A 60,948-nucleotide genomic window follows, 5' to 3' on the forward strand; every position below is an offset into this window, starting at 1 on the left:
CTAGGTTTTCTGGTTTTGGAATAGGACAATAAAATTAAGATGTATTAAATTATTGTTATCATAAGTGCAATTAGAGTTATTATTGGCCTTGTTATATTTATAATTCAGGGTTCACATAATAAGTTTCCAAAGCATCATAAATAACTATGATGATGCTAACGGTCTAATCAGATTCAATGATCTATGCTAAGCTACGCTAAAAGTGCTACCGCCAGACCCGGAGATCGGCTGAATAGATTCAAAAACGGTAAAACTCAACTGTTTAACTCTTGGGGAGTTGGAAAATAAGCCTATTTTCAAAAATAGTGGAGTGTTCCTTTAAACTATTTACTGTTTAACAGTTTGACATTTCATTTGATTTGTGTGATGCACTACCTTTTAAATGCACTACTATTGTGAACACCTAAAGCACTGAGGCTCCGTATTCAAGGTGAATTTTACTGTGAACATACACTGTTATTATTGCCCAGCCTTGGTTTTGTTTATCATTTCTTCTATTATAGGTCAGAGAAGTATATTTGGAAACAGTGTTTTGTTTATATGGAGTGTTTCCCATGAGCAGAGAGAGCTGGACTGTACACACAGGCAAGAGAATGTCTTACAATGCAAGTTATTTCCTGTTTGACTCAGATCCTGGCTGCAGGGTGGCAAACCTGTGGCCTGTGAGTCAGCAGAGAACGGGGCATAAACTTGCCCTCAGAGTGAGCACAAAATAGTCTGTCTGCTGAGTCAAGCGACGTGTATTCGTTTCAGAAAAGTAGAGCAGGGCAGCCTGTGCTGGTGACCGTGAGTTTACATATCTCTGTGTGATGCAGCAACACTTCCTCATCATATAGAGGGGAAAGCTGGAAGAGCAACATGGCATTTGTCTTGCAAATATTGCAGTGTTTCATAAAAATGTTGGAGCCTGACCTCTGAATGAGCGGGTTTTCCGGAGGGTGTTCATTATGCAAATGCTGCAGGTTGTTGTTCATTATGCTTGAGATGCTGCAGTCACGAGACAAACACGAGGCTTTGATCTCCACCTCTCAATGGGGAACAGAAGAGGTGTTTACGTGCCAAAGTGCACATCATTGGCATGGCTGTGCTCAGAAGCATGCTTTCCATGCAGGAGAAGCATCTATGGGTGCTGTTTGTGTGGTATATAGGACTAGAAGAATAAAAAGTCTGTCAGCATTTACTTGCCATCATGCCATTCCAGACTTTCCATTGTGGAAATCAAAAGGAGAATTTTCCTGCCACTCTTTTGCATGTAATGAAAGTGAATGGCAACTGAAGGTCTGTTCACACCAACACAAATGTTCCCATGAAAATTCAGTTCGATTTTGCACACAGACCAGTGTGAAATAGTAAATAAAAGAAAGATTACTGGATTACATTTGTACTATTTGGATTACTATTGTATTACTTTTTCAGATTTTGTTGAAAATTGCATGTTTCATTCAGTGCTAGTTATCATTTCTTTGTAATTATTTGTGAAATTGTTTCAAAGTAAATCCTAAAGTTTTTTCAGTGTACACCAAACGGTGTGAAAATTTCTGTTTTGACACACTTGGACAAGAAAGAAAATCAAACAGCCTTTCGGATTTATGTATTCATAGTATCATAAAAACAGGTTAATTCATGAACTATATTTCAGGTCTTCTCTAGTGGCGTGAGAGCTTTGTTATATAAACAAACAAAAAAATCGAATGTCAGATTTGTTTTGTTAAAATAATGGTCAATTTCCCTTAAATACAAAAATAGCAACAAATCTCTTAAACTGCAGTTTGCATCGACTGGCTGTATAATTTCATTATTAGAATATAAACAAGAGAAATTGCGTTGGTTTTGTCTGTGAATAGGATGATTTAGGTTCAGGTTCTAATGTAGCTCATTGATTAGCTCGGGTCATTATGGGTGTTGGTCTTCTGTCCTGCTGATGTGATTTCCTTTAGTGTTACAGCCCGAGGCGCCACTGAAAAATCACTGCTAATTACTGCCATTCACTCATTTTGGGAAAAGACACGACCTTGAGTTGCTGTTTAAAGGTCAGTCCTGGTGTCATAGGTTGGATTTCAGCAGCCTTCGTCCCTGAAATTTATTTCCCATCATACAGATTTTAAAAAGGTGATAGTTGAAAAGTTATAAGCAACAAACCAAAGCCAACTATGAGGTAAATCAAAACACCACAAACTTTGATTTGAAACAAAATCGTATTGGAAAATTGAACAATAAGGCAAAGGTACAAGACTTAGTTTTAATGGTTTAATATTTAATGACGAAATAAACTACAATCCTATAAATCACTGTGCATGACATAAAAAATGATTAATAAATATACAACTATTGATTTAAAGATGCTGAATATGTTACGTCATTGCGCTCAATAGAGTGTAACCTTCGGCTCTGATTTGGAAAGATTCTCTGCAGAATCATGGGTAATGTAGTTTTTCCACCAGGAATAGTGATACAGTTCTTTAGATCATTAAATCTTTAGATCAGTGATGCACTTTTCTTTTTTTTCCGGTTCTGTTCACTGAAAAGTTCTTTGAGGAACCAGAGATGGTAAACAGAACATTTTAATAATCTAAAGAACACTTTAAAGAACCTTTTGTGGAATGGAAAGGTTCCATGGATATTATATGTTCATCATGGAGCCATCAATCCCAATAAAACACTTTTATTTTTAAGAATGTAGCAAGACATAATTTCATGTCAAACCAGTGGTTCTGGGCATAAAGTCACACTGCATTACATATCACACTTTACTGATAAATGTATTGCAATAACCTTGTTTATGGATTTTTATTTTTTTAACCCTGCTAACCCTGCAATCGGTTGCTTTGGCAGTTTTTATAAGAATGGTTTACAAAGGATTTACACAGAAATTAATTTCTCATGCTTCATAAATGAGGCTCTGCATCGTTTAAAATAATACGCTTCAAGGAACTTGTGCCCCCCTGCAATACACATAACCTTCTGCCCACACTTTACGATTGCATAATTCATATCCTGTGGCATAACACGCACAAACAGAGGAACCAGGTGTTTTGACAGCAGATACATATTTGTGTGTGTAGCCGTATATGCCTCAATCTGTATTTTCACATGCGTGACCTTAAGGTGTGCCGAGATTACGTTCATAATCAGGGTCTTAGACCAGATCAAAACACACACACTCCTCCCTCTGGAAACGGGTTTGTTGTTTAGGGCAGGTACAGACTAATACTCAATCATCTGTGTCGGCGGACCGTGTTTTAAGACTTAGTGGGCTATTTATCATGACAGATTTACAATCATAACAGCCTCCCCACAATCCTCTGTTCCCTGTGGGAATATGTCAGAGTATTTCATAATACTATCATGGCTGCTGTGTTTGAGAGATGGTGATTGAAGGCAGTGTGTGCTGTCTCGCTCCGGGTGCCACGGGCAACACCATCTCTGTTAAGCTTCTTACAGTCGGGAATCATTAGGGAGCAACCTGTTTCCGTTCATGCCAAGAGTCTGCGCTGAGATTAGCACATCCTCCCCGAACACAGAAAAAGAAACGCTGACCGAAGGCTGAAGGCATCTTCACACTGGCTAATGTGGCTCTGCAGCGCCTCTAAATCGGGTTGCTCTGACCCTTCATGACCCAGAGTATATGAGGATATGTGCAGGTCACATTTGACCAACATCTGTGTGCAAACTCATTGTGTTTGAGTGTGTTTAGGCCTATAGCTCCACTAAGATTGTAGGACAAGGTTCCACAAAAACACATTTGTATGGCTTCGTAATTTCCATTATTTTGCCATTATACCAAGAGTATATTTTTTGTTGTATTTTAATCAGGGTTATTATATAGCCTAACTTTTGTTACTTTAAATAAAATAAACTTATAATAAACAGCTATAGTTCCCTAGGAAACAATTCTTGTTTTTATTTATTTTAACTTGATGTACTAAAATAACTAAAACTAAAAGTGATAATGATAATAATAATGTAGACATAAAAAACTAAAACTAATACAAATGAGAGAAGCACACAACAATATTATTATAGACAAAACAGAACATATAAAGATAAAAACTAATTCAAACCATTAATAAAAAGTACTATAGTATATGCCATAATAAAATGCCACAATAAAACCTTTTTTTATTAAAGGCAATACAAGTTTACAATACTTACATGATATACCTTTCAAGTTTGAGGTCAGTAAATATTTTATTTTGGAAAGAAATTAATCATTTTATTCAACAAGGGCACATTAAACTAACAAAAAACGACAGTCAAGAAATGTATAATGTTACAAATAAATGACTATTTCAAATAAATGATATTATATTTTCAACATTGATATTAATCAGAAATATTTCTTGAGCACCAAATCAGCATATTAGAAGGATTTCTGAAGGATCATGTGACTAGAATAACTATATATATTTCATGTTTAACACTGTAAAGCTGCTTGCTTCTATGCAGTCTACTGTATAAAGTGCTATATTAAAAAATGACTTGATTTGACTGGAGTGCTGAATCGCAGAGCCGGTGCAAACATATCTACATCACTGCGATCAGATGCTTTCTTAACTGATGCTTTCTCACCGCTGTTATTATAGGTGTGTGTTTAGTTTGTTATTGAGAGGAAAGCACACAGCACATATTGACATATTCATGTAGATAATTCCAGCATTGTAATAACAGTAAACCACTGCTCAGATATGTCCAACTTCTTTCTATCCCTAAATCAGGGGTGTCCAAACCTGCTCCTGGAGGGTTTAGCTCCAGCCCTAATTAAACACACCTAATCCAGCTAATCAAGGTCTTTAGACTTACTAGAAACTTCTAGTCAAGTGTGTTGGAGCTCAAATCTGCAAGATGTCTGCCCTCCAAGACCAGTAACAGTGCTAAAAAAGGAAAACTTTATTGTTAAAACGTCACAATTTATACATATCATGATTTACTGCTCATTTTACAGGTGAAGGGGTTAGCCATTCATTTACATATAAAGGTCTTAAAGGTGCAGTAGCAAAAACAACTGGTTTTAATTCTAAAGGGCATGGAAAATGCTAATGAAAAAAAAAGAGAAAGAAAAAACCCCTAAAACTATGGCTGTTTGTTCTAGCTGTAAGTGGATAATTGACCAAAAGTGAAATTACTGTATAGGGGGAATGGCATCTTTAATGTCAGTACCACACACAGTACATAAAGCGTGGCTTGTAGTGTGTGTCTCTAATGCAGGACTCGAAGTGGCATTAGTGTATGTGGTTGTGTCCTTGTTGCAGAGTTAGAGACCAGAGTGGGGTTTACAGAGAGGGAAGGAGTGAAAATACTGAGAAAAAAAATCAAGAGTGAGGTATTTCAGTCCTCAGAGAGGGTGAGTCATACAGGACAGAGAAATCAAGGTGTGTGTGTGTGTGTGTGTGTGTGTGTGTGTGTGAATCTCAGGATAAGCTCCTGACAGACTCTGGAACGTGAAGGTGAAGAAATCTCCAGGATGAAAGTGTCGGCTGGGTGGTATTTGAAGTTCAAAGGCTCCTTTCAAATACATGTTCCTTACATTTTCATTTCCGAAAATGTTCATTTCAGATTTAACAGAAAATTGAAGTGTAGCATCCGAACACATTTTGATATTTTGCGAAGTGCGAGGAGTAATTAAACAGATTAACATGAATTTCAGTCTAAACCAACTACGTTTTTTTGTGCTACTTGAGGGCATAATGATGTGTAGGGTACAGCTTCCTGTCTTGCCAAAGGCATTATTGATCCAGATAAACACTGAGGACGGCAGAGTAATTAGCTCCCAGAAGACCATAGAATGAGTTCATACCTGTTTAACTCCTGAATCCACCACACAGACAGGCTCGCCAGTGTTTGGCAGCTAGAAACACACCTTTGAGGTCAAGCGTGTAGCTTCTTTTACACCAGCAGTGGAGTTAAAAATAATCCAAACAGGTTTCCCCAACAATCTGCCTGTCTACCATTGGTCAATATACAAAGTGCACACATATTATATTATGTAAACAAAAACTTTTATTTTGGATGCGATTAATCACGATTTATCTTTTTTTTTCATTAGTATATTTTGAGCTTTACTTTTCAAGGCTTACCCTTTTCAACTGGCAAGCAATAAACTAGCTCCTGCCTTTATGTATGGTTTATTAAACGATTATTATTTTGCACTCACAATCAGTCAAAATGCAATTTGATTGCATTTCTCTGAACATGAGCTTTGATAGCACTGCCTCCATTTGTTTTGTTGTGTTTATTTACAGTGGTTTTACACAATTTGGAGCATCTGCATTTAAAAGGTCATGTGAGCAACCTCACAAATAAATCAGACTGAAGCAGAAAATCATAACTGGGGACTAATTATGATGGCACCAAATAATCCTGTCTCTCTCTATGTGTCTCTGTCTGTAAGGTTGTGCAGTCTGACGCTGAAGAAGCTGATCGTTCTGAAAGAGCTGGACCGTGAACTCAGTTCTGTTGTTATCGCTGTCAAGATACAGGTAAAATGACACCGTTACTATGTTGCTTCTGTGTATGTTCTGGTCTGTCGAAGGAGGAGTGTTGCTGTGTCGCTCGGTGTTTGATATACAAGGGCTAAGAGCTTTACACAAGACACGGTGGAAACTGTGAGCTGTTGCCAAGGCGACAGCTTGCTCAGTGGGAAGATAGGCTTGAGCGCAATAAGATGGCATGTGGGGGGGCTGAAGAGGTGCATTGTGGGATATACTGAGGGGGTAATTTCAGAGCACTTGGAAGGCCCTTAGCATTCCACACAGGTCGCTTTGGTCACACTGTTTGTGTTTGGTATTTTTGTAAAGCTTTAACTGTTTAAAAAGAGAAGTATTTTTACGTCTATATTATAAATATTTCTAAACCTTCATTTTCTTAGGGAAATAGCAAAAAAACAAGACAATCATGTTTTACGGGCTGTTCACACAACGTGTCTTTGCGTCTAAAAATGCTCAGGAATGGTTTTTAAAAAATCACAACACAGAATGCGGCAAATAAAACCAACTTGCAATGCTTGCCCCCCCTACGGGGGCTGTGTCCAAATTCAGGGTCTGCATCCTTCGGAGTACTCATTTGAAGGATGTTACGTCACAGCGCCGCGACGAAGGCTGTCCAAATTCGTAGGATCCTTCAAATGCGGCCCACAAATACGTCCTCCTTTTCCCCGAATTGGAAGGATGGGTGTGGTGGATCCTTTCCCGTCCTACCTATCCCATAATTCTTTTCGGCAGAGCGTAATGGTGGACGAAGCGAGCGGTAGCGGAGTGGGAGAGGAGTTTCTCTGACAAAACAAGCTAAAGTTTATGCTTCGGCTCAATGAATTTGTAGGAGAAATTAGTAGAATACTTCAAAACAAATAAAAATAGGCTATAATGGCTTACCTGGATGTGACTGTCTTGTAGTCTGATATAAAAAACTCTCCGGCAACGAGCAAAGAAAGTATTTAATTTATTTAATTGCTTTATTTCTTCCAAAAGAATTCAAATGAGGAGAATAACTCTTTGTTTGTCCATTTTCCCGCTTCTTGCTTGGCGCTGTCACGGTTGCTAGGCGACAGGATATGAGCAACGGGTAAGGGAGGGAACTGAAAGAAGGGTAGGCTGTCCAAATTCACAAACACCGACTTCCGGGTTTTGTGGACGTCGGAGGATCCCTCCTCCTTCAACCGGGTAGGAAGGATCCTAAGGAGGATGCAGACCCTGAATTTGGACACAGCCAGCGTTTCGAGAGCAGACGGCTGACTCAGCCGGCGCAATTTCTCCAGAGCGACTGCGGGAGAGCTGATGACCACACAGCTGTTTCACGATTGGCCAAATTCACCACATGACAACAACGACGTGTATTTCGGGTTTATTCTGACAACTTCAGTCCCACTAATGCTCATATACGGACTTTAAAAAAAATAAAAATAAAAATAAATTAACTTTTCATGTCATCTTCATCTCGTAAATCATGTTTATTAAAAGATTACAATTATTTTTACTGCAATCACTTTTTTGTTAATTCGTTTATATAGGTTTTGTGCATAGGTTTATTTTGGACCTTTTTCATACAGACCCTTTACAGTATTAAGCTGCATAACCTATTTAGATAATCATTTTTTATGGAATAAATCAAATGTCAATCTTACAGACTTTTAATATAATGTGGTTATCATGGATTCTGATTGATACTAATTGTCTAGTTGCTGGGTTCATCCATCTTCACTTGTTGCATGTGATTACTGCCAACAACTCAACAATAACGGCATTTCTATAGCTTCCAGTTCGTCTGCAATAAAGCAAGCAAACGCCACGTGATCTGCCATGACTGAGGTAGATGCAGCAAACTACGAGAGCCCCGAAGTGTCCGACTTGACGACTCCGTTTTCAACTCCGCCCCTGACTGCAAGCGGCTACTCTCGTTGACCACCGTCTGTAGCCGTGCTTCAAGTCGAACGCACCTAGAGTCACAAAGGAGATGACCCCATCTCACCGCCTTGACCTGCTGACTGATGCCCTTTTGCATTATGGACGGAGGAAATCAACTGACCTAGGTTTGTCCACTGCTGCATAACCTGTCAAAATTCTGTGCTGGTGGTTCACTGTTTATGCATTTGATATTTTCTGGAGTGAAGCTGATCACACACAAATTGGTCAGTATAAGAAAATTAAACTGTCTTTACAGAGGTGCAGCTCCTGCAAAGACTAGACAAAGCAGAGAAAATATCGATTCTCGCTCAAGAAGATATCTCATCTGTCATCAGAGAGGCACCAGGTAAACAATGCACATAAGAAGCAGGTAACTATAGTTGTAAATGGGAGACTTTTAGATTCCATTTACAAGCGCATTTTGCACAGACTATGTACCATTGACGCTTGTCTTGCTTCCTGTTATTTTTGTTGTCTAGTGTTGGTTTCTGAGGGAGAGATGGAAGAAAAGGGAGATGGAGCTAGCCCAACAGAAACAGAAACCAATAAGTAAGCAACTGAAGTGAATGTGTGAATGTCTTGAATACTGTAAGATATGTGAAGGAGTAACATTAAATGAAGCACTTTATTAGAGCAGTAGTAATGTCTTAAAATGATCTGTCTGTAGATGGAAAAGGGACTACATCATCAAGCTGATTCAGTTAGAAGTAAGAGTTTAATGTGTTATGTAAGACTAAATGGTAATTACAGCCGTCTTATAGTGCCCTGCTGGAAGCCTAGGTGTGAATACAGTAACAGCATAGTTTTGAAGGACACTGTCACAGTGGTTATAAATGAAGAGTTGCTATAATGCTGCAGTAATTTAATGTGGTATAATAAGTAATCACTTACCACCAAGGCCTCCCTTATAACATATACAATGTTTGCTCAGGTTTCTGCTTGGTAGCTTCTGAATTTGTGCTGCACTTCTTGTGATGTATAGATCTGGGACTCGTGAGTCGTACATGGAGGGTGAAACAGAGTAAGCAAGCAGTAATCTGTCTGTTACTGTACTCTGATCAAGTGTGTAAATAAAATTTTATCATATTTATTTGCTGACCATGTAGAATTGAAGACTCTCTGCTGAACATGGAGAAAAAACACCGCATTGGGAGAAGATGGCAAGAATCTGATTCAGACATCCAGTCTACCCTTAAAGATGTTGACTGTGAGCTCAGAGGCCAACTGATCTGCAAGGCTAGAACTGAATCGAGCTGTCCTCCTCCATCTGAAAAGAAAATATCCAGGTAAAGTACTGTGGATAAGTAGATACAATAAGACATTATGATCAAACTTTAAAAAGGAGCATGATACAAACTGATCGATTCATTTCTCTGCATGTGTGTTTCCTAACTTTGCTTCAGATGGACAGGGCATTGCCATTAGACTGTCCAACAAGAGACTGAGACAGGCAATAAAGGAATACAATAGCATTCAGTGGCCACCACAGATGAGCATCTTCCCTGCAACAATTGATTTTCAGGAAGCATGCGATCCCTCTTGGCATGTCTACTTCTGCTTTGATGACACTGTAAGTATAGTTACCTAACCCTAGTAACCACACAGCAGTCACTCTAGTAACCATCTGACACCGCTTACTAACCACAACTACCTGACAGTCATTTTAGAAACCACCTGGTAAAATGACATAGCATTTAGTTGTCTTTTGTCTTCCTCCAGATCGAAGAAGATGATGTTTCACGGAGTCTAAAAAGGCGAGGGATAGATGCCTTGCATATGAAGACTTGGGCAGCTGAGGAAAAGCGCATGCTTTACCAGGAAATGAGAAGAGTGACTGAACATCTCCATCAGCAGCGTACCTTTCTGTGCTCTGCCATTAAAGACACAGAGCAGCCTGGTGCAAAAGCTGCTCTCATCCAACGTCTCCAACAGCTGGAGAGAAAACTACATCAAGCCACTGTGATGTTTCACCCACATGTTCCAGACATTGTTCCTGAAGACAGTCCCTACTTGTGTCAGGCCCTCCCCATGTCAGGATTTCAGACACTGGTGTTCAATGATGATGGAGATAATGATGACTATGAGGATGACAATGATAACTAGGACTGGAAGCAATTGCTTGGGAATTATTCCTTAGGCAATTTTCTCCCACAACAAAAATGACTAACACTGTTTCTCATCATCTTTGAGAAATGTTTCTCAGCCCGTCCATCTGTCTTTCACCTGGGGCCTCATTTCTAAAGTGTGCGTACGCTCAGATTTGATCTTAGTGTGAGTACGCTTTAATCCACGCCAGCGCTCATATTTATAAAGACTGTTTGAGCACTGCAGGTTTCTGTTCTTGCAGCACGCTGGTCTAAATTATGATTGGTGATATTTTATGTTAATGACATTAATTAGGAGTCGTTTACAAGGCAGAGAGCTGAAACCATTCAATTGCGTGTGAGTTGAAGATCATTTGCGATTCATAGATTTGACATCTGAAAGAGACGGACATTTTATAACTGAGGCCCCAGGTGTGAAGTTCAATCTTTCTGTGAACACAGGAGATTATTTACATTTCCAGTGTTGTATGATATCATTGTATCCTGTGAAAAATGAATGATTGTAAATGCAAAGCGGAAAATGTATATGTTGCAGCAGATCACAGAAAAAGTTAATGGTGGTGGAATATAATGTAGATGTGCTGTTTTACTAGGTCTGATCAGCTTAGGTACTGTTTTTAAGCACACACATCACCAGTAGTCTGTGTGACGACAAATTGTGTGTTTACCATATTGTGATTATTTGACTTATTTACTGTAATGTACAAATATGATCAATGTGCGTGAGGTGCTTTGTTTTTGTGAGTTCACCAAACCAAATCCCCTTTGACTAAGTTTAAATGACAATAAAGTATTGAATCCTCTGAAGCAACCATAAGTTTGTAAAAAATAACAGGGAACATACAGGTGTATTGACTCTACAATACAACTTTCTCAAAATTAGTTACAGCCGTGTTTTCAGCCATTGTCACAGCACGCTTGAAAGGTAATTGACTTAATAAATGACTTCTACAATGATTTTACAGTCATAATCTGCCAGAGAGTGTGCCACATACAGGAGGTTCCTGCTGTTATTGGCTTGAAATGCTATAGATCCAGGTCTATGTAGATGAACATCTTATTTTCTCTCTTCCCATTGGCTGCTTTCATTTTATGTTCACAGTCTTCGTTTAGTGAATGTATATTACATTTAGTTTTATCTTTAGTTCGTTGCTATTGACGCTGCTATCGCTGAAACACGTATCTGGTTAAGGCTAGAAGGCATATGTATGGCGCTACTGGGCATGCGCACAACAATACAGTGTAATGTTTGTCACACTGTACAAAAATAATTCATATTTTTTCATTATTGTAAGGGCATGTTTAAGGTTGGGTTAGGTGTAGACATTAATAAAACACAATTTAATAGGTAGACAATTCATTTCATTGTTCGTTTCTGGTCGGAGCTTTATCCCCCCCCCCCCCCCCCCCTTTTTTATTATTAAACAAATAACATTCACAGGGGATACAGTCAAAGCAAAAAACATACATACACAATCAGAATACAAAACAGTAATTACCTGAACAAAAGTAGTAACACAAAAAAGAAATGTAAAGAAAAAGGAAATAAATAGTTACTGTAAACAATAAAATAATTTATAGAAAAAATAAACTATAACTAAAATGAAAAATTACACATAATATGTCAACTTCAAGAAATACTCAGGAGGTAATCCTTACGACAAAGTAATAATTTTTTTCCATCAATACAGTTGTTTTAACAGCTTTCTTATTAAGTGATGAGCAGAGGGATTCATAAAATAATTTCAAATCAATACAAAAAATCCTAAAATTGGGCATACAATCAGTAACTTTAGATGTATGAAGATGAAATAGGCCACAAAGAGTTAAGAATTTTAAGATATCATCCTTTGATCCTGATTCCCAAATCAAAAACAGTACATTACTTATTTCAAAATTAAAAAGCTGAGAAAACAAGCCAAGACATTTCTTTCCATAAATCCTGTGCATAATCACATTCAAAAAATAAGTGTGATATTGTTTCCAAATTAGAATTACAGAATGTGGATTGTGACGAGATATCCAACTGAAATTATGAAAGTAGAGAATTACAGGGATAGTACATATGAAGAATTGTATAGTGAAGTCTTTTATCTTGTTAGGTAACAGAAACTTGTTAACACCAGCCCAAATTTGAATAGTAGAAAGAAAAGGGCCCTTTAGTTTCCACGTATAAAATGCTTTAGGATGAGAACTACATTTCTTAATAAGTGTTTTTCTAATCCAGAAATTGTTACATTTAATATTACAAAGCTCTAGAACTCCAATCAAATTTTGGGGGATTTCACATTTTAAAGAACTGTAACAATTTGCCCTAAACAAATGTAACAATTTGGGTGAAATGGAATTAATTACCCATTCAAACACTCTAGGTGAGATTTCCAATAAGAATAGAAGTTACCATCCTTTTTTTAACAAATCTAAAACAAAAATTACACCTTTGTCAAACCAGTTTTTCATAAAGACGGACATTTTTCCATGCAGCACATTGTGATTATTCCATAGAATACATCTATGAGGGGACATATTGTGACAGAAGGCAAGCTTACAAGCGTCCAGAGCTTGCTTATGAAAATTAGAGAGCTTAACTCGGAGTTTACTGCAACTAAAATCGCAAGCTAATAAAAAATTTAAACTTTAAAAATTTAAACCTCCACATTTTTCAAAGATCACTTTAGGAATATAAAACCATAACAAATTAGGGTCAGCATTCAGGCAACGTTTAATCCAACCAATTTTAAAAACTTGATTGAGAGTAGCTACTAAAGTCCAAAGCATTCACACCTCCCTCCAAAGTATTTCTAATCAGTGTCTTCCTTTTAACATATTCAGTTTGATTTTTCCACAAAAATGTAAATAACATAGAGTCAATAGATGAGCATGTTTTTCGGTCAACATATAAAGACAAAGCTGGGTAAACAATCCTAGAAATACCTTCCGCTTTAGATATCAAAACACGACCATAAATGGTTAAGTTTCTTTGTAACCAACCATTGAAAATATTCTTAGATGTTTGTATCCGTTGCGAGAAATGATCTACAATTGTATCAGTCTGAGATTTACTAATTAAAATACCTAAATATCTTACAGAATTTTTGACCTCAATACCTTCGATCTGATCTTTGTCCAGACTGTGAACAGGCATAATTTCACTCTTATTTCCATTGATTGAGAGACCAGAAGCATTAGAAAATAAACTCAAAGCATCCAAAATAACAGGAACCTGCTTCTCATCTTTTAAAAACAGACAGGTGTCATCCGCCAGTTGACTAATTAGAAAAGTATGCTCCGCTACTAGAATACCCTGAACATCTAAGCAATGAGTAATAAAAATATTAAGAAACTCAGCGACCAATAACCGGAAGTGACGCATCAAAAGGGAGAGGAGTCCATTTAAACCACAGGAAAACAATGGATCGCAGAAAGTTCAGACGCTGAGGAAATGTTAAATGTGTATTTACACTCATATGACGGACCACAGATACAGTTATGAGCCTGCTATGCAGCCAAGAGAGCAGGACAGGCCTGGATTAGACAGAACAACGGTCAGAGGAGACAAATTGAGTTGATGTGAGGAGAACAGGGCAGGTGTTTGGTGAGAGACCAGTGTTAGCTTACAGATATACACACGTTAGCTAATGTAATCAGGCAACAGCAATGCTAGTATTGATACTAGCAGTAATAGAAACTAATAAGCGTTGATCAGGCGTGTCACACTTGTTAATATCCGACACTAACGTTACGTGATATAGCGGCTTCTCCTCACCACAGGACAGAGAGAGATAAACACGTTTTTGTTTCATTATGTGCTTGTGTGGGAAAAGCGAGGCCATGGTCACAGCTGAGGAAAGTGAGTGCTGCAGGGAGTTAGATACCGGGTCTTAGTGGAGAATGTGACCCCCACACTTGATGTGCAGTATCTGACTCCCAGGCTTTGAGGCTTGCTGTCTGAACCCATGTGCTACAGACAGCCTATATGAAATTATTATTATACAAGTTAACTCTATTTAGGCCATGACTACCTATAAGTCACACTTTTTGATGCCATTGGTGTAAGATAATCAATATTGGCAGCATACAGGCAAGTGGTCCGCTGGGCCTATGGTCTTCTGAGCAGCTCTTACCTGCATGTGTTGTGTCAGCCATTAGAAGACAGTTTACAGAGGAAGGAGGACGTTATAAAGGTTTTGAATGGCCCCATTTTGGTGATAATCAATAAAAATAATCACAATCCAGCAGATCTGCATTTATGGTTAATTCAATTCAGTTTTATTTTTTTATTTTTATTTTATTTATACAGCACTAAGTCATAAATATTATTACACAGCACTGTTAATACCCAACTCAAAACACAACATTTCAACTGTTAATATATATATATACACACACCAAACACATACTACCGAAAGAAAAATATACCATGTGACCCATTTAAAAACATTGAACAATCTTTCAGTGTGGGTACAGACAGGAGCATAGACCTCTCCAGGCCAGCAGACATGAGTGTGTTTAGGGCAGAGATCATTTATTACTCTAAAGCTAAATACTAACAATCTTTCAGTGTGGGTATCACACTAATGTGTTGTTAAAGTGTGTTGAATGGTGAATGCTGTGCTAGATAGACGCCAGCAGCCTGATCTTGTTGATCCTCTGGAGGGATCTGGAGAGAGGAGCAGGTGTAGTGGACATGACAAGACAGTGCTGCTTTCTCCTGGAGCCTGTGGTGACCTGCAGTATAACACTCTCAGACTGATGCATGCTGGGAGAAGCAAACACAAGTTTAGATCACATTCACTGCTGACCATGCTTTTCCACTTGGCCTCCATCACATCTGCATCTCCATTAGGAGTGGAAGCTGCAGTCTAGTAGAGGTGGTTCATAACAGCTGGCCTCCACAGCTTCAGATCTTCACACTCCCATCTTACAAAGCCTTAGAAACACACCACATGACAAAACATTACCAATTAGCTGTGCTAACAATGTCACTAAGCTGTCACTAGACTTGATGGTTATAATGTTAGCAAACTGAGGTTAACTTACTAGCTATGCCTTCTCATATGGTAACGATTTTATACAGTTTTTTAAAAATATAACGTTATTGCTAATGCTTACAAGCTAGCTGCTGTGCTTTACAACAATTTATATACATCCCGTTGTGTCTTATTATTTAAATAATTATGTTCACTGATTTGGTAGATAGCAAATGTTAAAAAACAAGACTTCCGGTGCACAGTTTTCGTGGAGCAGCATCTCTGACGGATCCGTGAGCATCATGTCTCCCGCCGGCGGCCGAACACAGGCTGACCGGAACCCTATGAAGGAACCGCATCAGCTCTGAGTCTCACTCGCTTATTGCTTCAGTATCCCATGTTGAACTGTATCATGTCGCCGGGATGATAATCTTCTGGTATAAAGTGATCGCTGAGTTACACACCACGGCGTTGTTTGAAGCAGATGCATTAGTGAAGTCCCATCTCTTCAGCTGCACTAACGCACCGAGGCCCGGAAGATACCGTCCTATTTCTTGTTAGGAAACCTGTGGACTCAATGACCTGACAGGCTGGAGTTTGTGCAACCTCCACAAACACAATAATTTACCATGACCATGATAAATAGAAATAAAAATAACTGCCGAAAACACACTGACTCACGCCCGCTCCACTGAATACCAGCAGAGATGCACACGACTCCCTCTCGTGACGTAATATGACGCGATGTTGAAAAAAAAGCTGTTTTTGAGAACTGTCAAGGAAAGCGTCACTTTTTCTCCTAAATAAAACATTTTCAGATCCTGCATTAACGGTTCATATGGTATTTTCATACAAGGTTATACTCTTTAATGTAGAGGTATACCTTAAAGATTTTGCCTTTGCCAGCGGTTTACTGAATCGAATAGAGAGTTTTCTACACTCATATTTGAACAACTCCCAATTAGAAGATATTGAAACTGATGGTTTTCCTTTAAATTCTTCAATAATATTCTTAATACCTGAACAGTAAGGAGGAGCAGGACAGATATCACTGGATTTAATAAAAGGAGACATGAAATCAGATATAAGCCAATAATCTATACCTGATTTTTTAAGAGATCTGCACTAAACCAAGAATATGAACAAGCATCATAAATCTGTAAGCGTCCAATAGGCATCCAACAAAAATCATTAATAATGGTGTTACCGCTGCGTGATTCTTGTTTTGAAGGAAATCTATACATAAGTCAGGAGCTTCTTTAAAATCTCCTCCGACTATTACTGCAGCAGAGGGATATTTACTTTTTAAATCAAAGATTTTAGAAGAAAGGTCATGAAAAAAACTGCTGTTTTGCTTCTGATTGTTAAAACCATGAACATTAGCCAAGATAAACAAGAAATCTCCCAAAAGAATAACAACAATAATCCCTCTGCCCTCAGAAGAAGAAAAGGACTGAAGAATAGAGGATCAAACTAAATCAGATCTCCAGCGGAGAGGTTAGTACATGACAGAATAAAATATCACCTCCCCATTGATTGCACCAAAAAGATTCATCTTTGAAAGAAGAATGCGTTTCTCGAAGAAAATAAATCTCTCTTTTCTGTGACATACAAAATAAAAATAAAGCTTTGCGTTTAGATAAATCACGAATCCCCCGTACATTGAGAGAAAAACAAGAAAGTTTAACTGACATACGAACAATACGAGAAAAACTTTTAACCGCTACAGTAATAAAGAATATATCAAATCTAATACAATAAAGTGCAAAACTTAAAACTTATCCAAACCCCTCTTTAACAGCGTAAACTCATTTTAAACCGTCTCCGCTTAACTTAACATATTACAACAATACTGTGTATTTATCAGCTGCTTGTCAACTTCCATACTTTGCCAGTTAACAGTTCCGCAGTGAAAATGGCAATAACCATAACTGGCATAAGAGCACATATGCGCATATATGACCCTTGAAACCAGCACGACGACCCTCTTTTCGGGCTTTCTCCACCAACGGCCACAGTTTATTCCGGGCTTCCTTCGTTCTCTGCGTCAGGTCCTCTGTTACGTTGGTATATCATAGTATATAACAAAAAGTAGTAAAAATGTCTGGCTAAAGAAAAGGAAAGTTATTATAGAATATGAATACTCCAAATAGTTTTGTGTGCACTTCATATATAAAACATGTTTTTCAGTTTCAGATCACAATTAATCAACCTTACACACAAAATACAGATGAATCAGCAGATGTCAAGGTCTTTTTGCTTTCAGACAAAGTATTAATAACCGATCCTTTTGTAGTCAAGATGTTTTTAGTTAATTCGTGATTTTGAACACTTTTTCCGCTCTACCCATGCAAACCTTTCAAATTAGCCATGTGCTTTTGCTTCTGGTTGTATGGTTCCTCACTGATTTTAACCCTCGGGCCTGACATGAATTAATAAATCAAATATTCACAGATTATGCACATTAACTCCTATATTGTGTCTGTGAGAGCGCAGGAGGTTATATACAGCAGGTTTTAAAGCCAGCCCATCATAGCTGTCACAGAAATTCACTCATTTTATTTTGTACGACACAAAACATCAACAGAATATCAATCACATTTACAATTAAAAACTATAACTCAGAAGAGCCAGAGCCCCGGCCCCCATCATGTGCACCTTCTACAGAGGCACCATCGAGAGCATCCTGACTAGCTGCATCACTGTGTGGTATGGCGCTTGCAACGCATCCTGCCGCAAGTCACTTCAGCGCATAGTGAGAGCAGCTGAGAAGATCGTTGGTGTCTCTCTCCCCTCCCTCCAGGACATCTACAGCACCCGTCTCACCCGCAAAGCCCTCCGCATTGCAGGCGATCCCACCCACCCGACACACAGCTTCTTCAGTCTGCTGCCATCAGGGAGGAGACTGCGGAGTCTCCAGGCGAGGACCAGCAGACTGAAGGACAGCTTCATACATCAGGCTGTCAGGAAGCTGAACTCCCTCCCGTCCTTGCCCCCCCCTCCCCTCTTTCACCCCCATTTAACACAGCAACACACTAGGAACTCTGACTCTGTGACACCCCCCCCAACTGTGACCGGCACCTGTCACTTGTGCAGCATTGGCTGATCACTACCCATCCAACATTGACTGCAAATTACCTCTTCGGATAGTCTGACAAAAACTATCCGAACAGTCACTTCGACTTGTCACTTTAACAGACTGATAAGCTCTTCTTGCACTACACTCATAACAAAACAAAACATCTGCACAGTTTTGTTTTTGTTTTTGTACATTCAACTGGTTTGCACTCCATCTATTCTGCCATGTGCCTTATGCACTTTATCTATCTCTCTTGTTTTTATTTTCTACAATGTCCTCAGACTGATAAGCTCTTTTGCACTACAAATATATCTACACAGTGTTGTTTATTTAACTGGTTTTGCACTCTATCTGCCAGGCGCCTTATGCCACTTATCGATCTAATTATTTTTTTCTACAATATCCTCATTTGTATAATTGTTTAGTTGTATGTACATATGTTTAAACTGTATTTATCTGTATCTGAACGTGTTTAATGTTAACTGTATGCACCAAGGGTCTGAGAGTAATGCAATTTCAATTCTCTGTATGTATGTACTGTACATGTGGAAGAATTGACAATAAAGCTGACTTGAACTTGAACTTGAATAATAAATATAAAAATAATTTCATCAGGTAAACATGGATACAGTGTCACATGCAAGTGAGGACAACATGATATTAAATAGACTAAAACAGACAAACCTGTGCCTTGATGAAAACAAAACAAACACATTGGGGCGCTCTGCATGCAGCCTCTGGTCTATAGTGAGCAGCATGTGTGGATCACTGCAACCATCTACTGGACAATTCATCAAAATGTTTATTTCCCCCAGAATAAAATTACATAAAATGTGTGTTTATTTAAAATTACAAAAGAAGTGCAGAAGTTGTTAATTACTTTAGGTAATTTTCCTGTTCCTCTTTACATATGTTTTCTTGAGGGAGCTCAGAAGTCTCCAATATTGTCAATGTACAATTTTACTCCATTTAATAAACCATAAACATAAAGTCTTTTGTTCAAATACTTGCTGAATGGAAAATTGGTCAAAAATATTAGTAAAAAAAAAGCTTTGTTTGTCATCTTCAGAAAATTCAGTTAATAATCAGGTCTTGATCACTTGATTTATTATTTCAACTTCACATAGTTCCCCTAAAGATCACCGGCGCTGTTGCACCCAATTCTATAACCAAATCTATACCTTTTCCTGGATATCTACTTTACTGCAAAGCTCTCCAACCCTGATGAAACCAGACTCCATTACTCGAGTAAAAGTATAGATACTGCTGGACAAATATTACTCCATTGCTCCATACTTTTAAGTAAAAGTACAAACTTGCTTTTAAAACTACTTGTAAGAACCAAAAATAAATTTCCTTTTTTGTGTCAACTTTATTGGTGTTGTAATGTATGTAATATTTGCAAAGCCTTATGCCTCTGAAGCAACTCATAATGCATTACACTTACTGAATACACTGACTAGCTTGTAGTAGGCTATCTTTGGAGTATAGAGCTTTTAGGATGTTAAAAACATATCCACCTTGTTTTTCAATGCGGAAGTAAGGCGTTTTCTGTGACCATGTGGGACTTCCGGTTCATTAGCCGCTGTAGAGAAATAACGAGAAGAATAACAACATGCAATAAACTGTAAAATTGTTTGCACTACAAACCAGTGTGTTAATAGTTAAAGGGGTCATTGGATGTTTTGCATGTTGTTTGAACATAAATGTATGTTGGCAGTGTATGAACACAATCACATTTTTAAAATTTGAATAAAATGAAAACTAAAAGACTAAAATTTCAAATCACATGAGCCAATATTTATTCACAATAGAACATAGATAACATAACAAATGTTTAAACCGAGAAATTTTACAATTTTATACACAAAATGAGCTCATTTCAAATTTGATGCCTGCTACAGGTCTCAAGATAGTTGGGACGGCGGCATGTTTACCATGGTGTAGCATCTCCTCTTCTTTTCAAACCAGTTTGAAGACGTCTGGGCATCGAGGTTATGAGTTTCTGGAGCTTTGGTGTTGGAATTTGGTCCCATTCTCGCCTGATATAGATTTCCAGCTGCTGAAGAGTTCGTGGTCATCTTTGATGTATTTTTATGTTTAATGATGTACCAAAGTTCTCTATAGGTGAAAGATCTGGACTGCAGGCAAGCCAATTCAGCACCCGGACTCTTCTACTACGAAGCCATGCTGTTGTAATAGCTGCAGTATGTGGTTTTGCATTGTCCTGCTGAAATACACAAGGCCTTCCCTGAAATAGACATCGTCTGGAGGGGTGCATATGTTGCTCTAAAACCTTTATATACCTTTCAGCATTCATAGTGCCTCCCAAAACATGCAAGCTGCCCGTATGCACCTATATACTTATGGATATATACTGCATACTTATGGACCCTCATACCATCAGAGATGCTGGTTTTTGAACTGAACGCTGATAACACGCTGGAAGGTCTCCCTCCTCTTTAGCCCGGAGGACACGGCGTCTGTGATTTCCAACATGAATGTCAAATTTGGACTCGTCTGACCATAGAACACTTTTCCACTTTGAAACAGTCCATTTTAAATGAGCCTTGGCCAACAGGACACGACAGCGCTTCTGGCCCATGTTCACATATGGCTTCCTTTTTGCATGATAGAGCTTTAGTTGGCATCTGCAGATGGCACAGCGGATTGTGTTTACCGACAGTGGTTTCTGGAAGTATTCCTGGGCCCATTTAGTAATGTCAATGACAGAATCATGCTGATGAGTGATGCAGTGTCATCTGAGGGCCTGAAGACCACAGGCATTCAACAAAGGTCTTCGGCCTTGTCCCTTACGCACAGAGATTTCTCCAGTTTCTCTGAACCTTTGATGATGTCATGCACTGTAGATGATGAGATTTACAAAGCCTTTGCAATTTGACATTGAGGAACATTGTTTTTAAAGGATTCCACAATCTTTTTACACACTCTTTCACAGATTGGAGAGCCTCTGTCCATCTTTACTTCTGAGAGACTCTGCCTCTCTAAGACATCCCTTTTATAGCTAATACTGTTACAGACCTGATGTCAATTAAATTAATTAGTTGCTAGATGTTCTCCCAGCTGAATCTTTTCAACATTTCTTTGTTGTCCCTGTGCCAACTTTTTTGAGACCTGTAGCAGGCATCAAATTTGAAATGTGCTTTCCTGTAGCTCAAATAGTAGAGCATGGCGCTAGCAACGCCAAGATCACGGGTTCGATTCCCAGGGAAAGCAAGAGCTGATAAAAATGTAAAAACTGTAACTTGAATGCAATGTAAGTCACTTTGGATAAAAGCGTCTGCTAAATGCAAAATGCAAAAATGAGCTCACTTAGTGGATAAAATTGTAAAATTTCTCTGTTTAAACATTTGTTATGTTCTCCATGTTCTATTATGAATAAAATATTGGCTCATGTGATTTGAAAGTCTTAGTTTTCATTTCATTCAAATTTAATGTTATAGAATGTTATAGGATTTTCATTAAGACCCTAATGAAAACTTGTGGAAAATGGGTTTTAACTATTTAGAGGAACAGGAAGAAATAATTAAAAACACTTACATTCTAACATACAGCTCTTAGACTGCACAGAATAGAGAAACATTGCCGATTTTGCAAAAGTTATGAGTAATGAAAGTCATTTTTCTTACAATATCTGACAGCAACAGAAGATAAGATGATATAGTTTAGTCCACAATCCATCTTATCAGTTACTCCTAAACTCCTTATAAGAAAGAAGGGGTTTCTGGTCTAGGTACAATCAATGGGATACATGTGCTCACATATGATTTTGCTAATTTTTGTAGCCACATGTACCAGAACTGCTGCTCAAAATCCTGTCGGCTGACTGGTTTTCTCATTGCATTACAGACAACATGAGGATGTGCTCCAGATACTTTAGCAAGGACTGTTTACTGTAGTTAAGTAGGTGCTGCATTGAGAGACTATTGAGACTGTATTAAAATAAACTTGTTTCTGGTAATTAATTTGGATTTTGTTGTAGTTCAGTGTAAAGTCTGTGTTTTATTGTAAACAGTGTTAGTAGCAGATGGGAATCTGTAAAGAGTAACCATCATCCTTTTTACTACACTTAAATCCTGTTTTTTGATAGATTTGATTTATATAACTCTTTGAAAAAGTTATGTTTTTATTAACTTATAACCAGATTATTATTGCTTTTATTGCTTCTCCCATTACTAAAGAAAATAATTGCATTCTTGACACTGTTAAAATATTCCACTCATATCCTGAAGAGGGAGCAAGAGATGAGGAAGCTGACAGAGAAAGTGAAACTATTCCAGCGGGATCTGTTTTGTCATATGAGGAAGTGAAGTGCATTGAGAGAGAAAAACAGTGAGTATCACGATTTCACAATTATCTTTGATAGCCAAACTCAATCTAGACTGATTTAAAGTGAAGTACAGCAGCAGGATCAGATATTCTGAAAGTAGTTAAAATGACATTAGGAGATAAAACACAGAGTCTGTAAATCGTCTGATTCCAGCTTTACTTTCATTTTAACACAGTGCTCGTCTGAACTTGTTCTGCAGTTTGTGAATAATGTGATTCTGTGTAAATAATATCAGGATGAAATAGTTGTTCATGTGTGCAGGTCATTACTGAGGACTGACTGATGAGACAGAGCTGGATTTGAGAAAATTAACTGCTGAGATGATTCATAACTCACTCTGTGTATCAACATCTGTATCTGCTTTTAGATGAAACCATGGCCTCCAGAATGAATCTCTCTGAAGAACATCACACACAGATAAAGACAGTCAAGAGGTGAGAAAACTGAATATGTTTCACATTTTTAATGTTCAGAAACAATAAATGCATGCTACAATAACACGATTTCAACCGTGCCCCTCAGATCTTTGAGTCAAGTGGATTTTGAATGCAGCTTCCAAAAGACACAAATAGCTGATTAATATATGTTTGTCTCTGATAAACGATCACACCGGTGTGATTAGATGTTCGGTGCTAAATTCAAATCTGTGTTTGCTCAACTTCACTGTCTGGCACGGAGCCAGAGACTGCTGTGTTTTTAGCTCCAGCACTGCGCATTATAACCAATCACACATGATTCTGTTGAGCTCATGAGTACAATGACCAATAAGAGGCATTCAGATGAGTGTTTTATTCAGTGTGAGCGCTCCCTGAATGAATTCTGCTCTCTGACCATTTCTCTCATCAGAAACAACAAAGTGCAGATGTGCGTAAGATGTGAGCAAGATATTCATTTCACAATGTAAGCAACTTCAGTGATTAATGGGAGTTTTTGAGAGTGCTTGAATTAGACTAAAGTCAATGATAATGTTCTTTGATAATGTAAACGGAGAGTCTATTTACACTAATTCTCCAGCATCGTGTGATTGGCTCTGTGAAGATTATAAAAAGCTGCTATGGGGTTGAACCCGTCTTTTGCTATGGACCAGCAGCTCCAGTGGCGCAGATGCTAAATCACTTATGGGAGGATTTTTGACGTGATCGACTAGACTTTTCTCCCTTTTCAAATCTCATATCACATCGTAAAGGCATTTATTTTTAATAAAAATGAAAGAAATAACCAAAAAGTTGAAAATACAGTAACGGGTAGGTAGGGTTAGGGTAGGTGTAGGGAGGGCTTTATTGTATCAATAAGGTGGCATCCATTTAATAATCTGAATTAAAATGATAATTTACTCTCAATACGTTATTATTGCATACTGGTTTATAATGTAATACAATACTGAAGTGCAGATAATTGCCACTATTTTGCAACAAGTAGTATAAATAGCAGAAAATCCTGCTATTGTAACATAGTGTAAATATAATCTATAGCTATTTAGTGTAGATAAAATCCATTGCTATTTGAAGGTAAGAGAAATGACTGCAGTTTGAAGTGAGGAGGGCCTATAATCAGTCCAGGGCACCTCTGCGTCATCATCCGTCCCTGCACCAGTGTCTCTGTATTGCTCTATTTTATTCTATAATGCATGAATGAAGAGGGCACATGGGCCAGATCCTTTTATTGATAGAAAATAATACTTTCATCTTTTAACTCTCAAGACACAACACAGTCCTCCATGAAAAAAATATGTACATCGGTTGCAGATATTTCTATGTTCTTTCAACATAATTGATCTCCGTTTATGTTCCCTAACTCCGTGTAGAGCTCAGATCCATCCACAGCGAGAGACTAAATGGTGATGGGTGCGAATCAGTTTCCTTCACAAAGGAGCGGGGTTTCTGAAGAACTCATAACTACTTTATTTAGCTTCAACATGACTAATTCTATATGATTGAACATCCTTACAGAATAAATACATGCTACATGATTCAAATATGTTTAGATGAGGAACATAAATTAATCATGTAGGAAATATGAAATGCATATTTAAAAATTCAACAACCTCCATTTTTCAGTGAAAGATGAACATTAAAGGGAGTTTGAAACAGTGAAGGTGTTTCTGTCAGAGCAGTGTGAGATTTTCAGAAACAGTTTGTATTGCTGTTGTGTTTCAGTCTGTGTGAGAATGACTCTCCTGAACCCAGCTGTGTGTCCATCAAGAGTGACCAGTCAATGACTCCTCCAATTCATTTCAGCTCGGGAGAATCATCTGCTTATCTGAGGTGCTGTTTAGTTTACAGTATAATACATATATATAAGATATTCATTCATTTACTGATCTGTATTAAATACATTCATACATATTTACAAAAATATTCAATATTTGTTTAACTACAGTCAAAAACAGGAAGGACCAGAATCACATTCAGCAAAGAAGAACTTAGACTCCATTTTCAAGGTTGGTTTGTGTGTGTGTGTGTGTGTGAGAGAGTGTGTGTGTGTGTGTGTGTGTGTGTGAGAGAGTGTGTGTGTGTGTGTGTGTGTGTGTGTGTGCATGTTTATGTGGTTTATGAGGACACAAATTTGTATAATGACATGGGTATGACAGAGGTATTACAATATGAAGGTGGTTTATGAGGACACTGCCTATGTCCCAGTAATTCAAAAGGCTTAAAAAACATAATAAATGGTGTTTTTTTGAAAATCTAAAAATGCACAAAGTCTCCTGTGAGGGCTAAGTTTAGGTGTAGGGTTGGTGTAGAGCAATAGCACACACAGTTTGTTCAGTATAAAAACCATTAAGCCTATGGAGAGTCCCCATAAACCACAAAAACCAACATGTGTGAGATAGAGAGAGAGTGAGAGAGAGTGTGTGTGTGTGTCAACACAATGGGTTTCATTTACGAAACGAACCTAAGACGGAGAATTGGGTGTACGGTTGTTTCTACTCAAAACTTGTAATTGATCAATAAGGGCGCGAGCGGATACGATCAAATCTGACATCAGGTCTGAGCTCGTGTTTTTGAGTTAGCCTGAACTTGCGTGCAGCATAGACAATTTCAGAGAATTATATAATGACAGCATTTTGTTCATTTTGATTATTTTCCTAAACCGACAAACAAAGCTTTTCTTTTTCTTTTTTCCCCCTCTTTCAGGGCTTTAGCTATATGCTCAAATAGCAGCATAAATAGACCATGAGGAATCACGCACCTGCAGTGCTTCTGTGAATGGAGAAAAAAACTAAATTTAAATAAAAATAAATAGGGCTACACGAAATATATGTATCTTAATTAACAGATTAACAAAAAAAAAAACAATTTAGTTTTTGTGACACTCTTAATGCATTTTATTTGTTTCTTTATATCTTTATTTTATTTTATGTAACTGATTGGTGATCACGCAGGTGCCTCACACGCAACATTTCAGCCATTAATCAAACTAAAATGCAGTCAACCAAACATAAAGTTAGACTGCACAATTTACAAGGTCCACTGTAAAATCAGCGTTCAGCGCTGAAACAAACATTTATTGCGCATGTGAAGGGGCATATTTTACATGGATACTGGAACAAAAGTGAAGTACAAAGCCTTGTTTACATCATAGATAATAGTTTATTAACCAAATGTTACATGGCAAAAAATTGAAACATTTGAATATTGAATGAGAGAGGCTTGTGAGCCCAATGCCGTTTAGTTTCGCTTTAATTCATTCATTTCAGCTTGACGTTGTATTATAATGAATGCCACTATAGCCTCATTTGTGTTTTACTTCATAGTTTAATATAACATTTTATAGCTACATTCTTGTTTTGTAATAGCGTTAAATTTAAAGGGTTTCTTGTGGATTAACGAGAACTAAATAATCTATATAGTGTTTATAATGTTTATGAATGTTTCGTTCAATTTACTGGTATTTAATATACATATAAATTAATGCTATTGTTTGCAATTATAAGGTTAAATGAGTTATAAGGTTTTTATTTTTGGAGTAAAATCAATTTCTCTTTCATGAGATCACTTCCTCTTTTTGGCGGGTTATGTTTCTCCGTGTCGTAAACTCTAGGGGCCAGGTTTCTAAACCGGGGTGTTTTTAGGGGCGTGATATTCAAACGACGATTGTTTTCTGCCGCCACATTTATCAATGTACATCTTTCTATGATGGGATTGACGGCATACGACTGTTTCATAAATCTGTGCAATCCTCTCTGTAATAGTCACATTTACTTTCCTACCAATGTAAGATAATTTGTAGGCCACTATAAAGCAGATCAATGATCACTAAAGTAGAGAAGCTGGATCCATATGTAACCTGACTGCTGCACAAAGATGAACATCAATCTAGCAAACAGCCAATCCAGTCAAACTCCCTCTTTTAACCTCAGTATCTGTAGACGCTGATGTCTGAGCAAACAGTGGAAGTTATTAGCAGGTGTGATATGATTCAGTTATGTTTAGTATTCATGCCTTTGACTAAACAAAATATTCACTATTTCAGGAGCTTGAGCAGAACATCATCTCTGTGATGAAGAGTGAGCTGAAAGGTTTTAAGAGACTACTGAGTCCAGATTACCCAGAATGCTCTGAAAGAGACCATTATGCTGATGAGGGTCATATCAGAGTCAGAGAGGGGCTTCTGAAGATCACACTGATCATCCTGAGGAAGATGAACCAGACAGACCTCGCTAACACACTACAGACCAGTAAGAGCTCTGGATCAGCTGATTATAGCCTGTGTTTTTATTATGAACCTTCTGTCTCTGAATCTCATGATACAATCTAATATCTAACATATCAAACCTAAAAATACATTTCTAAAATATTGCTCTGCCAATAACAATAATTATTTCCTTTGCTCAGAACTGATGCCTGTGTATCAACAAAAACTCAGATCCAGACTACAGGATAAATATCAGAGAATCAATGAAGGACTGTCCAATCATGGAGACTCAACACGTCTGAATGAGATCTACACAGAGCTCTACATCACAGAGGGAGGCAGTGGAGAGGTCAATAATGAACATGAGGTGAGACAGATTGAGACAGTGTCCAGGAGACCAGAGACACCAATCAACTGCAATGACATATTTAAACCCTCACCTGGACAAGACAAACCCATCAGAACTGTGCTGACTAAAGGAGTCGCTGGAATTGGAAAAACAGTCTCTGTGCAGAAGTTCATTCTGGACTGGGCTGAAGGAAAAGCCAATCAGGATGTTCATTTCATATTTCCACTTCCTTTCAGGGAGCTGAATCTGATACAGAAACATCTCAGTCTTGTGGATCTTCTAAACCACCTTCACACAGAAACCAAAGAATTTAAATCAGCAGATTATGAAGACTACAAAGTCATGTTCATATTTGATGGTCTGGATGAGTGTCGACTGCGTCTAGATTTCCAAAACAATCGGAGCTTGTCTGATGTGACAGAATCAGCCTCAGTGGATGTGCTGCTGACCAACCTCATCAAGGGCCATCTACTTCCTTCTGCTCTCCTCTGGATCACCTCTCGACCAGCAGCAGCAAATCAGATCCCTCCTGAGTGTGTCCACCAGGTCACAGAGGTACGAGGATTCAACGACCCTCAGAAGGAGGAATATTTCAGGAAGAGAATAAATGATCAGAGTCTGGCTGATAGGATCGTCACACACATCCAATCATCAAGAAGTCTGTTCATCATGTGTCACATCCCAGTCTTCTGCTGGATTTCAGCCGCTGTTCTGGAGAGGATGATGGGTAAAGCAGAGAGAGCAGAGATTCCCAAGACTCTCACACAAATGTTCACACACTTCCTGATCTTTCAGACCAAACTGAAGACGCAGAAGTATGATGGGAAATATGAACTTGATTCTGATCAGGCTAGAAAGACTATTCTGTCTCTAGGAAAACTGGCTTTTGAACAGCTGGAAAAAGGGAACCTGATCTTCTATGAAGAGGACCTGAAAGAGAGCGGCATTGATGTCAGAGAAGTGTCCGTGTACTCAGGAGTTTGTACCCAGATCTTCAGAGAGGAGTCTGGACTGCAGCTGGGGAAGGTGTACAGCTTTGTTCATCTGAGTATTCAGGAGTTTCTTGCTGCTTTATTCAAGCTGCTGTCCTTTTCTGAACAAAACACAGGACAGAGGAATGAGTTCAGATCAACAATGACCAGTTTACTGAAGAGAGAAGTGGACAAGGCCTTACAGAGTGAGAACGGACACTGGGACCTTTTCCTCCGGTTCCTTCTAGGTCTCTCACTAGAGTCTAATCAGACTCTCTTACAAGGCCTCCTGAGAAAGACAGTAAGCAGCTCTCAGATCAATCAGGAAACAGCTGAATACATCAAACAGAAGATCAGGAAGAATCCCTCTCCAGAGAAATCCATCAATCTGTTCCACTGTCTGAATGAACTGAATGATCGTTCACTGGAGCAGGAGGTACAAACATACCTCGACAACAGAACAGGTGCCAGTCGTCTCTCTAGAGTCAAACTGTCTGATGCTCAGTGGTCGGCTCTGGTGTTTGTGCTGCTGAACTCAGAAGAAGAGCTGAATGAGTTTAATCTGAGGAAATATGATCCATCAGAAGAATGTCTCCTGAGGCTGCTGCCAGTGATCAAAGCATCTAGAAAGATTGAGTGAGTATTTTACAGTGTCTTTGTTTTATTGACTTTATTGTGAACAGTAGGCCTGTGTTTCTCTACACTGTTTCTGTATATTTTGAGGTCTTTCTTATTTGACACACTCAGCTAACATCACAGAGCGCTCTACTAATGACCTGAAGTGTTGAATCAAGTGTGTTTGATAAGAGAGATTCATCCAAACTGTGCAAAGATGAGCTGCCTCCAGGAACAGGGTTGTTACTCTGATATTACAAATACTGGATTAGAATAAAAAAAAAATGTTTCTTTGTGTGTGTGTGTGTGCGTGTGTGTGTGTGTGTGTGTGTGTGTGCGTGTGGAAAGCCATATAAACAGAGAAGCTCATAAGTTTTTCAGCCTGGTTCATATGAGAACCTGGAGATTTGGTTTGGTCCTCACACAGGCCACGGCATGCAGTGTGACCCATAAAATATAACTATAAAAAAATAAATTAATAGTAGTGATAATAATATTGCACTTTATTTAGTTTTTATTTAAATTAAATAATAAACTAAATAATCAAGTGTGATAATACTATTTTATTTTAAAAAGGGAGTATTACATACACACACAATTATTTTATATTAAAGTTAAAAATGAAATGCTAATATTTTGACACATTGTTATTTTTAATTGTAATTTTCATCATTTTCAAAGGTGAAATCAGCGAGCTTTTATTTTGTCGGGTTGCCGGTGTTATGGATCAACTGGGGATCGTGTTAACTGGGGGTGTGCGCGTGCACGCTAATAGTTTTACCTGAGTTTCCAGCAGACGTTGGACCTCCACAGATTCGTCACAGGGAATTTTCAACGGAACAGATTTCAAAGCTTTCCACATTATTTGTGAATGTTTTGTATTATTGGACTTATGTATGGACTTTGTATTATTGTATTATGTTCCCCTGTCCATGTTCAAATGTATCTGACGCGGTTTAAGGGAAGTCTTAATGCGTTTTCAGGTCACGTCTCAGACCACGCCCAGATTAATTTGTTTAGGCTATCTTAAATTCGTTTCAATATATATATATACAGTGTATATATATATATTCTAATGACAATTGTACATTCATTAAATAAGGTGTTACTTTGTTTCTTTGCAACGCGTGTGTAGGCAGTTGTTCAAAAATATTACTTAATTTGTGTAAATGAATTCGAGCATCAATATTGCTGTGGTCAAAAGAATGTCAAGCATTTCATTTTCTTTCTTTTTATATTGCTAAAGAATGAGCGATAAACAAGCTATAGTTTTGCATTATGCATATAATTTCGAATTAGTGACAGATAAAATGCAGTGAATTATGCTGAATAGGGAATGTTCAACAAACGTATATACATAGTTAGGTGTTGAGGCAAACACACACACACTTTTACATTTATTCATTTAGCTGGCGCTTTTATCCAAAGCGACTTACAATTGCTATATATGTCAGAGGTCGCACGCCTCTGGAGCAACTAGGGGTTAAGTGTCTTGCTCAGGGACACATTGGTGTCTCACAGTGGATTCGAACCCGGGTCTCTCACACCAAAGGCTTGTGTCTTATCCACTGCGCCATCACCACCCCACTTTTAATAATACATAGCTTAAAGCATCTTTACATAAAATGCTTTTTCTTTTTTTTTACTATGAAGAGAAATCTGCTGTCAGAAATGACTGTTGATGTAATGTCCATATTGCAGAAATGTACAGTTTTATAATAGAGGTCTGTCAAGTCAAGTGAGGTCACCTTTATTTATATAGCACTTTATACAATACATATCGTGTCAAAGGAGCTTAACAGTGTTAAATACTGAAATAGTGTGTCAATGCAAAGAAAGTTCAATTCAGCTAAAGCAGCTCTAATATGAGGACAATAGTAAACAGTCAGTTTCTCAGTTAAAGTCAGTTCATCGTTGATTCAGTGCTCAGTTTAGTTGTGCTGATGACTGTCGAGGTGAAGAGGTCTTCGCAGGGGATCTGTCTGTAGGGCACATCTAGTTGACATGGTCTCCACTGACATTCAGAGATGTCGTGGTCTTCTCTACCCAGATAGCACACGTACGTCTGCAAGATGTCTGTTAAAGATCTATTGATCTGGAAAGCATCTGCTGTCTACAAACGTCTGGCATACGTCTTTCAGATGTCAGTTTTACATGCATTCTAAATCATAAACATCTTAAAGACATCTAATAAACGTCTGTTTGACATCTGATAGGAAACGTCCTATAGACGTATTGCAGATGAGCAAACACCCTAAATAATACGTCTTGCAGATGTAAATGCAGACATCAAATAGACGTCTCGGAGATGTACGTGTGCTATCAGGGTAGGAGCTGATCCACCATCTGGACTGGAAACGGGCTGGATCTGGGTAGTGAACATCATTCAGTTAAGCACAAACATGTTTAGGCAATGATTGTGATCATAATGATTGCAATATAAGGATAATTTAGCAGTTTTGCATGTTGATTCGGAGTTGGGATCATAAGTTTTTTTGCAGGGGTTGTTATCTCTTCACAGGTGTTAGTGTCATCTAAAATCTTCAGAAAGGCTGAATCCAAATGTTAGTGAGGTTCTTACCACTGAAATGAAGATAACTGGCATAATTCAAAATTATGTATATATATATATATATATATAAAGAGGCCCACACTCATTATTTATGAAACTGACAGACTTCTTTGTCATATTTTTAGTTCAAGAAGTCTGCAATAAAGTAAATATTGGTTTTCCTATTCTAAATAATGTTTGGGAGAGAGGTATCATATTTGTGTACGATGCCAAATGATTATGAGGTTAGTGATGTATACTGTCTTTTGCAATATTAGCCATATATGTAATTATTCATCATCAGAGTATCATGCTCTGCCTGTCAGTCATGAAAAAGTTGTGGCTGTTGAGTGATTGTCACAGGACTTTCATAAAAAAGACAGTATGGAAAATAGAAAAATAAGATATGAGGCAGTAAGAAAGATCCTACAGCATGGCTCACTTTTATTAGACGCCTGTCAATCACTTTGTCACCTTAAAAATGTAAACATTCCATACATGTGACATATCGCTCACACATATTGTGGAAAAATGCCTTCCTGTGTTCATCACACATACAGTATTAAAGAGTTTGGCTTGAATCCTGCTCTGCTCATAACATTTTTTCTCTACGGTCGGAAACACAAGCATAGTCTGGCAAGAGACCAGGCCTGTATGTAAAATGAAAAGCAGGAGTCGTGAACTTAGAATTAACTTTAGACAAAGTGTTCTCTACATGTTCAAAGAAACAGAGTCACAACATTTATATTCAAACACCTAACTGAGCATAATATACAGTACAGACAAACGTATATAAAATGAAGTTAATTTAATTGATTATATTACTATAAGAAACTGAATACAGCATTGTTCTGAAAAGAGTTCTAAGCCAATGCAAAATGTTGATTTCTGATCAGTCACAAATCCATGATGAAACTTTATGTCCAGGGAAGAGTATACAGAGGCACCAGAGCTGACTGTACAAGAGATCTCAGATAATAAAATCAGCAGAGCAAAATCACACAAACTCAAACCAAAGTAGCTTATCTCTGTTTTTTTCTTCACACCCCTCCCCCCTCTCTATATAATCACTCAGAAAAGAAATAATTTGATTAAGAACAATCGTAAACTCAATGAACAGGCTTGTCAATAAAAAAAAAAATATTGACTTTGCAATTCATGTTTGTTTTAGGTCTACTGCTAATTTTAACTTAATCTAGGCCCATATCTGTTCATTATAACACATGACAACACACTACAGACACAATGTGATCCAGTAATATTGAAAAGAAAATACTTCCATTTGTATTTCAGTTCGTAGTAGAGTTTGATCATCCATTGAAACTAATGTCCCATGTTAAAGTGGGCGTGATTGTGAGCGTGACTCCGGAGCATGGTAAACTTCCCAAAAACCGCGGGACATACACAGGTACGGACATCGCGGAATCAAAACGCTTTATTATGCTTGATGCCAATGTATACAACTGGTGAAAAACGTTTTTTAGTCTATGATCCGTAGAATATCTCAGTGACGAATCTGTCGCCGTCTAACATCTGCTGGAAATCCAGGTAAACATTTTAGCGTGCACGCGCACACCCCCAGTTAACACGATCCCCAGTTGATCCATAACACCGGCAAGTAAGTTTATGCGCTTCCGGGTTTAGAGCCGCTGATTGAAGAGCGTCAGTGAATGAAATGTCACAGTTTTGCTTTGAAAACGGCAGCGGCTAGATTATGCTTTCATGAACATTTCTCCATTGTAAGTCTATGGGACTTTTTTGTCTGTTTTTTCATCTGCTGTGTGAACATCGTAGGTCCGATCACTTAGAAAAGATACAGCACTCCTCTCCTCAATGAGCCGGTTGATTTAACACCTCATTCATGGGTCTGTGATAAACAGTGAATGAACTTAACTCATCTTTATTTTTTCTGTATTTTCTCTGCAGTCTTTCCTGCTGCAGGATTACAGAGAAAGGTTGGTCTGCTCTGAGTTCAGCTCTGGAGGATCCACACTGTAAACTACAGAAACTACAGTAAGTTATTATATTATTAAACACAAAAACTGTGTGAAAATACTGCCAAACAAAAACATTTCATGTTAAAGCGATAGTTCACCCAAAAATTAAAACTCTGTCTTCACTTTAATTATCTTCAAATAATTTCCAAACAGCATGACAAACACAATGATTGTACTGAATGTGCTCAAGACTAATGTATGTTTATCTCGGCTGGATAAAAGAAGCCAGGGTCACACTAGTAGCCTAAAGTTTTGATGGATGATGATTGTCATCAAGGTAAAGATGATTACAGTCACATACAGGATGGTGCATTAGGTGTGTGTTGTGTCTGTTATTTGATGCACAAACGAACCGTGTGTATTTGTGCTCTCGGTGCACTGATCACTATAATATCATATTTCTGCTTGAACACAGCTCAGGATATTCACCTAGTTGAATACACAGAGTTTAATAACGGATGCTCGTGTGTTTTGGAGAAGTTTGTGAGGATCAGTGGTGTTCATGTACATACGGGCATCAGACGCTCAAACAGCTTGTTCTGACAGAGGAAATATTCACTGATGCTGTCGAGCTGCCTTCAGATCGCTGAGTTCAGAGATACATACTTTTACATACTTTGTAGATATTAAACACAACTTTAGTGAAATTTTTGTGAAGTGTGTTCATGGGATGCTTAAATCTTTCTTGAATTTGCTTTGTTTAAAAAAATGACATGAAAATACAAAGGTTTTAGTGAATAGAAAAGTTTGGGCTTGCAGTATTGATTTGGAGAAGAGGGGGTCTTGGAGTAAAGAAGGTTGAGGACCACTGCTTTAGGGAAATGCAGGCATTATTGAACATTATTATTTTTTTAAATAACAATTTAACTTAATGCAATATAAAGATACATCCCAACCAGCTTTTTTATTTAGGCCTATTTATTTTTTAAAAGTAGATCCCGCTCAAAAAAGTGTGGGCACCCCTGGTATATACACTTATTGTTCCTTCACGTGCTGTCGGAGTAATCGGGAATACGAGTTTCCTAATCGGAGATTGGATGTGAACGGCCTTTCAAGTCATATTTACTGGGAAATTCAGAAATAATTTTGATTCCAGAGTTTCTGAGTTGGGCGGGTCATAATCTTTAAACATGGTGGAGGGGACAACCATTGCTGCTGTCTGTTCTCACAACAACTACATCCCTTTGTCTGGTCGCTTAAGTACTGTATTTATAGGCTAGATATGAACGATCATTCAAAGCATATTTTATGTTTTATAAGCAGAGAAATAAACATGTATTTGACTGAAATCCCAGGATTGTCAGAAAACTGCATGTATAGCACGGTGAATGTTTATATGATTGTCAACCAATGGGATGCTACATTTTATTCTTTCCTACATTAAAGCACTTGAACACAACAAGCTCGTAATCACGACTTCATAAGTGGGAAATAGGAAATTTCCGATAGCACGAGAAGGCAGCGTTATAGACCTATGAACAACAAAGTACATGAGTATCAGACAAAATGAAACATACAGATACAGATTTTAATCTGATTTAAGAGTATTTATATCAGAGTAAACAGCACTCATAAATGCTACTGTTTCCTCTGTCAGGTTTGCACCTCTCTCTCTTAGATTCATCTTTGAGCAATTAATGTTATGTATTTATTATCTCTGACTCTGAATTGGTTTCTTATTCTTTAATTATGTAATTAACATGATACATTCTTACCTGACAAATAAACTGTTATTTATTCTTCGCTCTTCTGAAATCATAATGACTAGTAGATCATGTGGAGGCTGATGTTTCCTCAAATCTGTGTCCAGGACAGAACAGACTAAAGGCTCATGGATGAATGGAGCAGTAGCACGTCATCAGAGACCTTTTGATTTCTGTCTATCACTGATTAGCAAGTTGTACTGAAGTGACCAGAACTACACTTTGTTCTGAGCAAGCAGTAGGCGGCCGACTTAAAGGTGCAGTGTGTAGATTTTAGCAGCATGTAGCGGTTGAGTTTGTGAATTACAAGCAACGGCTCAGTCCCCCGCTCACCGCTCCCTTTAGAGAAGCTACGGAGGCCGATAAAGGGCTAAGATGTCGTAGTCTGAGACAGCAGAGAGTAGCCAGCAATGAGGTTTCTTTACAGAGGGAAATTAAGGAAGTATATTTACTTAATTATTCAACAAATCGATATGTTATTGCAAATATTATTGTTATTTCTGGGGTCGACAATATAAATGGCCCGGTGGCCCGGACGTACTTTTAAAACCGTCAGGGCCACCAGATCGCTCCAACCACTAGCCCGGTGGGGCCAGTAAAAATAATGCCTCGATTAAAAAAAGTCTAATTTCACATTAATTACCTGTGGTTCTGTGTTTTGATTTCTGTTAAATCGTCTCGGTAACCACCGCTAACACGTTACGTGATCCCTTGCTCGCTCCCGCGGTTACGCGCGCAAACTGCACACTGCTGCTCAGCACCTACCTATAGCTACTAGGGCTGTAACGTCCCAGTCGATTAGTCGATTAATTGGTCGATACGGTCTGGTTCGACCAAAATTCTGATTGGTCGATTTTTTGCCGCGCTCATTTCATCAGTTTGGCCGCGCTCATTTCATCAGGTGGAAAGCACTAATTGCTAATGGGGGTGTTTTCAGAGCACCCCTGTTTCACAGGTAACAGTCTGTTTTCAGAACACCCCCATTGTTTTCATTTTTTTGGATTAGCCCAACCCACTGGAGAAGAGAGACAGATAAGTAGGCTTTAGAAGGTTTGATGCTAAATATTATTTATTTAATAATAAGCTAGTGGACTCAGCGGTTTGGAACACATATCAATATACATCAGTCCTATTCTAACATGTCAACAACAAAAAAATCGACAGTGTGGCAGTATTTTAGTGTAATAATCGTTTTATAACTGCAGGCGCACACATCCGTAATGACGGTAGAATCCCCCAGACAAACCCATTTTTTATTTGGAATGCGCAATTGCGCTGTGCCCACTGTTTGTGTTAGTTTTGAGCCTAAGATGCTTTATTTTTCAGTTATGCACTTTATTTGGTTTCTGCTCTTTTGTTTAATAAATATTCTTTTTTTATTAAAGTGGACGCGCCTTTTGTGTTTATTAAGAGTAAAAGCTTTAAGTCTATTCGTGTCTCAGCCGCGAAGCTGAGCTCTTATGTTCAGCCTCGCTCTGTGCGAGCTGCGCAGAGCGGCTGAAATGATAGTGTCTGACAGTTATACTTATAACATATGACACAAATAATTTTCTAAATTATGTTGCACATTCCTCAAAAGTTCTTGTGATATCACTAGTTGACAACATAGTACTGTTTTCAGAAATCACAGGCTATGATATTGCGCAGGTGCACCTGATGCACCGCTGTCAGAGACGACAGACTCGTGTGTCAGACTCATTTCAGTGCAAAATAATTAGGTCAAAAACGATTTAATATACTGCAAATAGCCTATTAGTTTTTTTGTTTATTTATAATTAATTTAGGCAGACGACAAGGCTACCAAGTACTGAGCACAGTGCGTATCTAATTAATGTAACGTACGTTTTTTTTTTTTCCACAATGTAATTTTTAGTCGATTTTTAGTCGAAAGTTTCAGGACTTCAGTCGACCAAGATTTTCTTTGGTTGATTACAGCCCTAATAGCTACTATTAAGCTAGGCTACATGTTTCTGAAACCCCCATCACCCGGCCAAACGCCGGGTAAAAAAGAGAAGGCACGGAAGAGAAAATCACCAGAGGAATTGAGGGAAAGCGAAAGGGAATACGAAAAGAAAAGGCAGAGAAAGTTTCAGCCCCAGTGGCGAGACCCAGTGATGGGGACTCGAGTTTGAGACTCGGACTCGAGTGCGACTTAAGTCGCACACACAGTGACTTCAGACTCGACTTGAGACTCGTCCTCGAAAGACTTCAGACTCGACTCGGACTCGAGCTGCGGGACTCGTGAACAATGTTTATTTTTAGGAAACAACTGATGAGCTCGCTGTTATTCCCCTCCCTCCGTTACCTATAACCTGCCCATGTAACACGTGACGTACTACGTATCTGCTGCGCGCGGTGCGGCCACACTTTTTTAATTTTTTTTATTTTAGGCGCGGCCGCCATACATTAGAGGACAACGAACAAACATGTCGACTGCTGTGCCATTCATCGTTAGCTTTGGATTTAAGGATAGATTATACAGTTGGTACATTAGTAAAACCATTACGCCCATGGAGAGTCCCGTAAACCACATATCCAAGTGAGTGAGTGAGTGAGTGAGTGTGTGTGTGTGTGTGTGTGTGTGTGAGAGAGTGTGTGACCAGTGTGGTCATTGAAAATGTGTTCAGATATATGTTCTTCACAGAAAATGAGCCAAGGCCAATGAGTCTGAGTTTAAAAAATAATTAATCGTATAATTTTTCTCTTGATAAAAAATGAAAACGGGTCCTACAGATCCGAACACTATACAAGGGTTAATTGCCAAACTTGTGGTGGTCGATTAACGTAATCATTTACGTGCCGCTGGCTTCCATCACATTAATTAACATTGTCTGCAAACAGGTTACAGGATTATTGTTGATCATGTAACATTACACTGGTTTGAGAGTTTGGGATGTGTTGACTTACAGTAGTTTATAAACTATGATTAGTTGCATTTTCATTGCCATTTAAGTGAAATTATTGAACTTAAATATACAAGCTTGATAAAAATGATCATTCTGAAGAAAATTTCAGATGGCTTTTGCATCTGAACTCTTCATATATTTCACATCGTTTGGTTTGTTGCAATAGTGTTTTGCATTTAGCTACAATGTGATGTTTGACCATATTAAGTCTTTCTTAATTTTTGGTCTGTACTGTACTGTGTTCTCATGCTACAAGGCAAAATACAGATAATATTAACTTAAAAGTAAAGCATTCTTGGTGTTTTTGTCATGTTGCAATAGCCTGTTTACACTGATTATATATAAAAATCAAAGCTGATACTGTATGCTAATAGATAAAGGAGTCATAATAACATATCACATGCTTTCAATTCTTTATATATAGCTATGCAGTGTTGGATGGGTCGCTGTACGTGATGCAACACTTATTATAACCAGAGACTTAATATAATAAAGAGACTTGAGACTTGACTTGGACTCTAGCTTAAAGACTTGAGACTTGACTTGGACTCTAGCTCAAAGACTTGAGACTTGACTTGGACTCTAGCTCAGAGACTTGTGAGCATCTCTGGCGAGACCGCTGGAATTGGCTGGGCTTAGGGGTGTGCGATATGACGATTTTTGATCGTGGACGATAAAAATGTCTCCACGATCTGCTTTTGAAGAAATATCGTAGTATCGGGCTACAGCACACATTATGTCAAATACAGTTCTGGCTCCTCCGTCTCTATCAGTGGGGATTTCTTTAAGACTGCAAGGGAAGCTCGGCTTCCCCTATAATGTCAAAAAATTAATGGTCAAACATGTACTATTGTGTTAACATTTTATTGATTAAAAATGCGTTAGAACACGTTCATCTCGAAGACGAGTTCGTTCAGAATCAGCTACAAATAGCAGGTGACTCGATTTCCTTCTCATATATTCCCGTAGCATCAGTGTATTTGCCTGTTGAAGCCCAGCGTCCATTCACTTCTATGGAGCTGCTTTGAACAGTTTTTTTCAGTGCTTCAAAACTAGACGGTCATTGGATAAATGCTGCGATTATGTCCCGCCCCCGGACGCTCAGCGTCTCTGGGGGTGAATGGAGGAGTGGGCGGGGCTGGACTCCGGGCTTCTGCGTGATGATTGGAGGGTTTGTCGAAAGACTGCATCTCCTTTTGATTGACAGCGATTGTGTCCTATAAGAAGTCGCTGATGCTGAAGCCATTCGAGCCTGTGTTGCCAATTTAGCGACTTTTCAGACCACCCTAGCGACCTTTTTCCCCAAAAGTGACTAGCGACCAATCTAGCGACTTCTTTGACAAACCTTAGCGAGTCTCTGTGATCGCTGGAACTGCCACAACGGCGCGAGGTCAGCGCGCACGCAGCTCTTTCTCTGTTCAGTGAGCGGCTGAGAGGAGCAGCGCGTTCAGTTCAAATATATATTATGTTGCTTCTCTAATTTTACATGCAAATATAGCCGAAATCACAGCACAGGAATTGTCTTGTCTTATCTTGTGTGTATTATTTGATTTAATCAGACGACGGCTCGATTATAAATTAGGATTTTTGTGCAGACTAACTTCTTGGGAGGGAGAGCTGGTTATGTATTCTTAAAGGGCTGCGTTTCAGTCACTATTTCATATTTATCCAGTTGACTGACAACATAAACAGTAAAATATATAAAGGAGAACAGTTTTATTGAGAATTTGGCTGCATTAAAATACAGTATGAGCACAGAGAGACAAACAAATGTAAAAGGCAATATGACGCGATGACGTAATTAATATGCTAATTAGCGCATGACGTCATCTGGCGACATTTAGCGACTTTTCAAACTGGCTTTAGCTACTTTCCATCGAAAGAATCTGGCAACACTGATTCGAGCTCAGGCCCATAGTGGACTTTGCAAGTGTAGTCAAAAGACAAACTGCTGCGACCTATTTCTTGATATTTGCTTGGAGAAATTGCTGGCCAATTTTCATTATACATTTCACACAATTATACACCACATTCCTTGTTTCAGTTTAACCTAATTCCCACATTTCCTCCGTCGAGTTTAATGTTTTTTTAGATTGTTTGTTCATTCATTCATTCATACAGTAGGCCAGGCGGTGAACTAGCCAGCTAGCAAACTGCACACGATGGCAGAATTTACGTATAAATAAATGGACAACTTTTATGATGTAGGCCGAAAATGAGCTTCCCCTCTTTGAAAGACCAGCAGCCGCCACTGGTCTCTATATACTGTACAACACGACATACAGCAGTAGAGTTACTCTGACAGGACACTGCACTTATTCGCGATCGCAAAAGTACATTATTTGCACACAAGGCTTGCTGGTTAAATGTTTCATTCGCGCGCTGGTCTGACGTGCGCTTTTTCTGAGCGGATACACCTGAAGCACGAGCACTAAAAAGCCTTTCTAACAGCGCCTGATTACTCAACTAACTTTGCGCTAATACTGTCAAAACACACAAGGTTTACATACAGACTCAGTTGGTTATCTCTAAAATGAAAGTAAATAGTTAAGAGAGAAACGGATGCGTGCCTGTATATTAGATGCGTGCAGCTCTTAAAGGGACAGGACACTAAACATGCTGTCGACTGTCATTAAAGGGATAGTTCACCCTAAAATTTAATTTCTGTCATTATTTACTCACTCACATGTTGTCCCAAACCTCTATTAATTTCTTGTGGTGAACCCAAAATAAGATATTTTGAAGAATGAGGGTAACCAAACAGTTGCTGGTCTACATTGACTTTGATAGCAGGAAAGAAAAATCCTATGGAAGTCACTGAGGACCAGCAACTGTTTGGTTTTCCACCTTCTTCAAAATAGCATTTATGTTCAGCAGAAGAAAGAAACTCATTCAGGTTTAAAACAACTTTTGAGTAAATGATGGTATAAAAATAAAACATTATGACAGAATTGACAGACAGATGACAGAATATTTATTTTTGGGGGAACTATTCATTTAACGTTAACAAAACAACAAAACACAAAGAGAAAAATCACTCACTATTCTTGACTGAAAATCTTTAGGAATCAGTCTATCTAGTGTTTTATTTTTATATTTGTTCATTCAATTTCATTGAATGCTCTGCTAAATACACCTATTGTACCTGAAAATAAAGCACTGTTTGTTTTATTTGTATATTATGTGTATTTGTAATGTGTATCTTTGTTCTTATTTTTTAATAAGAGAGATAAAATGATGACAAAGATTTTTATCTTCGCCCACTTTGGCCTAAATATCTGCCATGTCTTTTTTGTTACCTTGAAAGGCTTTGTCTTTCTAGTTTGGCTGTAATGCTCAGACAGCTTGTAAAACCAACATGACAAAGAATCGTGATAAAACCGTGAATCGTGATATTTCTAAAACAAATCGTGATATGATATTTTTCCCATATCGCCCACCCCTAGCTGGGCTACGATCAAGAAAAAAAAAGAGGTTTACTGTGAGCTCTGCAGATCAATGCCCACATATGCAGACAAGTAAGTTAGAGAAACGTTAACGTGTATGAAACCTATGGTATGAACATAATATAATGAATTGCTGTGTGACTACGGAGAATGAATCCTATGCAATAGGTTTATTTGCACTTGTTTCATGTTTTTGCACAGTTTTGCTGCACTTTGCACTAAACCTACCTTAAAAAAAATAAATGTTATTCATGTTGTTCAAGCAAACTGTTCTTTTTCGTGATTATTGGGATCAATACCCGACGCTTTGACCTGGGCCAGTGAACTTCAAAAGACACAAATTTCCCTTATTGTCTACCCCTGTACTTGTACATCATTGTGTGGGAGTTTTATTCTCAAGAACTAGATTAGCAGTAGACAGTCACTTAAAGAATAGGTTAACCTTGCACCCTCTGACTAATGGCTCTTTTCCACTGCGTGGTACGACTCGGCTCGGCACGGTTCAGAACGGCACGACACGGCTCAGTTCGGCTCGTTTTGTGTTTCCACTGCAGTTTAGTACCGCTTTAGAGAGGACGGGATTATTCACGTGTCGTTATAGTTGCACCGCCTCTACTGCCGTGACTCCTGAAAAACGTTTAAATTCTGCGTCTCTCCATCACGCTCTCGCTGGATCCGCTCCTCGGCTATCAACGAGAGGAACATCTGTACTTCCTCAACAGACAACAAAACAGCCATTTTTTTGGTTGTTTAAAAAAGGTGCGCTCATTCAAAAGTTGCGTTTGATCCTTCGCTGGCTGTGCTGATTTAAATCAGTGACAATTTTCTCCGGCCAATCAGAGATCAGCAGAGTTTAAACGTCATGTTTTGGTAACGGTACGGCTCGCTTGAAACCTCGGCCGAGGTGGTGCTAAAAAAGTACCAGGTACTGTTCCCAGTGGAAAACCCACCAGAAGTGAGCTGTACTGAACCGTGCCGCACTATGCAGCGGAAAAGCTCCATAAGTTCAGACTGGAGAGTTTGTGATCGTGAGATCCATGTGTGTGTGTGTGTGTGTGTGTGTGTGTGTGTGTGTGTGTGTGTGTGTGTGATTGTGTGTGTGTGTAATTGTGTGTGTGTGTGTGATTGTGTGTGTGCGTGTAATTGTGTGTGTGTGTGTGTGTGTGTGCGTGTGTGTGTGTGTGTGTGTGAGATTGTGTGTGTGTAATTGTGTGTGCTTGTGTGTGTGCGTGTAATTTTGTGTGTGTGTGTGTGTGTGTGTGTGTAATTGTGTGTGCGTGTGTGATTGTGTGTGTGCGTGTGTGATTGTGTGTGTGTGTGTGTGTGTGTGTGCGTGATTGTGTGTGTGTGTGTGATTGTGTGTGTGTGTGTGTGAGTGCATGTATGGGGTGTGATAACTGCAGTTTTTCTACTCTCTAAGCAAACTGACAGGAGAATTAAGGTGCATACGCTCGCCAGCCGTTTGGCAAAAATCCCATAGTATTCAGGCGTTTGTTTTTTTAAATTAATGGAATGCAAAAATACAGAGTTGACATTTAAAGAATGATTATACATAATATACAAATTATATAATATTTGACACGTTAGACGTCACGGTCACGTGTCGGAGCTGCGCTCAAACTGTCTAGAAAGTACTTGTGGATTAACGCCTGGATAACATACGTGTGAATAAGTACATTGATAATCATTTGTCTTTCTCCTGTTTTGCCCCAACGAAGGCTTTAAGATGGTAACGATCATGTTAACAGTACCTGAATTACATATCTTTTTAATGATCAAATTAAATTTTACTAATCAAAGTATGTCTAATTAATTAAAATCATGAAACTTAAACAATTTAACATCAATTTATTTAACAAAAAATAAATGTTTAGGGCCCAATTAAATTAGATTTTTTCCAACCTTATGTTTTATTGTTACCAAATTCAGTTTTATTGTCTAATTATTTAAAAGTATAAAAACAAGTTTAATTTATTCTAACATTTATATTTTGTTCCTCAGAAACTCTGTGTTGTGTATTTACATTTATTAAGGCATAAAACATTCATTTAATTTATCTTTTAATGAATGAAAATGAAAATGAAATCTTGTTTTTTTGGAAAATAAAGGGGATTAAATATTACAATTAAAACATTGAAGAAATATTGTATGATTCTTCCTTAAAAATAAGGTTTTAATAATTTTAGTAGTAGTAGCCTATTACTGAACAATAGTAATATATTTCTGCCGCAATGTCTTCAAGTGAAACCAAACTTTTATTTTGACGGGTTGCCATGAATACTAATACATTTCTATGTGTTTATGATATGAGGTAGAACATTTAGAAATTATTTATTTAGTTTCTTTTCTTTCTCTTTCTTTAAGTAGACTCATTGAGATATAGGCTATTCTAATAATAATAATAATAATAATAAGATGATATGAGGTGGGGGTGGAACGGTTTGTGGACGGCACGCGCTAGGACCGCGGTTCAACTTAAATCTGACAACGCATCTGTAATATGGTTTGTTATAAATAACACGTAAAACAAACAGGGTTCAGCTAATGTATGTTTCTGTTGATGAGTGTGTGTGTGTGTGAGAGTGTGTGTGTGTGTGTGTGTGTCTGTGTGTGTGTGTGAAAGTGTCAGTTGAGATTCAAATTCATGAACATTCCGTCATTGTAAGTCTATGGGATTTTGTTGTCTGCTTTTTTGTCCGCTGTGTGAACATCGTAGGTCCGATCACTTAGAAAAGATACAGCAGTCCTCTCCTCAATGAGCCGGTCGATTTAACACCTCATTCATGGGTCTGTGACAAACAGTGAATGAACTTAACTCATCTTTAGTTTTTCTCTTTCTCTCTGCAGGCTGAGTTACTGCAGTATTGGAGAGAAAGGCTGTGCTGCTCTGAGTTCAGCTCTGAGATCAAACCCCTCACACCTGACTGAACTGAATCTGAGCGTTAATAATCCAGGAGACTCAGGAGTGAAGCTGCTCTCTGCTCTACTGGAGGATCCACGCTGTAAACTACAGAAACTACAGTAAGTGTTATTATATTATTAAACACAAAAACTGTGTGAAAATACTGCCAAACAAAAACATTTAGTGTTAAAGCGATAGTTCACCCAAAAATTAAAACTCTGTCGTCACTTTAATTATCTTCAAATCATTTCAAAACAGCATGACTGTCTTCTCTGAACATAAGAGAAGATATTTAGAGAAATGTTTTTGTCCACACAATGGAAAGCAATAATACCCAAACTTTGGTTACACTGTAAAAAATGTCAGACCTCCTCAACTCTCCAACAAATTCTCTAGTGACTGATATAGATATAGGCTATTCTAATAATAATAATAATAATAATAATAATAATAATACAAATTTTCTAGTGACTGATTACATCTACATTTTTCCATTGAACCAATTGTATTTCTGCTAACTGAATTTGATCAATTGTGGCAACAGTCTTTTAACATTGGCTCAATGAGAAAATATGTTGAGCTGGGAAAAAAGAAGTCAAACCAAACCAAGTTATTGGCCCAAATGAATATTGTAAATAGTAGTAGCATATATATTTTTTGTTTTACCTAATTTAAAAATGTGTATTGGTAAATGTATAGTGCTAAAGCAACCTTACTGAACTGTTTATTCCCTGTTGTCCCAAAAGAAAATTAAAAACTTACTAAATGATACACTAAACACTGCCACATTTTAATACTTTTAATGAAAATATACAACACTATTGTGAAAATACTTTAAAATTATAAATACATTGAACTTTTCTACACAGTATGCCTTAGAAAATCATGCATTTTAATTCTCATAAGATACACAAAGCTTATGAATTGCACCTTATACAATAATATATTCACAAACGTGCAAAAATGTTGAAAACACCATAAAATAATAATAATTTAATAAATAATAGTAATAATGTATCTGAGGTTCCTTCAACCAGTGTTTAGAGTAATTTCACATGAACTCTACCATTCTCACAAGAGGTACTTTGAGCTCATGAAACTGCATCTTACACGTCAAATGTTTGCCAAAAAACTCATAAGAGGTACTTTGAGGTTAAAATTCTGTCATTAATACATGCCTCCTGTCGTTCCACATCAATAAGACCGTTGTTTTATAAAAATCATCGGATTTCATCAAAAATATCTTAATTTGTTTTCTGAAGATGAACGAAGGTCTCATGGGTTTTGAACGACATGAGGGTAAGTAATTAATGACAGAATTAAAATTTTGGGGTAAACTATCCCTTTAAATCCTTGTTGTACTCCAGGATTCAATTCAATTCAATTCAATTCAAGTTTATTTGTATAGCGCTCTTTACGATACAAATCATTGCAAAGCAGCTCTACAGGAATTTAAGTTTCCACAATATATTTATTTATTGCAGAACCTTAATATATTTGACTTATGGCAACATTTGGTAATTCTGTGAGTTGCCAAATTTTGATGAGTGCATACAATAATCCAAAATAATACAATAAATGCATTTACAAATTCTCCTAAGTTGTGAAGCACCAGCTCCTCTTCCAGGACAACGGAGGCATTCAGCACACTTGACAGGACCCTTGAAGTGCAACTGCTGCTGCTTACTATTTCAATAATTCCCATTTTCTTTACAGTTGTGTGGTTCTCCAATGGCTCTGTACTCTGTAAAAAAAATACATAATGTCAATACTAAGTCTACATTAGAATTAGCAGCCTACATTACAATAAAGCAACTCCTCACAAATTACATCTAAGAGCTAATAGTATTTGACACTAATATGAAATAAACATATATCCAATAAGAACTACTGTTAAATACTCAGTGAAATTCATAGTGGTTCCTTTCTCCTCAGACCTAGCAATGATGGGTTACACTAATGGGAACAAAAACATAGTTATAGCAGAAACATATTCCTTGTGTCTCATACATTTCATATATTCATCATAAAGTGAGATAAAAATAATTTAGTTCAATAAATAGTAACTTTAGGTAGCTGAGACATAGGGGTGTGTGATATTGACAAAATTATATCTAAATATTTTCTGGTATTTTATCGATAATGAGACAATATTTTTCTGAGTGTGTTATTGTGCTGGTATATTAAGGACTACCGTGGACAGCTGACTCATAAATGTTTTTGATATTCTTCATATTCTGTGAGGTTAGTTCACAACAGTGATAGAAATTAATCTTTTCCAATAAGTTTAAATAGATTTTTACCTTTTATGGGTATTTTTATCTTTGTAAAACCATTTTTGTCTAAAAGTGTTTTAAACATAAAACGTTGAATACTGATATTTACAAGTATTTTAAAATGAAAAGATAATTTAAATGTGAAATTAAAACGGCCAGTAGGTGGCAGCAAGTCATTGTTAATAAGAGAGTCGTTGCGATTGAACCGAATCATTTAAACGGTTGATTGATTCATTCAGGAACAAAACACAGCATGTTGCTCAGAGACACAAAACAGTGCTGTGGCTGTGTTTGGAATGATTTTTGTTGGAGAAATAGAGCAAAAACAGGCAAAAAAGTCCATTTAATATTAACGTCTTGTTTATTGAACTGTTGTATAAAATCAATATCATATTTGTAATCATGCTGCTTTTTGGAGGGAAAACGGCACTCTTCGTGTGATAACGATTATGAAATGACATAAATGATATTTTCTGCCCCCATATCATATGTGATCACTCTAAATGCATTTTAAAGACTGAATAATGCAGTAAAAAACACACTGTAAATGTTTATTAATGTCAAATCCCACATCATTAAAACAACAATTACAATATTATCACAGACGATATATATCCCACACTCCTACCGAGAGACCAGTACGAGCTAAACTAGGTTATAAACGCCAGCATGACACAGTAAAGGAGTGAATTCACTGTTACTCTGAAAAATACAATGTAGTACATGAAACATGACTTAATAAATACAAAACTCAGTATACGTAGCATAACTTCAATGATAGAAAATCCGTCTGTAAATGATGTTCTGTCGTCCTTCAGCATCGGCTCCGCTCTCTCGCTCTCCCGCGCACAGGAAGTTGAATTCACTACAGTAACGGTTTCTCTCAGGCGCATGTGTGCACGTGTTTTCTGCTGCAAAGCTTGTTCGGCCAACACAGATTTTTCACTTCTGCTTGATAGATTGGCTGAGCACAATTTAATATGTTCGGTGAATGTATATTTTTAATTTTAACTTCAGACCTTCAGCTAAAATTACTACAGTGCATTTTTTTTGTTTTGGGACAATTATTGGGAAGCAATCTGTTGAGCCAATATTTATTTGTCAGTTTCCACAATTTTTCAAAATGTATATTTTTTTACAGTGTAGCAACAATATTCAAAATATGATCTATTGTGTTTGACAGAAGAAAGAAGGTCATACAGGTTAAGAACGACATGCAGGGAAGTACATTATAACAATTTATATTTTTGGGTGAACGATTCCTGTAAGAATCAAAATGTAAATGATCAAATACAGTGATTATACTGAATGTGCTCAAGACAAATGTATGTTTATATATACACTTATAAACCATTAAACAACAAAGTATGTAAGTGTAAGCCAAAATTAAATGTACAGATCAATAATTACAAAAATTACTTTCCCCAAAGTCTTTCTCCAATCCATGAATAACAGATTTACATGTACTCTGTGGCACCAAGTCTTGTGTAATTGAATCAGTTGAAGAGTATTAAACTGTCCCAACACAGGCATAATCTCTCCTGTGTATGTTTTCAACATGACTCTAGTGTCCTCCAGTGGCTCTGTTGAGAACGCTGCCTGGAAATGTTTCTCAGATATGATACTCACGGCTGCGCCGGCATTCATTTCCATCATAATCTCCTTGTCATTTACATTAAACGTCTCTGTGAATGACTTTTTGCTGTTTTATAACTTCACAGCGTAAACATGGGCAATTCAGCTTCCTCTGCCTCCACATACTTAGTATTTTTCTCAGTATAAGGCTTTATTTTTCCAACTTCCATGTTTCCTCTGCAGGCTCTCTTGATGTGGCCAGTTTTCCTGCAGTTATGGCATTTTGCATCTTTGAAATGTCATACCTGAGCACTGTAATTTTTTCGATGACATCTATAGCACTTCTTCCCTCTTTTGCTGGAACGTTCACTTTATGCTCAACAGCCGAGTGAGAGTCATGTCCTCTTAACTGCTGCGTGTCTTTCTCAGCCGTCTCCATGCTCAGTGTGATCTCAAACACTCGTGCAAACATCAGATTCGATTCTGACAACAGCCGTCGCTGGCAGGCTTCGTTGCAGCTTCCTCTCACGAATCGGTCACACAATGCCTCGTCAAGCGTTCCCTGAACTCACAACTCGCTGCATATTCTGTCACCGTCTCATCAGCTCTTTGATCGCAGAGATTAAAACTGAATCTTTCCACAATCAGTAACGGCTTTGGTTCAAAATAACTCTTTAAAGTGTCCATGATGTCTTTGTAAGACTTATCCTTTGGCTTGTCTGGTTGTACCAAGTTCCTCAGTAAACCACAGGTAGCTGCTCCCATTACGCTCAAGAGTGTTGTGACCTGCGTCTCCTGACTTACGTCGTTCCCCACAAAGAACTGTTCCAGCCGTTCAATGTAAGCTGAACAAGATTCTGCTTTCAGAGCAAATTCACCTATACTTCCAATGAGTGCCATTATCAGAGCATAACTTTATCCTCATCACCAAGTTTTCTGTTGTGCATCTTAACTGAAAGAATACGCTTGAGACGGAGGATCTGTATTAAGCGACCGCTTTACTTTTCTGCGTCTGCAAAACTGCACCAGATCAATCCCAGCATTCCTCAGCACTACTGAGCTACGGAGTCCCTATTGATTCAAATGCAAAACTTGTAAACATAAATATATCACAGACACTGAACAAAAATTACACTCATGCTTATGTTAAGAAATGCATTAAAATACGAAGGTTATTTGGGCATACCAGGCATTTTTCCGGTGGGCCGACGCACTGAAGGGGCCGACAGAATTGTTTTTTTGTTTTTGTTTTTGCCAAGGACCATCACACAGGGACAACGAGCAGCCAGTGGCCCATTGGTTTGTCTCCTGTACTGACAGCGTAAACCACCCAATGCTCTATAGACGGAGAGATGAAGTATTTTGCTCCACCTATATAAAGATTGCTTCACCCAAACTTCTTCCTCGTCGGCTTTTCCCACGTTTTCCCAGCAGCTTTATCAAGAACAGGCTTGCTCTGCGGTGAGAGATGCGGCCAAAGAGCCAGGCAGAGGAGGAGAGGAGAGGAGTTGAATCGGTAAAGTGCTTGATAGGGACTCGCACCGGAGGCAGGCATCTAACCTATCCTAATGTGTGCGCGTGCTACGAGTGTACAATACATAAACACTTTTCAATAAAACTTAAATTCATCCTCCGCGATCAAGTCAAGTGTGTTCATAGAGGTTTCTATGGGCCAATGCGAATAAATAATAGCCTAAGTGCGTTAGACTGCATTAATAACTGTGTTAGCCTGCATATCAATGGCTCAAGCCTCTGTTATTTGCTCTAAAATGACGTTTTGGAAATTGTAATGAAAGGTTTATGAGGTGCGCAAGAGATTAGTTAAACACACGAGATTTCAGGATGGAAACATGACAAATGTCTTGAAATAAATGATCAAAACAATGTCTTGATGTGTGGTTGTGACTCCAGTCCGTTCAGATTATTACAGAAATAATGCACTCCTGAAGTGGTAATATGGCCACGACGCTGGAGCTTATTAATGGAACGATCTTTCTCCATTCTCAAACAAATGAAGACAATCGATTTTTATTGACTGAACAGAAATTGAACTGAACAGAAAACACTGTAAGGGTTTCCACTGATTATGAAATATTTCTGTTTGCTGGGGTGGTACTATTATATAGGCCTATTAATAAGGAAGAGGAGCCCAAAATATAGTTTTTCTGCTATTTATTCTACTTGTTGCAAAATAGTGGCAATTATCTGCACTTCAGTATTGTATTACATTATAAACCAGTATGCAATAATAACGTATTGAGAGTAAATTATCATTTTAATTCAGATTATTAAATGGATGCCACCTTATTGATACAATAAAGCCCTCCCTACACCTACCCTAACCCTACCTACCCGTTACTGTATTTTCAACTTTTTGGTTATTTCTTTCATTTTTATTAAAAATAAATGCCTTTACGATGTGATATGAGATTTGAAAAGGGAGAAAAGTCTAGTCGATCGCGTCAAAAATCCTCCCATAAGTGATTTATCATCTGCGCCACTGGAGCTGCTGGTCCATAGCAAAAGACGGGTTCAACCCCATAGCAGCTTTTTATAATCTTCACAGAGCCAATCACACGATGCTGGAGAATTAGTGTAAATAGACTCTCCGTTTACATTATCAAAGAACATTATCATTGACTTTAGTCTAATTCAAGCACTCTCAAAAACTCCCATTAATCACTGAAGTTGCTTACATTGTGAAATGAATATCTTGCTCACATCTTACGCACATCTGCACTTTGTTGTTTCTGATGAGAGAAATGGTCAGAGAGCAGAATTCATTCAGGGAGCGCTCACACTGAATAAAACACTCATCTGAATGCCTCTTATTGGTCATTGTACTCATGAGCTCAACAGAATCATGTGTGATTGGTTATAATGCGCAGTGCTGGAGCTAAAAACACAGCAGTCTCTGGCTCCGTGCCAGACAGTGAAGTTGAGCAAACACAGATTTGAATTTAGCACCGAACATCTAATCACACCGGTGAAAATGAAACATACAGATACATTTTAATCTGTTTGAAGAGTATTTATATCAGAGTAAACCGCACTCATAAATGCTACTGTTTCCTCTGTCAGGTTTGCACCTCTCTCTCTTAGATTCATCTTTGACCAATTGATGTTATGTATTTATTATCTCTGAATTGGATTCTTATTCTTTATTTATGTAGTAATTTAATAATTAGGGCCGGGACTCGATTAAAAAAAATAATCTAATTAATTAGAGGCTTTGTAATTAATTAATCGAAATTAATCGCATTTTAATCGCATATAAATATTTGACCTGAGAACAGTGAGAGGTAAGTTTTTTTCATATGGATTTTTAAATTTCCCATCCACAGGGCCAACCAAAGCGGTCTCATCAGCTTCTTTGTCCATGTTCACTGTGGTTTGTTTTTGTCTGAACGCTAGTTGGTGCTCCAGTATATTCGGTCCGCCGAAACTCATCCAGTGAGAAACGTTCCGCGGTGCAAAAATAAGTGCGATTAAAATGCGTTAAAAACAATTTACGCGTTATTTTTGTGTAATTAATTAATCTAAATTAACGCGTGAAAGTCCCGGCCCTATTAATAATATAAATATGTACTAATGCACAATCATCATTTAATTAGTCACTTAATTATCTCATTAACTTTAACTCTTTGAGTTCTTGTGATTTGACTCGAGACTTGTTTGTGACTTGAAAGGCATGACTTGGTTCCTCCTCTGGTGAAATCAGCTGCTGAGTTCATGGGTGGAATAAACATATGGCAGGACTTTTACTTTCTGACCCCTGGACTATCCACCTCTGTCTGTAATATATCTGCTTGTTTTACACTCTTTGGCCACCAGGTGCTATTGTGAGCAAATGAAGCCTCCAGAAATGAACCCTTTTGTAACTACTTGCTGAAAAGCTTAAAGCTTCATGAAGCTTCATCTCACCATCTCTACTTCACAGGACTGCAGAAGGATACTTTCTCCAAAACAACAAATATTACCCAGAATTCTTTGTTTTTTACAGAATTTTGCTGTTGTAATGAAAAAACAGGATGTTACTGTCAGAATATGGCCTTTTTACAGCATTTTTTTTACAGTGTATGTGTATTTATTTTTCCCCTTTTTATTTCTTTATTTTATTTTATATAATGTTTGTATAATATAATACAAACATTATGTGTGAACTGTGTGAACATCGTAGGTTCGATCGCTTAGAAAAGATACAGCACTCCTCTCCTCAATGATCCGGTTGATTTAACACCTCATTCATGAACTGAACAGATAGATTCCTCTTTATTAATCACTTCCCAAGTCTAGAGAAATAAATCATAAGACAAACTAGCGTTAGCATAAATCTGTTGTAGTTTCCTCTTGTTACGGTTTGCTGCAGGAGTTGTAGCAATGTGTTGTGAATGTAAAGGAACAAAAACTGATATGTGTCATGAAACGTGCAGTGAAATGAAGCGAGAACTCAAGTGCAGGGAAATGGTGGTTTAATTATAAAAGAAACAAAAACACAACATAAATTCCCCCGAGGGGAAAAACAGGCAGACTAAGCAATACAACGATCAGGATCTAGAAACACACAGGACTTACTGCACATCACATTAGACAACGTGGCCGAACAGGACTGCAAACACCAGGATCATTTAAAGGAGACAAACAAGGAGGAACCAGGTGTACACACTGAGACAATTAGGGAATAACAAGGAGGGCGGGGTCAAACAATCAACCGGGGAACACATGGAACAATCACAACACAACCCCATGTGCTCAGACAAGACAGTGACATCTGGTGGCCAACCAGGGCACACCCACAGGATACGTGACACTACCCCCCAACAAAGGAGCAGCTCCCAGATGCTCCATCTGCAACACTAAGACGACACAAAAACATGAAAAATGAAAATACAAAATGTCAAGAAGGGAGGTGGGCAAGAGACGGATCAGGGGGAGGGATGGTGGGCCAGGCCCGTGCAGAGGCAGGGGGCCCGCAGACCAAGGCAGAGCAGGAGACCAGAACAGATCCGGAGGGACGGACCAGGGGGTTTCCGGCCCAACAGGAACCCCAGCGCACGGCCAGGGTGGGGCCGGAGGGACAAGCCAGGCAGTGAGTTTACGAACGGCCTCTGTGGCCGTGACAGGGCAGACAGTCAGTTCAGAAACGGCCTCTGTGGCCGTGACAGGGCAGACAGTGAGCTCAGGAACGGCCTCTGGCAGGGTAGGGAGCTCGAGTGGAGCCTGCAGGGCGAGAAGTTCGGGTAGAGCCGGCAAGGCGAGGAGCTCGTGTGGCGCCGGCAGGGCAAGGCGCTCGGGTGGCGCCGGCAGGGCAAGGAGTCTGGGTGGCGCCGGCAGGGCAAGGCGCTTGGGTGGCGCCGGCAGGCCGAGGAGTCTGGGTGGCGCCGGCAGGGCGAGGAGCTTGGGTGGCGCCGGCAGGGCGAGGAGCTTGGGTGGCGCCGGCAGGGCGAGGAGCTTGGGTGGCGCCGGCAGGGCGAGGAGCTTGGGTGGCGCCGGCAGGGCGAGGAGCTTGGGTGGCTCTGGCACGACCTCCTGGCCAGCAGTGAGCTCCTGGGTAGCCTCCTGGCCTTGTGGGACGGAGAAGGCCTTCCTCCGCCTCTTCCTCCGTCTCCGGGAGCGGGGCGCCGCTGCGGCATCTTCGGCCACCACTAGGGGATTGAGAGCGGGCACCGCCGCCTCGGGAGCGCTGTGAGCGGGCACCGCCGCCTCGGGAGCGCTGTGAGCGGGCACCGCCGCCTCGGGAGCGCTGTGAGCGGGCACCGCCGCCTCGGGAGCGCTGTGAGCGGGCACGGCCGCCTCGGGAGCGCTGTGAGCGGGCACGGCCGCCTCGGGAGCGCTGTGAGCGGGCACGGCCGCCTCGGGAGCGCTGTGAGCGGGCACCGCCGCCTCGGGAGCGCTGTGAGCGGGCACCGCCGCCTCGGGAGCGCTGTGAGTGGGCACCGCCGCTTGGAGATGCGCCAAAAACTCCACAAACTCCCCAAAAGTCAAGCGGCCCAGCCCCCTCATCCACTCCTCATCGAGTGGCTCCTCCAGGGCCAGGTTAAAAAAGTCCTTGAGAGCCGCATCGTTGTAGCCCAAACCCTCTGCTGCCTCACAGAACGTCAGGGCAAATCTCCTCACGTCAGTGCCCCTCTGACGGAGGGATCGCAGCGTCCTGACCTGGAGGATCCGTGAGTAGCGAGGGTTCCTCACGTTAGCGGCTGGAGGATGGTGTGGATCCATTCCCCGCTGAGTTCTCAGTGTCGGCCACGTTCTGTCTGGTTGCATTGCGTATGTTTGTTTCCCGTGATTCTTGTCCTGCGTCATGTTCTGAGATCTGTTGAGGTTATGTTTTGGTTTTGTTTATTTTGCCGTGTTGGCTTTTGTATTATTCGTAATAAATAGCACTCACCTGCATCTTGGGCCCAGCCCTCATCTGTTCTCGCTCTGTGTCGTGACAATATGTTATTAAACACTAGCTAATAAACAGGCTATTAAACACACAATATATATTTTGTGGTTATCCTTGCATCCTCTGAGTAAGTTGAGACTGGAGAGTTTGTGATCGTCAGATTCATGACCTCCGGTCGGAGTGAGCCTCAAACACAACATCGAGTCCCTGATGAATAAATATAGGATGTACAGAATAATCAAATATCTCCATTTAAACTAACCAATATCTGTGATTAGTTACTAATTAGAAACACATTCTAAATTTAATGATCACTTGAGAATTGGAGTTAGATTAAAGCAGGAGTAGTAGTCCTTCACACATTATACCTTCATCCACGCCGCTGGATTTCATCATTGAGCCGATTAGTGATCCTTACAAGACTTATATATCATAGTTATACTATAATGTTACTCTTATTTTAACATTATCACCTGTATAGTACTACAAACGGTTTGAGGAGTGAAAACGATGAACTAGTTCAGCATCACAATCAGGAATCATGTAGAGTGAGTTAAATTAATGTCTCAGCTGCTGGCAAGATAAAATCTCTATAGCACCGATCCTGGTGTGAGAGAGAAAAGCAGAGCTCATACAAACACACTCTCACCCTAAAGCTGAAACACAATCCCAGAGATCATTCATGTTCTTCACTCTCTGCAGGCTGATTGACTGCAGTATTGGAGAGAAAGGCTGTGCTGCTCTGAGTTCAGCTCTGAGATCAAACCCCTCACACCTGACAGAACTGGATCTGAGCGGTAATAATCCAGGAGACTCAGGAGTGAAGCTGCTCTCTGCTCTACTGGAGGATCCACACTGTAAACTACAGAAACTACAGTAAGTTATTGATTCAAGGATGTAATTTATTATCTTGTATTAAAGCAGATCTTAGTGTATTTTATCTTTCTCTCTATTGTACAGTATTTGACAGAGGAAACTCCACAAGCTCCAAACAAGTGAATCAAAACAACTCGTCCTGAACAAGAACAAGTATCCAGAAAATATCCTGTCTTATTCGTATTTGAAGGGACATGTCTTCCTTTTTTATTCTTTACCTGTTCACCTGTCATGTTATAAATAAACAAACAAACACAAACATGTTTGGTGTCTACTGAGAAGCATCACAGATCAGAATCTTTGTGAAAATAATGACTTACAACTGTGACTCAGTCCTATTACTATAAAGACAGCATTAGCATCTCTGGGAATGCAGTGATAAGATTACAAGTCAGGTTTTGGAAAATAACATTTCAAATGGAATAGAATTGGACAAATTAGTTGATTAAAATAGCTGTCTTTCATCACTCACCTTAGACTGAGTTTGATGTCTTTGGACTTCAGCTGTTGAGGTTTCTCAGGCTTTAGATCAGGAAGACATCCAAGATGTGCAATTTAATGAATGGGCTCCCAATACTAGGTTTGTGGACAGTCAGAAAGTGAGATTAGATGCAGATTGATGCATGTGACTCAGAAGGAGCAGTAGAGCATCCTACAATATGAGTTGACCTTAATTAACCTGTTGTTACTCTGTACACAAATCAACTTATTTTGCTCTATTGCATAAAATGACCAACTTATTGCACAGGCTGTGTGACAGAGCAGCACTGGTTTACATACATCCTTATTGTTTCAGTTTTCTTACCTGCTAAGGAGCTGTGGGTGCACACACACCGTTAGCGCTCAAACACACCACACTTAACCCATCGTTTACATCCCTACCATCTGTTACAGGCCAAACACACACATGCACATGATAAGGGGCCTATGAGAGGGCCTTGGGTTTACCCATCACTTTACCCCATGATGGTCATAAATACAGCGTATGAGTGAAAGAGTCACATGTCTGAAAAAGATGAATACATAAAATTAGTGATATTAATATATCTACAAATATCACTGGTTCCCACAATCCTGCTACAGTTTCTTCAGTATGTGAATGTTAACAGTAAAATAACATTCTGCAGCATTAATATGCAGGTAATGGAAGAGTAATTTGTCTGGGAGTCAAAGCTTAAGCAATAATTTGCAACTCAGTACTTTTCTCTGTGAACTAAACGATATGTGATGCATCTCACTTTATCACAAACATGGAAGCAAAATGCCAGGGTTTGTTCATGAAGCACAAATATATGAGTCATTGTGCTGCAAGTGTAAATTATGCCACTTTACACATAACTTTACACATAACCAAATTATGCCACTTTACACATGACTTTACACATAACCAAATTATGCCAACTTTACACATGACTTTACACATAACCAAATTATGCCACTTTACACATGACTTTACACATAACCAAATTATGCCACTTTACACATGACTTTACACATAACCAAATTATGCCACTTTACACATAACTTTACACATAACCAAATTATGCCACTTTACACATGACTTTACATATAACCAAATTATGCCACTTTACACATGACTTTACACATAACCAAATTATGCCACTTTACACACGACAGTCTTTAAATTCTAAAATGAAAACACAGTTGTTTGATTATTGAAGGATAAAGGTTAACTGCCGTCTCTGATTATTTTATCCAGACACTGCGCACAAGTACAGTTTAACCAAACCTACAGCACAACAGATGAAGGCCATGATCCTGAACCCATGAGACCACAGAGAAGACAGAGAGAACATTCAGAATTAAGACTTCAATGTTAACATTTTGCTTATTTTCATTTTTTCATATTTAAAAAAAAAAAAAACATTATTTTGTATTTATATTTATCTGGTTACACTACTTTTAGCATTATGTTTCAACTTTTATAAATTAGTATGTTGTATGTTTTTCAGAATGTATGCTAATGTATGTTTTACCATTTGATTCCATCACTGATCTAATATTGTCTGAGAGTCTAATTGTGTTTTTCCTTATAAATGCTACAGCGTCCATATTTTCTTCAGAAGTCAGAAAGAGCTTTATTATCAACTATGTTTACACACACAAGGAATTTGACGACAGCTTCCAGTGCAGAAGAAATAACTGATTTATTCTTGATAGGCCTATTATATTGTCAAATGTTGCATTGTTTATGGTAATAAGTTCAAGCATGTGGCTGACCCTACAGGTTTATTCCTAAACAGATGTTCTCTCTTATAAACAATACAGTACTGTACGAACGGTTCGCGAATCGGTTCGACTGAATCACTCAAAAGAACGACTCGTTAGCGAGTGGCCTCCTGAACCCGTGATTTAGCGCCGCCTGTCGACCGACCGCAGATCGCATCTGCTCCACATTTTCTTCTGAAGCGAAGCTCCGCCTCTGAACATCGCAAATCTGTGTATGTGAGAGATGAAAGCCGTCCGAACCGTGTGCATGAGCAGTGAGGTCCTCGACCATCGCAGTCCAGCTTGAGCTTCGGTTCGGTGATGGCCGCGGCTGTGGAGAGAGGAGGGGTCCGGGCCGCCTTCATGAACCCGGGGCTCGGTGCACCCGCTCCCGCACCCGCCGCCGCTGCGCCCGGAGGATCAGCCATGTCCGGAGCTGGGGGCTCGGGCTCGGGTGCGGCGGGTTTGGGTCCCATCATGCCTGTGCCTATGAATTTATTTGCAACGTGGGAGATTGACCGCTCATCTCCGAGCTGTGTTCCGAGGTACATCAAACCTAATGCTATTGTTCATGTGTGTAAATAAAGCTTCAGGACACTAATGCATTTCGTTGCTTGCATGCTCTTCTGTGCAACATGGGCTTTAACTTGAGCATGTTATGCTGAAGGAGGTCAAAACAAAACTCGTGCATTCAGTGTTGCGATGGTGCTGTGTTATGACACATGGAAACATTAATATGTTCATTGTGTGGACAATTATGTTGGCAAGTGTCTGTATGAACACAGAAAACATCAATAGTTGACCGGATTAATGTACATGTTTCGTAAAGCGGGTCACAACAAATCAGATTCATGCAATGTTGTGATGCTGAAAAACGAAATATTTGGAAACATATGTCAGAGAGCTTTATATAGGTGCATTTCTTGTGTGTTTAGTTTGGTTTATATACACATAAAATCACAAGTAATCAGCATGTTTTGGGTGTCATATAAACACACCCACTAAAGTTAAAGCATTGCAAAGACAGGACAGTGTGTTTGGATCATGCTTAGTTTAGATGGCCTGGAAATGTTCAAATTGACTTTCAGAGCCTGTGATCAACAACTTTATATTTAGGAAGGGTTGTTTTAGTGCCTCATTTCAATATCTTTCTTCTGACATGCCATTTTGTCTCATCATAGTGCATTAATATCATTTAAGTACAACTTTGCATATATCTAATGAAAATGTGCCTTATTTTGGTTTTAAAATGAGGATGGAGCATGTTTTTTTAAAAAGCCTGTGTTAATTGCATGGAAGCGTTTTAAGTCTGAAGCAATCAGTGGTCTCAAAAGCCCTTTTGTATTCATTACAGTCAAATCAATGCAAATTTGAGCTTGTTATAATGACCATGAGTGTCATTTTTTTATTCAAAAAGATGCATATTCTGGATTTTGAATGACGTTATTCACAGTTATTGTCTGCTATTATCAGTTATTCAGTTTTCAAGTATGATTCTGTTATTATCGGTTATTAACAGTTTTAAATAATGCTGCATTACATGATCATAGCTGTTGGTGATTATATAGAAAACCAGCGTATCTCTTAGGGTTTAATAAAATCACTTTTGACATGCTTGACTTGTTTGTAAGAGAAAGCATCATCCCAATATTTAGAATATCAGTATGTTATTCCCTTTCCTCTTTGCCCAAATAATTCATGTGTTAAACATGATGCATTTTGTCCAAATGACCCAAACCACATCCTGTAATATGAATTTAAAACCCAGTTCTTCGTGGAACATTTCCATGAGAGTGAAGTTAAAAGATTGGTGAGATGCTTTACAGATTCAAGCCTAGTATGTGATTTATATTAATACCTTCCTGAACTAAAGTATTTGATTCATTCTCTTAAATTGTCATCATAAGTCTGAAGCAATCAGTGGTCTCAAAAGCCCTTTTGTATTCATTACAGTCAAATCAATGCAGATTTGAGCTTGTTATAATGACCATGAGTGTCATTTTTTTATAAAAAATATGCATATTCTGGATTTTGAATGAAGTTAGTTTCAGTTATTGTCTGCTATTATCAGTTTTCAGTTATTCAGTTTTCAAGTATGATTCTGTTATTATAGGTTATTAACAGTTTTAAATAATGCTGTATTACATGATCATAGCTGTTGGTGATTATATAGAAAACCAGCGTATCTCTTAGGGTTTAATAAAATCACTTTTGACATGCTTGACTTGTTTGTAAGAGAAAGCATCATCCCAATATTTAGAATATCAGTATGTTATTCCCTTTCCTCTTTGCCCAAAGAATTCATGTTACACATGATGCATTTTGTCCAAATGACCCAAACCACATCCTGTAATATGAATTTAAAACCCAGTTCTTCATGGAACATTTCCATGAGAGTGAAGTTAAAAGATTGGCGAGATGCTTTACAGATTCAAGCCTAGTATGTGAATTCTATTAATACCTTCCTGAACTAAAGTATTTGATTCATTCTCTTAAATTGTCATCAGGATATTGCATACTGGAAAAAAAAAATCTTAATTGGCAAATTGGTTACAAAATTGTATTTGTATTTTTTTTACCAAAGAAATCATTAATATTTGTACTAATTAACTTTGTTCAAATTCA

General features: G+C 38.5%; 2 protein-coding genes across 4 annotated transcripts in view; both read left to right on the forward strand.

Annotated features, from left to right (window-relative positions):
• Window positions 1-11,309, forward strand: part of LOC306874692 (uncharacterized protein) — a 19,822-nt gene extending 8,513 nt beyond the window's left edge. The window contains exons 2-10 of one of the 2 annotated variants that reach the window (XM_079424904.1): window positions 6,389-6,476; window positions 8,245-8,521; window positions 8,653-8,742; window positions 8,876-8,945; window positions 9,064-9,103; window positions 9,379-9,417; window positions 9,503-9,682; window positions 9,800-9,966; window positions 10,116-11,309. In XM_079424904.1, the coding sequence (XP_079281030.1) occupies window positions 8,446-8,521; window positions 8,653-8,742; window positions 8,876-8,945; window positions 9,064-9,103; window positions 9,379-9,393 (291 nt within the window). In that variant the 5' untranslated portion in view covers window positions 6,389-6,476; window positions 8,245-8,445 and the 3' untranslated portion in view covers window positions 9,394-9,417; window positions 9,503-9,682; window positions 9,800-9,966; window positions 10,116-11,309. The remainder of the gene's footprint in view (window positions 1-6,388; window positions 6,477-8,244; window positions 8,522-8,652; window positions 8,743-8,875; window positions 8,946-9,063; window positions 9,104-9,378; window positions 9,418-9,502; window positions 9,683-9,799; window positions 9,967-10,115) is intronic. The other variant, XM_079424903.1, reaches the window with a different exon arrangement.
• An 11,535-nt stretch (window positions 11,310-22,844) lies between these two features.
• Window positions 22,845-57,965, forward strand: LOC306874667 (NLR family CARD domain-containing protein 3-like). Of its 2 annotated transcripts, none has more exons than XM_079424872.1 (10): window positions 22,845-22,903; window positions 23,163-23,335; window positions 25,058-25,165; window positions 25,281-25,341; window positions 27,378-27,582; window positions 27,740-29,495; window positions 33,952-34,038; window positions 44,925-45,098; window positions 55,921-56,094; window positions 56,179-57,965. In XM_079424872.1, exons 2-10 carry the CDS (start codon window positions 23,277-23,279, stop codon window positions 56,183-56,185), a joined length of 2,631 nt encoding a protein of 876 aa, XP_079280998.1. In that variant the 5' UTR covers window positions 22,845-22,903; window positions 23,163-23,276; the 3' UTR covers window positions 56,186-57,965. The 2 variants fall into 2 exon arrangements, with proteins under 2 accessions (XP_079280998.1, XP_079280997.1); XM_079424871.1 differs by having other exon boundaries at window positions 23,269-23,335.
• Window positions 57,966-60,948: the final 2,983 nt, after the last annotated feature.

The sequence above is a fragment of the Barbus barbus genome (genome assembly GCF_936440315.1).
Source record: "Barbus barbus genome assembly, chromosome: 9".
In the NCBI taxonomy this organism is placed as follows: Eukaryota; Metazoa; Chordata; class Actinopteri; order Cypriniformes; family Cyprinidae; genus Barbus; species Barbus barbus.

What these genes read in the sequence shown, in the direction of transcription:
- LOC306874667 (XM_079424872.1), top strand. Translation starts at nt 23,277, where the DNA reads ATGGCCTCCAGAATGAATCTCTCTGAAGAACATCACACACAGATAAAG. An exon ending in CAGATAAAGACAGTCAAGAG is followed by an intron (nt 23,336 to 25,057) that starts GTGAGAAAACTG and finishes GTTGTGTTTCAG; the next exon opens with TCTGTGTGAGAATGACTCTC. An exon ending in ACTTAGACTCCATTTTCAAG is followed by an intron (nt 25,342 to 27,377) that starts GTTGGTTTGTGT and finishes TCACTATTTCAG; the next exon opens with GAGCTTGAGCAGAACATCAT.